This window comes from Cyprinus carpio, chromosome A8 (genome assembly GCF_018340385.1).
Source record: "Cyprinus carpio isolate SPL01 chromosome A8, ASM1834038v1, whole genome shotgun sequence".
Taxonomy (NCBI): domain Eukaryota; kingdom Metazoa; phylum Chordata; class Actinopteri; order Cypriniformes; family Cyprinidae; genus Cyprinus; species Cyprinus carpio.
In genome coordinates this window covers 862587-923534 of record NC_056579.1, presented here as the reverse complement: position 1 = coordinate 923534, position 60948 = coordinate 862587, and the positions used below count along the sequence as shown (strand labels likewise).

General features: G+C 35.6%; 7 protein-coding genes and 1 long non-coding RNA gene across 17 annotated transcripts in view; 3 read left to right on the top strand and 5 right to left on the bottom strand.

Moving 5' to 3' along the window:
• The first annotated feature begins 983 nt into the window (after window positions 1-983).
• LOC109074389 (prostaglandin E2 receptor EP4 subtype-like) lies at window positions 984-4069 on the top strand. The gene is made up of 2 exons (XM_042761531.1): window positions 984-2104; window positions 3452-4069. The coding sequence occupies exons 1-2, from the start codon at window positions 1324-1326 to the stop codon at window positions 3940-3942; spliced, it is 1272 nt and encodes a 423-aa protein (XP_042617465.1). The 5' UTR covers window positions 984-1323; the 3' UTR covers window positions 3943-4069.
• Window positions 4070-14960: 10891 nt separating this feature from the next.
• LOC109074383 (E3 ubiquitin-protein ligase RNF165-like) lies at window positions 14961-24330 on the bottom strand. 3 transcript variants are annotated; one of them, XM_042761529.1, is made up of 8 exons: window positions 23419-23697; window positions 19046-19355; window positions 17966-18100; window positions 17760-17883; window positions 17510-17614; window positions 17329-17424; window positions 16739-16842; window positions 14961-16651 (listed from the first exon to the last, which is right to left on the bottom strand). In XM_042761529.1, the coding sequence occupies exons 1-8, from the start codon at window positions 23477-23479 to the stop codon at window positions 16534-16536; spliced, it is 1053 nt and encodes a 350-aa protein (XP_042617463.1). In that variant the 5' UTR covers window positions 23480-23697; the 3' UTR covers window positions 14961-16533. The 3 variants fall into 3 exon arrangements, 2 of the variants coding, with proteins under 2 accessions (XP_042617463.1, XP_042617464.1); XM_042761530.1 differs by having other exon boundaries at window positions 17966-18097; window positions 23419-23696; XR_006160605.1 differs by lacking the exons at window positions 14961-16651; window positions 16739-16842; window positions 17329-17424; ... (2 more) ...; window positions 17966-18100; window positions 19046-19355 and adding an exon at window positions 21799-22696 and having other exon boundaries at window positions 23419-24330.
• A 25-nt stretch (window positions 24331-24355) lies between these two features.
• On the bottom strand, window positions 24356-28115 carry LOC109074386 (phospholipid phosphatase 1-like). Its single transcript, XM_019090424.2, has 6 exons — window positions 27761-28115; window positions 26503-26654; window positions 26128-26399; window positions 25919-25976; window positions 24846-25022; window positions 24356-24770 (listed from the first exon to the last, which is right to left on the bottom strand). Exons 1-6 carry the CDS (start codon window positions 27870-27872, stop codon window positions 24651-24653), a joined length of 891 nt encoding a protein of 296 aa, XP_018945969.1. The 5' UTR covers window positions 27873-28115; the 3' UTR covers window positions 24356-24650.
• A 6661-nt stretch (window positions 28116-34776) lies between these two features.
• Window positions 34777-38887, bottom strand: LOC109074387 (spindlin-Z-like). 7 transcript variants are annotated; one of them, XM_042761524.1, is made up of 5 exons: window positions 38176-38592; window positions 37452-37453; window positions 37261-37312; window positions 36255-36727; window positions 34777-35450 (listed from the first exon to the last, which is right to left on the bottom strand). In XM_042761524.1, the coding sequence occupies exons 3-5, from the start codon at window positions 37281-37283 to the stop codon at window positions 35254-35256; spliced, it is 693 nt and encodes a 230-aa protein (XP_042617458.1). In that variant the 5' UTR covers window positions 37284-37312; window positions 37452-37453; window positions 38176-38592; the 3' UTR covers window positions 34777-35253. The 7 variants fall into 7 exon arrangements, with proteins under 7 accessions (XP_042617458.1, XP_042617462.1, XP_042617455.1 ...); XM_042761527.1 differs by lacking the exons at window positions 37452-37453; window positions 38176-38592 and adding exons at window positions 37383-37428; window positions 38625-38887 and having other exon boundaries at window positions 34778-35450; XM_042761523.1 differs by lacking the exons at window positions 37452-37453; window positions 38176-38592 and adding exons at window positions 37383-37428; window positions 37783-38128 and having other exon boundaries at window positions 34778-35450.
• Window positions 38888-39739: 852 nt separating this feature from the next.
• LOC109064172 (hippocampus abundant transcript 1 protein-like) lies at window positions 39740-49622 on the top strand. The gene is made up of 11 exons (XM_042761520.1): window positions 39740-39794; window positions 41238-41300; window positions 41462-41589; window positions 42342-42456; window positions 43282-43500; window positions 45014-45127; window positions 46295-46366; window positions 46443-46555; window positions 46637-46734; window positions 48697-48845; window positions 48925-49622. Exons 1-11 carry the CDS (start codon window positions 39750-39752, stop codon window positions 49138-49140), a joined length of 1332 nt encoding a protein of 443 aa, XP_042617454.1. The 5' UTR covers window positions 39740-39749; the 3' UTR covers window positions 49141-49622.
• Window positions 49623-50665: 1043 nt separating this feature from the next.
• Window positions 50666-58615, bottom strand: lrrc2 (leucine rich repeat containing 2). Its single transcript, XM_042761516.1, has 10 exons — window positions 58459-58615; window positions 55918-56071; window positions 55588-55715; window positions 54602-54654; window positions 54361-54517; window positions 54144-54280; window positions 53917-54062; window positions 53688-53840; window positions 52771-52895; window positions 50666-51846 (listed from the first exon to the last, which is right to left on the bottom strand). The coding sequence occupies exons 2-10, from the start codon at window positions 56055-56057 to the stop codon at window positions 51797-51799; spliced, it is 1089 nt and encodes a 362-aa protein (XP_042617450.1). The 5' UTR covers window positions 56058-56071; window positions 58459-58615; the 3' UTR covers window positions 50666-51796.
• The window catches only part of LOC109064178, an 11410-nt gene continuing 6536 nt past the window's right edge, over window positions 56075-60948 (top strand). The window contains exon 1 of the long non-coding RNA XR_002013345.2: window positions 56075-56089. This is a non-coding gene — a long non-coding RNA (uncharacterized LOC109064178). The remainder of the gene's footprint in view (window positions 56090-60948) is intronic.
• srp19 (signal recognition particle 19) overlaps window positions 56195-60948 on the bottom strand; it is a 14754-nt gene continuing 10000 nt past the window's right edge. Inside the window, exon 6 of one of the 2 annotated variants that reach the window (XM_042761518.1) lies at window positions 56195-56245. The gene's annotated coding sequence lies outside the window, so the exon portion shown is untranslated. The other variant, XM_042761519.1, reaches the window with a different exon arrangement.

Below are 60948 nucleotides of genomic sequence, written 5' to 3'. Positions count from 1 at the left end.
TGTTTTTGAAGAGTTTATTATCATTTTTGAATTATTTTTGGAAGTAAATGATATAAATTACACTTTAACAGATATTCACATAGAAAACAGATGTTTTAAACAGTAAAAATATTTCAGTATATTACTGCTTTTGATGTTTTTATTATGATGATTTGCTGATATTTTAAATTTAAATTTTATACTCTTAGAAATCATAAAAATCTTACTGTTTCAAAAACTTTTGACTGGCATGTGTATCAAGGGAATTTGGTCGCAAATGTCATGAGTAAAAGTATTTTAAAAATGGAAAAGCATTTCAAAACTGTTCTGTGCACACCAAAATATATATGTAACACAATAAATGAAAAAATATCCCAGCGTGTCCCAGCATTTTATTTATTTATTTTTTCCTTTTCTCTAATGAAAGTGAATGGGGTCCAATGTTGTTTGATCTCCAGTTTTTTTTCAAAATATATTCTTTTGTGCTCCTCAGAAAGAACAAATGAGATTTTGGGGGTGAAATATACGTTTAAAGTTGAAAAACCTGCCGGCTTAAAAAACAAACAAACTATCATTTGTATTTAATATTAAAGAAAAACATTTATTTTCCCAAATACAAAAACATTCATACAAAATAAAAAAGATTATGTTATACTATAAATTATACATTTTAACATATTTTCATATTTTGCCTTTTAACAACTTTTTCAACAAGAACAATTTCACTATGAACAAAAGCTAAATTAGCTATAGGCCTAATATGAAAGTATAACTAAGATAAAACTATATGTTTAATTTAGTTTAGATGCGTTTGTTAAAAAAAAACATGCATTATATTCATAACAAAAACACAAACAGAACATCAGTAAAATTAATAAAACCCTAAATAATTTCTGCTGTCAGCAAAGCAAACAATGTGTCCTGGTGTAAAGTAAAAATACTTTAATTTAATGGGGAGTGTTATTTGCTTGTAGACAAAAAAAAGCAGGTTTCAACCTGTTTGATTTTCGACTAGACCGAAATAAAAATGCTCTTTAAGTGAATGCCACGGTCGTTTCTGATATTCGCTTTCGCTAATTCAGATTTCTCTCGCTGTTAAACTCTTCTAGACAGTGTTTGCATCTGTGTGTTGTGAGAGGAGATGCGCGCTTTTCGGTGTGTTGTGATTCTACAGTAGCATCAGCAGCAGCGAGTGTTTCTCGGGAAGGGCGTCCCGTTATGAGTGTGTGATGTGAGGCAGGAGGGGCGGGCGGTTCACTCAGTCGTGACTTTGTTCGCTCCACAGCAGGATTTACTGAGCAACTCCTGCAAAATGACTCTTGGAGAAGTTTAACGGAGCAGAAGATGGACAACAGCACCGCGGCGCGCAGGATGGAGCCCACCATCCCGGCCATCATGTTCATCTTTGGAGTCATCAGCAACCTGATCGCCATCGTGGTGCTCTGCAAGTCCAGGAGGGAGCAGAAGGAGACCACCTTCTACACTCTGGTCTGCGGTCTGGCGGTCACGGATCTCCTGGGGACCGTCCTCGCCAGTCCGGTGACCATCGCCACTTACGTCAAGGGCGCGTGGCCTGATGGAGACCCCCTGTGCCAGTACTTCGGATTCGTTCTGCTTTTCTTCTCCCTCGCGGGACTGAGCATCATCTGCGCCATGTCCATCGAGAGATACATCGCCATCAATCACGCGTACTTCTACAACGACCACGTGGATAAGAAGCTCGCGGGAGTCACGCTGCTCGCCATTTACGCGTCCAACATACTGTTCTGCGCGCTCCCGAGCGCGGGGTTCGGAGAGGTCAAGATGCAGTACCCTCAAACCTGGTGCTTCATCGACTGGCGGACCAACGCGAGCACGCACGCCGCGTTTTCCTTCATGTACGCGGGCTGCAGCTCGCTGCTGATCCTGGTGACGGTGGTCTGTAACGTGCTGGTGTGCGCCGCGCTCATCCGGATGCACCGGAGGTTCGTCAGGCGCACGTCGCTCGGTACAGACCCGGGCAGAGCGTCTGATCCCGACAGGAGCCGCAGCTTTAGCCGCCTCGCTGGAGCGGAGATCCAGATGGTCATTCTGCTCATCGCCACCTCCGCAGTCGTGCTCATTTGCTCCATTCCGCTCGTTGTAAGTTCTTGTGATACTATTGTGCCAACTTTATCTCTCCGATCACTCTGCTGCCTCAGATATGACTGTCAAACCTGCAAAACAAGAACTTTCTCACGGCCAGCGCGTTCAGATCTGCTTCGTGAGATTTTCCTTTACGTTTTTCTGCATTGTGCAGCAGAATAGAATAAATCACGGAGGAAGATGATGATGATAAAAGTGTTTAAAGGGTCAGACATGCTAAAATATCCCAGGGTCACAGTGTCACCTCACATACTAAAGTACAGTAGATACAGTAGTGGATAAATAGTCGAGATCAATAAAAAATATTTTTATTAGCATTTGCTGAATCTGAAGTGATCACTAATCAGAAAGCATTGACAAAATGAATCATTATATACATTTATTTTGATGTTTAGATTTTAATTACCAGAAGAAGAAAAATATATCTCACATATAATACAGTATAAAAGTACTCATAATGCATTATGATATTTGCAGATTCTGAAATTGGTTGTTAGTCATGTTTTAATGCATTCTACTTTCTAAAGGTGTAATTAGTATATTATAAGTATCATAACTGTGGTTAGAACACACAGTGTATTACACAGTGACCATAATTAATGCATTAAAATGACTTTATAAAGGCTTAAGAGTTCATAGTGTGTCTGTGTTCAGGTTGATGGTCATGTTTTGTTTTTAAGGTCAGGTATTTGATGAGGTCAGGTAACTTTAAAATACAAAACTCTTCTTTTTAAAGTCAGTAATCATGATTTTTTTATTCTTTGAAGCATATCAGGAAAAATGAATAAAATTAATTTAGTGTCCAGAAATAACCCGAAGAACAACATTTCATTATAAACAAAACAAAACAAAATCTATTTTTTCTGCTAGCCAATATAAAAAAAATAAATAAAAATAAAAATGTTGAAGTTTTAAATAATAAAAAAAATATTTTATTTAAATCTTTCTGCTTATACTTTCACATTTAATTCAATGTGTTGCTTGCTGTTTATTTGTAATTATTTGTGAAATTTACTTTTTTTCTATGAAGTGAAAATCTCCAAAAGTTGTGAACATTTAATATGTTTTATCATATTATCAAAGGAAGGTTTCATTAAATTTTGTAAGAATTTCTTAGTATTAAACTTGGTTTAGAAACAAATTTCACTCAGAAATTGATGGTTTATTTAATTTTTGTTTGAATTTATTTGTATTGTAATTGGTTTAGTTAAACAAAATTTTTAAAGACTGAATTTTATTTGTTATGAAGTTTAAATGGATGTCCCTTTGGACCCCGCTGCACATATCACACATGTTATTTTGTCAAATGCATGAAAATTTGGAAACTAAATCATATCTTCTTTTCAAGTCCAGGTGTTTCTCAACCAACTGTACAAGACACCGGTGGAGAAGCGGCTGGATAAAAATCCAGATCTGCTGGCGATCCGATTTGCCTCCACCAACCCCATTCTAGATCCCTGGATCTACATCCTGCTGCGTAAAGCGGTTCTCTCAAAGGTGATCGAGAACATCAAGTGTCTTTTCTGTAAGATTGGCTCTCAGATGCCGCAGGGACAGAATGGCTTCCACTGCATGGACGGAGTGCAGGTGTCCTCCATCATCTCCAGAGACTCTCAGTCCGCCGTGTCTCGAGAGCTGAAGGAGGTGATGAATACCTCGCAGACGTGTCTATATCCACCTGAGAGCTGCCTGGACACCTGTCAATCAAACCAGTGTGGGCGGAGCTTATCTGACGCTTCTTCTGAATCCTCCAATCGGGACACTTTTGACAGTCGGTCGAAAGATCAACCCTTACAAGTGACTATAACCAACGAGACATTTGAAGAGAAGAGCATTTAACATGCAAGGATGCTTCTCTGTTAAAACCTTCTGCACTTTGAGCGAGAGCTGATTTCAGATCAGTGGAGTGAAATGTAAATGTTATTAAAAAATAGTTCACCCCAAAAAATCTGAAAATGTTGCTGAAAATGTACTCGCTCTCAGTTCATCTTGAGATCAGGATGAGTTTGTTTCTTCATCAGATTTGTAGAAATGTAGCATTGCATCAGTGTCTCATCAATGGATGCTCTGCAGTGAATGGGTGCCGTCAGAATGAGAGTCCAAACAGCTGATAAAAACATCACAATAATCCACAAGTAATCCACACCACTCCAGTCCATCAGTTAACATCTGGAGAAGACTAAAGAGTTAAAGTTTAGAGCTGTTTAAACGCTGCTTGATCTGATCTTCTGATTCAGACCAGAACACTTTTTCACTGGAGGAAGTGTTATTATGGATTATAGACTGAGTTAAAACGTCTTAATGCTGGATTTGTTTCAGCTTTTGTCTTCTCCAGATGTGAATTTATGGACTGGAGTGCTGTGGATTACTTGTGGATTATTGTGATGTTTTTATCAGCTGTTTGACTCTCATTCTGACGGCACCCATTCACTGCAGAGCATCCATTGCTGAGACACTGATGCAGTGCTACATTTCTACAAATCTGATGAAGAAACAAACTCATCCTGATCTCGAATAACCTGAGAATCTTGACATTTTCAGCAAAATTTCCAGGTTTTTTTTTTTTTTTTTTTTTTGCAGTGAACTATTCCTTTAAATCAGATTATTTATTGGAGTGAACCATCAACTTTTCAGCCATAAAGTCTCCATGGACTGTTTCGATCAGTTTGGTAGTATGTTAAACGTCTCTATCTGTCAGAATACGTTCGTGTTTGTTTTTCCAGAAGAGTTCAAATCAGTCACATCAAGATCAACAAAAACAAGCCCCGCAGGAAATAACCTAGTTGAGATGTTTGCATAAAAAAACGTTTCCAGTTTCTCAGTGTGTCCTGCTTCCCAAACAGCAGATAAATAAATAAATGGTGCAGTTTGGCTCTCGTAATGAGAGAGACACTTAATCACCTGATAACATACAGTCAGAATCCTTCTAGAAGAGACTTTCAAAACAGAAGCAGGTTTAATGTATGATGAAATGTTCAGGATCGTCATCGAATGAAATGATTCCTCTGAGAAAGTTGCAGGGTTTTTTGATCTATAAATCTGCGGTGATTTGTTGTTTTTGGACTCCACTCGGTGCCGTGGCTGTTTTAGGCTCAGATTGAGATCTAATCAAATGTGATGGTGTTTAATGTGAAAATCAGCAGACGTCTGTCTCATATACACACGATTAAACCCAGAGCTTCAGGCGAGGAATCTGTCAACCTCTGCGTCCTTCTAATTTTTTAATAAACAGTCTTTATGTTCAGGATACGGATGAGTTTACAGGCTTCATAACCCGTGAGATGAAACTGTTCCCATGAAATGTTTGCTAATTATACTTAATCTTTGTTTACAATCACAGACCAAAGTAAATATGACCGCTGCTCTCCTGCATTCATTAAACTACTGTAGATCAGCTATTTCATCTCTTTATCCATTAAAAAAATTATCACAAATCAGAAAGACAGAAAATAGATACTCCCAAAATTACTTTCTTCCTCAGTATTTCTGACTTGTTTTCCACCCCTATTGTTTTGAAATAATGATATAAACATTTACTTGAGAAGGAAAATGTCCTAAAATAAGAAGTCTTGTTTTTTTGGAAAATGTATCAGAATTAATTAAATTTATGCTTAGAATTAGAAAAAAATATCTGCCAATGGGATCAGAAAAATAAACTCAGTTCAAATGGAAACAAGATTATTTTATTTTTCTTGTTTTAAGTATAAATTTGCTTAATTTATAATTTCTAATCTAATTCTAAAATCTGATTTTTCAACAAGATTTTATATCTCAAATTGTTTTGCATCTCAGGTAAATGTATCTTCATTTAAGAATGTTTAGATATTTGTACTGGAAAATATTTTTATTTTTTTGCTGTGTATTTTATTTTATTACATTTTTTTTGTCAGATTTGATAAATGGTACTTTTTCTTTTTTAATTAATTATCATATTAAATAGTAAAAATTGCTCTTATAATGCATCTGTGTTCATCTTGATATTTTGATTTCTGAGTCAGATTTTTGCAAAAGAACTATAAAAATACAATGTTTAAAAAAACCTCCCCTTTTAAAATGAATTCTAATTGAAATATCCAGATGTTTTATCCCTTAAAGCAAATGTGAAATGGAAAAAAAAATAGTTTAGTGTTCAGAACAAACCCGAATAACATGTAGAACATTTATTTTATTTTATTTTATTTTATTTTAAAGTGAGAATTTCCACTAGCATAATTTCCAGCCCTTGGTAAAATAATATTTATCAAAAGATCTAATAGAGTTGATCTCAGTAATTCTGCTTAGATGTGTGTAGATTAGCAAATAAATGTAATTCAGAGATCTTTATGTGAAATCTTGGTGCTAAAGACAAGCAATTCTTCACTTCAATTAAAGCCTTAACAGCTGTTCTGAACCTTACTCCATGGATGGAGCATTAATAAACATACTGTACTTTTCCTTCAAATTATTAAAATGTTCATTTTAATAACTGTTTTCTCTTTTTCAGTTTGCAAATGTGCTGTCGTCCTGTTAGTGAAGACTTTCCATCATTTCCTCACAATGATCCTGATACTCTGTGTTTGTTTGTAAAGTCTCTTCATCAGCAGCACTGTTTATATGATTATCCCGATGGATTAATATTATAAATAATCACGAATGTCAATGGACAAAATGTTCCCATCAGCGGCAGAACGTTTAAAGATGCTGTTGTTTATGATCACATTTATTTGATGTTCTTGTCCTTCACATGTTGCCAGATAAACCAAGTCCAAACTTCATTCATAAGATATGAAAGTCTAAACAAACATCTGGACTGCTGTGGATCTTACCTGTGCGTGTGTCTCCATCATCTGGCGGCAAACAAGAACTGCTAGAATAGAATAAATGAAGATTAAAACGTGAGGATTTTCTGCTTTAAGCTTGTATTTGGGTTAGTTGTTCTCATGCAAAAACTGAGAAACTCTGTCTGAAACCTTCATTTGTGAAGTTAAACTGTCTAATGAGGCTTATAGAGCTTTCTAGATTTTAATTGTTAGTCCTTGATTATATTTCAGCATTGGTTTTCTAAAATTAGTCAGTGTCTGTATTTGTGACACTGGCATCATTAAACATATTTAATATAAACTTAAATCAGTTATTCCTGTATGCAGCATATTTTCATGCCCTCACCATAATACACATAAAATATCAAACTAACAATTACTGAAGATCATTATAGATCAAGTCATGTACGTTTGTTTGTTTCTTCATCAGGGTGAATTTTAAATAATTCCTTTACTTTGGTTTGAGGGAATGGCTATTTTTGTCATGAGCTGCACTCATAACATGACATTTAATTTATTCAGAAATAGCTGTTTCTTTGTTGTTCTTTTTCTAAGCTAAGTGTTTGAAACCAAAGTAAACACTGATAATAATGAATTTATAGTTTCTGCTGTGTCACTTCCCATCATCTTTGTCTTTAATATCCCTTTAACTTCCAGACAGACATCATCCTTCAGGAAGTGACATCATTACTGGAAGGAAATCAGCAGGCAACAGTGTTATTTGGTTTGTGTCTCTCTAAAACTTGCACAAATCGTTTTGATATCAGTGTTTCAGAATGAACTTCAAGCTGATGTCCTCAGGTAAGAAATCTGTCCATCTCTCAGTCGATGACTTCAGCTCTTTATTTCTGTCCTGTTCACTTTCTAGTCATTGTGTATGAGTAGATTTTAAGTGTCTAAGTTTGAGTGTTATTTTAGTATCATTAATATATTGTAATGGTTTTGAATTATTTGATTTAATATATATGTATGATATAATATATATATATATATATATATATATATATATATATATATATATATATATATATATATATATATATATATATATATGTGTAATATGTGTATGTATGTATGTATATGTGACCATGGAGCAGAAAACCAGTCATAAGTGTCAATTTTGTGAAATTGAGATTTATACATCATCTGTATGTACATGCCATGTAGTTTTAGCCAATATTTTTTGCCAGTGCCAGATAAACACTTTATTATGTATCAGGATTTTTATGTCGTTAATTAAATAAAAAATTTACATTTCAAATAAATGTTTAATTAAAACTTGGTTGCTAAGGCAACAATTCTCAAATTTCTATTTCTTAAAAATATAATTGAATAAAAACTATAAACATATTTAAAAATAAATAAAATAAAAATAACTACTAAACACAAACAACATCAAAACTTCAACTAAAATTGAAAAGAAAATGGAAAATATAAAAAAATGAGAATTCAAAATATTAAATACAACATTTTTTCATTTCAGCTAGTCGTCAAGACAACATTTCTCATTTTAATTTAGTTTAACTTGATGTACTAAAATAACTAAACTGAAACTATATAAAAAATGTTAAACAATAAAACTAAAATAATTAATTATAATAATAATAATAATAATAATAATAATAAAACAATGACAAAAACAAAAAAATACTAAAATGTTAACTGAAATTAAAAAGAAAATGGAAAATTTTAAAATTGAATTTCAAATATTTAAAAACGTAAACTTGTTTTATTTGTTTGTTTGTTTGTTTGTTCTTGAACATTTCTCATTTTCATTTAGTTTAACAATGTACTAAAATAACTAAAACTTAAAAATTACTAAAAACTTTATAGACGTATTAAAAAAATAATATAATTATAAAATAAAAAAACTAATGAAAACACTACAACATTAATTAAAATTAAAAAGAAAATGGAAAAATAAAATAATAGCTAATTTGAAATATTAATAAAAGCTGTAATAGTATATCAATGATACAAAAATGATCCACTGCATAAGAATATTAATTTAGACCATTCTAAATGTCCAGCATTTAATTTATTATTTTTTTAAATACATTTTTGGATGGACAAACATCAACAATAAATGAACATTAAACAATATAGACACTGTTTGGACTATTTTTCTGCTCACGTGCTACAGATTGTCAAAGGATTGAACCTGCAAACTCTGTGTCAAAAACGTCATCTTCATAAGCGATTCCCAAAGTTTTGTCAAAGCTAAAATAATCCTGAGATTTTAAGTTAATATTTCAATTATTTATCAACACTTTCACATGCTCACAGTTCACTAATATCGGTTAATATCGGTCTAATATCATGAGATGCAGAAAAACTAATAAAATATTTAATCTTTTTAGTAAGCATTTTATTTTTATTGTTATTTTTCCTTTTTTATTATTCAAATAATCATTAGCCTTTTAATCAACTCACAAACTCTCAAATTGTGCGTTGGAGCAGTTGACAAGTAAATGTTATTTATTTTATTTACTTTTGACTTCATTTCTACAGAGAAATAAACTTGCTTTCAACAGTGAAAAAACTGAAAACTTTTTATTCATTTTGGCCGTTAATTTACAGGAAATGTGGGGGCCTGAAAATGCAAACTTTTAAAAACAGGTTTTAAAGTGCAGGTTTTTGAAAACTATACTGTTATCATCTTGAATTTGTAAAAACAGTGACATATATATATATAGTGCACAAGTTTCTTTACAAAGTGACGTCGCCATCTACTGGCCTGAAATGCATAAGACAGTACTTTTAGTCGTTTTTGTGGATCGGTGAACGGGAATCATTTTGACAAATTTGTATGTGAAAATTTTCAGAACGCTAGGAAAACACATGATCGATTCTCTGAAATCCAATTCCCTTGAACTTGTTTGAAATCATCAGAAATGTTATCGGGGCTTTGGAAGATGTCTTCATAATGTAGATCAGGGATTCACAAACTTTTTTTGTCAAGCAACTTATAAAGTGTTTTGAAGTCTCTCTGAGATTTAAAATTAATATTTCAATAATTTAATAACACATTAGCATGTTCTGATGTCGGTTAATGGATACGACATCCAGAAAACAAACACAATGTTTAATTTTGGTTAAGTTGAAATTTTTTGCTTTTTAATAAACTCACAAACCCTCAAATTGTGTGTTGGAGCGGTTGACGTAAATTAATTGATAAATTCTTGTCCATTATTTTATGTACTCATGACTCCATTTCCGCGGAGAAATAAATTTCGTAGTCGGTCTGAAACCGTTTTCATGGCAAGTGCCTTCAAACACAAACTGCTCTGAGAATGTTTAAGATTTTTTCTGAGTTTGTCATTTTCACCGGCACTTGACGTCACATTGTTTAAGACTTTAGCAATAGATGTTTCATCAAGGTTTGCATCTTTCATGAATCCAAACACACTTTTACAAAGCTAGTTTAAAAAACTCATATTTTGTTTTGATATGTTTTTTAAGCGATAAAAAGATTCTTGCTGCATGTCTGACCAGAGCCTGAGATGAGCTGGATCGTTGTGAATGTGTTTAATCAGTGTCTGATTGATTGATTGATCACTGATCATGATCAGCTGTGCTGGAGGTTTTAAAGCTGCTGTGAGACTCTCAGACAGTGACCTGCGGCGTCTTCCTTTCTCAATACTGTCTCTTTGTTTTTCTTTCTTTCAGTCAAAAAAAAAAAAAAAAAGATGTTTATTAGTTTCTTCTCTTACATGTTTTCTGTGTTCGTCATCATTGTTTTCTATTAGTTTGAGTTTAGTAGTTATGTATGGTTTCTATGGAGAAACCATTTTGTTTTGAAGCATTTCTGCTTCTATCTCTTAATTTCCTCTTATTTTAACTTTCCTGAATGAAGAAAGTGCTGGCTTTAATAGTTTTCTTTTGACCACGAAAAGATTCAAAGCCTCAAGCTATCGCCAAATTTGCCGTCTACATGCTTGTGAAGTTCACAACAGATTTAAAGCCTACAATCAACAGATGTTCCTACTACTCCTACTTTTCTTTTATTTTTATTTTAAGTTTCAATATGTGACTTCAGTGAAAATCCCACAGTTGTAGTTACTCCATGCAATGGATAATCAGAAATGGGCATGTCCCCCTCGCTTTTAACAGTGAAAGAGTGCAAGGCGAAATATATTTGTATTTGACAACTGTTTTACGATAGAAATATTAAACTCCAACAGTAATATCCAGTAACGTAAAGTATTCAAATTTTTTTTTTTATTGGTTGAATTTCACAGTTTGTAGTAAAAATAGCCTTTTATGTCTTACATTTTTCGAGACAAGTAGCATGTTCCTTTAATTTACTTTTGTTCTTTATTCCTGTAAATCCCCCACACCCTGTTCATACACTTATGTTCTTTCATACAGAGCTTTGTTTACACATTTTGATTTTTAACACTTTTCACTTTATAATACGGTAGAATTTGAATTATTGTGTTCCATTTTGTGTGAAATATAAGTTTGCTTTGAGCCTCAATACTCTACACCAGTTATTCTTGAGCCTTTGTGGTCTTTTAATATTCATTACACTGTATATTATGTAATATATACAGTAATTCAGCTAACTAGCACTAGAATGTTTTCCTCAACCTCTTGATTACGGGTCACATGAGTTCCTAGACTTGATCAATCATGGGATTCAATAAAACCGAAGCAGTATAAGAGACTGTGTGATTTTTAGTGTACATTATGGGCACTCACCTTTGACCTCAAGCTTGACCTATTGCATGTGTTATGTGCACATGTTCTCAAGTATTGGGACAGGCCCTTACACAAACACGTACCAGTTCCTGATTTAATGGCTCTTGACCGCAGCAAAAACAAGTCTGATTATGAGCGACTATTAGAGTCTGTAGATGACATGGAACGACAATGAAAACGTTTTGAAGCATTTTCAACATTTTATTTGAAAAACACATACAAAAAGGGTCATATACAAGACGAGAAATTAAAAAAGAAAGAAAATTTTGGGTTAAGCTATGCAACTTTTTGCATCATCATTAGTAATAAATACAGTACAAAATCCACCAAAAGTGAATCTAAGATTTTCTTCTTTTTTTTTTTTTTTACGCAATATACACTTATCTAGTTATCATACATTATAATCACCAAGCTATATTGCTTAAATATTGTCAATACATATTTTTCTACTTGAGCTATAAAATATTCATGTCAGAAAACATTGCGCAGTAACAGCACACAGCAGTGTCTTATACAAAGAGCCACTTCCCTTTCACTGGCAGGTTATTCAACTATTTTTTTCTTTTTATGTCAGCAGCAGAAAAACATCAGAAATATTTATGGTAAAATATTTTAACATATGTATCCATTCTCATACGCATATTAAAACCTGAGAAAGACATGCATTACAGAGCTTGTGCTTTAGGATCTACGGTTCAGTCTGTTAGCGAAACATGATACTACTATTGCTTATGTCCAAAATCTGCTGGAGAGATTGATCAAATCAAGAGACTTTAAGGCTACACAGGCTAGAAACACAAATCGTGAAATATAAAGCCATTGTTCTTTTTTTTTCTTTTTTTTTTTGTCTATTTCGGCATAACGATATCTAAGTGTGTTGAAGATAACGAGTATTGGAACAGATCGTTGTGCATGGCAGAAAAAAACACTTAATTCTCCGGAAATAAGAGATATCTGCCTTATCGGTGGACATTAGTGTTTTCTACTGTGAAACAACGCTGTACTGGCAGATTATTATTATTTGGGGGATCGAAGCTGAATAACCTGACGCGCTAAAATTGTGAAATATGACAAACATACGCCAGCTACGCTAGAATGTACCACAACACGACCTGCATTCAGACATTTAAAGCCCCTCTTATGAAGTACCGATACGTAAAGAAAAGTAAAGGAAATCTGCTACTCATGGGAAAAGGAAGCATCACTTTAAATCCCGATTAAAAATACAGCATACAATGGCTGGCTGTAATTGAAAGTTAAAGCCAGATGGGCTGTAACGGTTAAGTTTAGGGGCGGGGTTAGGTGTAGGTCATTCGTACAAATTCATACGAATGTGCAACTCGTAAAATACGTACGATTTGGCAAAAATCGTATGAATTTGTACGAGTGTGGTCGTACGAATTCGTACGAATTAGCCACCTCGTAAAATATGTACGAATTGCCGTGAGATCGGGCTGGATGGGCACAAGACAAGCAGCTATAATCAATCACAGTAAGCGCTGAACTCACTCCTCACTACTGAAAACACTGAAAACAGATTCACGGCCTGGAATCGCCGGCTCGGTTCAGAGCGACGAGACGAGTGGACGATGTTCGCAGGAGGCCGGCAAAGCCGAGAGTGCAAAACCAGGAGAGACATGCAAAACAAGTCCAGTCCATTGAACAGTTTGTCTACAAGCTCACAGCTGAACGACTCTTTGAAATTGCATTAATGGAATGTAACCAAAACAAACTACAGCACTACATACTAGCACGCCCTCGGGGGGCATTTGAGCTTGTTTTGACACTTATGCCCCTAAGTACAACCGCATGCAAGCACTCCCATTAAGGTATAGCACAATGAGGTATTTATACACACGTTACACTGACGCAAATAAATAAACCAACCGATTACATTGCGATACTAGTTCAGAACTTAAATACGCACCCATAGTAGGTAAAGTTAGTCATAAATTATGATTGTTAAATACTTAAGGCATTTCGACGAACAATATCATGTGTAAACTATAAAACACAGATGGACGATGAGAAAAGATCACGTTCCACACAGCAGACACTCACTTTGGAAGCCCGTTTCCACCACTGAATTTGTCTCGCAATTGAGAGTTTATATCTCGCAATTCTAATTTTTCTTCTCTCAATTGAGTTTACATCTTGCAATTCTGACTTTTTGTCTCGCAATTGCGAGTTTACATCTTACAATTATGATATTTTTTCTCACAATTGCGAATTTACATCTCACAATTCTATTTTATCTCGCAATTTTATTTATTTCTATTATTTCTTTTTTTTTTTATTGTTATTTATTGTTTTTATCTCTTAGTTTTGAATTTCCATCTCGCAATTCTATTTTATCTCGCAATTGCAATTTTACTTCTCGCAATTTACTTTTTTCTCACAATTGCGAGTTTATATCTCGTGATTCTGACTTTTTGTCTCACAATTGAGTTTACATCTCTCAATTCAAATAGTTTTCTCGCAATTGCAAATTTACATCTCACAGTTTTATTTTATCTCGTCATTGCGAGTTTACATCTCGCAATTCTGACTTTTTTCTTGAAATTGCGAATTTAGATTTCGCAATTCTATTTTATCTCGCAATTGCAATTTTACTTCTTGCAATTTACTTTTTTCTCACAATTGTGAGTTTATATCTCGCAATTCTGACTTTTTTCTTGAAATTGCGAATTTAGATTTCGCAATTCTATTTTATCTCGCAATTGCAATTTTACTTCTTGCAATTTACTTTTTTCTCACAATTGTGAGTTTATATCTCGTTATTCTGACTTTTTGTCTCACAAGTGAGTTTACATCTCTCAATTCAAAACTTTTTCTAGAAATTGGAAATTTACATCTCGCAATTATATTATATCTCCCAATTTCGAGTTTACATCTCGCAATTCTGACTTTTTTCTTTTACTTTTTTCTCACAATTGTGATTTTGTATCTTTTTTCTCCCAATTGCAAGTTTACATCTCGCGATTTCTCCCAATTGCGAGTTTACATCTCGCGAGATATAAACTCAATTGCGAGTTAACAATCTCGCAATTCTGACTTTTTTCTCGAAACTGTGTTTACATCTCGCAATTCTGTTATCTCCCAATTGCGAGTTTACATCTTACAATTATATTTTTTCTCACAATTGCGAATTTACATCTCACAATTCTATTTTATCTCGCAATTGAGTTTACATCTCGCAATTCTGACTTTTTTCTCGCAATTGAGAGTTTACATCTCGCAATTCAGATTTTTTTCTAAAATCTCAAAATTGTGACTTTTTTTTCTCAGAAATGCGAGATATAAACCTATCAGCCCCCACCCCCCCCCCTCAAAACTGCACTTTATAACTCACAATTATGAGTTTATATCTCAGATTAACTCGCAATTGCAAGAAAAAAGTCAGATTTGTAAGACAAAAAGTCAACCTTTTTTTTATTTTTTATTCAGTGGTTGAAACAGGCTTCCATACGCTCAATGACATACTACAAAACGGTGATTGAAAACAAGGAAACGCTTCCAACTTCCTAGCTTCCAAGCAGCTGAACGCTTGAATTCTGGAAAAGTTGTGAAAGCAAAGACAAGCAGGTTATTTCTTCAAATGTACTACAGAGACATCTGAAATGCTACGGATAAACAGTCACTTACATAGAAAGTGGCCAGTGCGGCAACAACTATCATTACGCAAAGAAACTGTGCTGTTAAAAAGTCTGTTCCCTTGTTTTTTTGTTTTTTTAATGGAGTGCACGATACGCAAGGAAACTGAGTGCAAATGCAAAAGCAGGGAAAGAGAAACAATCACACGACCCCATCGGAAAGTGAGTGCTTTTACAAGAACAACCTCTAACTACATTAAGACGACAATAAATAACTTGTAGGTTCATTTTTTCCAGCATTGCAGCTACTTATGTGGTGATGCTGAACCAGCCCCGCACACAGGTTGGCAACAGTAGGAAAAAGAATAAATCATGATCACGAAGAACAGCTTAGAAAAGTTATGTTTGGTTTCTATAAAACGAATGGCTTTACTCCCTTGTCATGTCCTCTAGAAATGGCAGCAAACAGGTTTCATGCACATTATGACTCTACAGATGCTGCTTTACGACCAAGCGAGACCACGAGTCACAGAGCGAATGGAAACACAGAGTTATGGCGTTACTATTCAACGTGTGCTTGTGCTACAGGCATTAAGGTACATATTTCACTCCTAGTGACTTCGGAGACGCATCGAGAACACAGTGTCTTCAGGATTAGTAGAGTATCAGGCAGGAAACGTCCTCATGCACGTCGACCTCTCATCAGAAGAACCCCGGCCTCTCGCTTCAACATGCATTTGGTGGATACGTTTCTAAGCGTCGGAGGCGTCACGAGCACAAAACGCGGACACATTTCAAACAGGTCAAGAATGTCAAGCATCACCTCCGATAATTACAGACACGACGATGGAACTTTTTTAAACACAGGGTCATTATTCTCCTCTTACGCGCTTCTCATTCGCCAGTTAATTTTTTAATTTTTATTTTTTCACAAATGATTTGTTCATGACCAACCACGTGTTATATGTTGGACTTTGTTGTGTTCATGCCGTAATGCTTCATCCGTGACCTACTGAACACTGAGAACATTTGGTCGGTCTTCATCCGAGATCATTCTGAGACGTTACGAGCAGCGTTCACGTCCCAAACACACACACATTCACAGCACTTTGACTTGAATCAGCATCATCGACAGACTCGTTCTTCTCCACGTGCTCTACGACTCCGTCCCGGGTTCCACTTCAGCGCTTTTCGTCTTCCCCGTTCTACATCGTCAGTTGGCTCAGAAGGCAAAGGTTAGAGGTGAGAGGTGATGGAGATGACACACATTTGGCAAAGTGCCCACGAGGGGACTAAGAAAGACGACAGGACTTTAGCTAGTGCTACATGAGACATCAGCTATCAGGGGCCAACTGCGTCTCAATGTCTACCCTGCAGATGGGACACTTCTTATTGGTTGCCAGCCACTGGTCAACACAAGCCTGATGGAAGAGGTGCATGCAGGGTAATCTCCTGGGGAGAGAAAGACAATACATTTGTTGACCGATAACCGGCACCATTTTCACCAGTGAACGGGTTTTGAGTAGAGCGACAAACTACCTGACTTCCTCTCCATCTTCAAGCATCGAGAGGCATATTGTGCATTTCTCATCCGTGTCCAGTTCCTCTTCATCCATGCCAATCTTCAGCTCTAGAGGTATTCTCTACAAATCACACCATCAGTTATTAGTCTTTTAGCACATGCTTTTTAATACAAAAGAAACTTAGACTTCATAAATTACAGGTTCAACAAGGAATTAATAAAAGGTCCAGTAATTCTCCAGCAACCTTCACCTTAAAACCCACATCATATCCATATATTTAATGGTCTAGGTTTGTTTAAAGTCTTGATTTTTGGTGAATTGCATTGAAACCCATTGAGACTCAGTTTGACTCCAATACATCAATGTAACCAAAATTTGCACAGCCTTTCCAAAGCACAACTATGAGTCGAATCTTTGCGTGCAAACCAAAGAGAAAATTCATGATCATTGAGGAAAAGCTTACAAAATTCCAAGAAGTAGTTTTAAGTAATTAACCCCAGAACAACAGAAGGATAAGGAATATATTTATTCAAGGATGTAACAAATGTTGACACATAACAGTCTTGACAGGAACTTTTAAATGTCATTGTGCAGTTGTGGTTTTACCTTTTTATACTTATGAGGAAAGGTAAACCTCTCGATGGTGGTCGGCAGAGCCCCTCTGTTCACATTGCCCAGTCTGTCTTCCAACTGCAGGAGCTCCTGGAATCAAAACCACATGGAAACACGTCACATTACATGAATGATTAAGAAGATGTGCGATCAAGAACACCAAGTGTGATGGTACCTCGTAACTCTCCCGCACCGCAGACGCATGGCGAGACGGACTGAGGCTTTGGAGAGCCAGCAGATGTAGCTGAGGATAAGGGTAGTTTCTGATCTCATGGACAACCTGTGCAAGACAGCACCAATGAAGAAGTACATAAAGAGATAAGTGGCACTAGCAACACCAATGGAAGACAAGCACTGGTCAGTTACTTTGGAGTAAGGATCTGTCATGTGCATGATTGCAGTGGGTACGAAAGGCTCAGACTGACCACTTGTGCTGAGGTGGTGTTCCTGGGGAAGTGATGCAGTCGTGGAGAGGTCAGGTAATGCTGATAATGTTGAGTGAGGGGAGAGACATGGTACTGAGGCAGGCCTGGATCCACACTCAGATCCCTGGATGCAAAAACAGGAATGGCGTCAGTCAATCAAAGCCAAACTGAGTACTAGTTTAAGAAGTCACTGAATACAGACATACCAGTCTGTTCCTTCGGCAAGGTAGCGCGGCTGCTGCGGCACCGGCGGCGGTGGGGGAATATGAATGGATGGTGGGTATTCATATGGCGGCCGCAGCGTCTGCGGATGGGGAAGGGTTCGGTCTGGAGCATGTCTGCTGGGAAAATGGTTAGAGCCTGAGTCAGCTGGATAAACCTGATTATAAAATATACCAGAAAAACAAATATTGATTGCTGGATTATGAGATGTCTCAATAAGACTCAGAAGATGAGTTAAGCAAGACACTACAGGTGAATAGGATTAAAGCTGCAACTAACAGTATCACCATATTTCCCCAGTTGATTGATTTCATTAAGAATTGCGAATAATTTTTGAATTGCAAGTTTTCTGAAATTTTATCTTTAAATATGCATGAATTTGCATATGTTTCCAGAACAGAAGTCTGACATGTTTTTGGTAGGGTTCCCCTGGTAAAATTTGCATTCCAAGGGCTAAATATCACGTTATTGGTGTCCCTTAAACACGCGGACATAAATAACCAGCGGCAACAGTTTAAAAGTAGCCCAATGCTGTGGGAAAACCACAGACCTGGCAACACAGGATAGAAATAAAACTGTAAAATTGAGTTTATGTAAGTGCTACTGAAGAGGACGAAAAAAAACTCACATTCTTTGAAGAGTGCAATAAAATGAACACTTAAATGTTTATTTTGGATGCTTTCTTTCCAATAGTCTGAAACAATACATTATGAAAAGCCAAATAATCCAAATTCTCAAAACCCAGTGCCTGTAGTATCTTGCCTTAAGAACATAAATGAAGTTCCAAACGTAAGTTTGTGAGGAACCAAATCATTCAGTCCTGTAAATTATCTTTTTGAGCAACAATTGTTCCGGCATCCCTCCACCTCCCCAGCTCCACCTCTTTTTCCGTAATTCTCCCTCTACGTAGTAGCACAATAAGGGGGTTGAATTCGTGGAATTCCTCCAGTTCGAGCCTCCTTCAAGGACATCAAGCCATGTTTGTTTACCATTAACTATTCAGACTGGATGGGCAGGTGAACTCGTGAAATGTGGTTGATTATGAGTTTAACACGGCGTCATACCTGGGCTGTGGAAGTATCCTCCTGTGCTGGGCCTCCAGGATCTGCTGCTGGATGAGGTATTGCTGGTGTAAAGCCTGAGGTAGGAAGGGCGGGGGTGGGATGTCCTGGAACGGTGGAGCTGGTATGTGGTTGAGGGGTGGATGTAACGCCGCGGCTGGCTGGTGCGTGGGGCCGAGATGATGGCTCATTCCTGTCTGAGATTGTCCTGGATGGGGCATTGGGAAATCAACAGGGATCTGGGCCTGGGGCCCTACGTGGAAATGCCGGCAAGAGGTAGCATGACTGTGCTGATGCCTGTTAAAATGAGATCCTGCAACAACAATGACATCAAAGCGAATTATGAATGGGATTAAACCGCTGCTGGAGGCCGGCCTTTCTCCTCTCCTGAACTTCCAGAAGAAATCAATCAATCATCAGCAGTGGGGTGTGATGGCAAATGAAGAGTGAAGATGAGTGAGTTGTTTGAACAGCGTGTTCAATATTTTGGTTTGGGACACTATATTCACACAGTTCGTGTTTAGGATTGGGAATCAAATTTACTATCGGATATATAGGACAGACAGTATAAACAGGTAAATGAAGTCAGACTTGCAACTAGTTCAGTCTCTTACATTTTGTGGTTCAGTTTTGTCCAATTTAGTTTATATTTCTTCTATCCAAACACTTTGTCTCTCTACAATACAATATCCCTATTTTTTTAATCTTGAATAGTCATATTTCCAGTAGTGTGATGCACAAGTCTAGTTCACATGGCATATATAACTGGTTATGAGTCATGTGGCCAGTTGCATAAACATTTAACAAGTCTTACCAACTAGCACTTAGCCAATCAAGCTTTATATTTCGGGTTCAAATTAGATAAGTCTACCAAAAGTAACTGATCTAAGCAAAAAATAATAAATCCCACACACTATCTATACTTGCAAACGTATCCAAAATAGATTTATTCACAACGGCTCGGTCCTATGACCTTCATCAGGCTTAAGTAACTGATCTAAAAAAGATATTGGAGAAAAGTTTGACTATCTTGTAAGACTAGTCTAAAATGTTTATGCAACAGGTCACTGAACTTTACAGGTAGTCAGTTCATTGTAGAATATGGTTCTTGGTTTCCAACTGGTTCCCAAACCAATAAAGCACAAACCTAAATATAAATATTACATTGGTAATGTTACGAAGGGCTAAAACAAATATAGACCTAAATTTAGTGTTGGTAGAACATCCTGATGGATAACATGACTGTTTCTCATCATCAGATCCATCGCCGACTTTTCTGAAGTCTGAACTTTTCTTGCCAGGCTACTTTGTGATTGAGTTGTCCAATGAAATTAGCTGTGTTTAACTGGTTGGGGAAATAATCATGTATATATCAACCGTATTCTACAGCTGTGTGACTGTGAACAGAAGTGTCTCCTCATCTCGGCACAGCAGATGTGAACGCTCTACATTTATTTAGCGACTACCGAAAGTAGACTGCGAGATGCGTTCCTGGACAGCTGAAGGAATCCACAGCTGCTTTAGATTCTCAGCCAAATGTCTGAGCGATCAGTAAAGGTCTGGGTTTTGGCCAAAGCTGCTGTATTTTTATGCGAGCTGTTAGCCCGTCACGCATTATCAATAAAGGGATTTGCGTTTTCTAATGACAGGATTTTGGATATGTGTGTGGGAACTATTTTCCAAAGCAACATCCATGTGCTGGCAAAACAAAATCTCAAAGCCAATGACATCTCGATGGACTTAAAGTAGGACATCTTCCTGAAACAACATGCTCTGTTGGTTCTGGAAAACCAATCATAGTCCAGACCACATCCATCGCCCACTCCTGAAATGACTAAGGGTTAAGAATACTGTGAGTCTGAAATCTGATTGGATAATAGGAATGTTTTTCTAGGACTGACTCATTATCCTTGGGAACATGTACACTGTGACTTATCCAAGTGGAATGATTATCTCTTCAACTCTAAACCTTCATAGGAGCAAAATGACATCAGAAGAAGCAGACATCTCGGGAACCCAAGGCTTTTGCTGGTGCAGGGGCAAGACATGCAGTTAGCATGCTTTATTATAACCTGACGTGAACATTAATGTATAGAACAACAATTACACTCAAAGTCCTGGCATTTCTGGAACAAACATAACTTCTATTGCAAAAGACTAATTTTATATTAAACAGGCTACATAGAAGTTAAATGTCCTTCTTTCAGAAGCGCTATTTACATTTCACTGGATTAATAACAAAAGACAGGTGAATGTTTGAAACATGAGTTTGTGGTGTTGTGATGGAGTTATCTGCTGGCTGCTTACAAAACGACAAATGAATGAGGAAATCAATCAATGCACCATTTTATGGTTTATATTATTCATTTATGAGAAAGAAAACTCAAAGTTATGTCAGCAGAAATGGGGGGAAAATGAGACACAGAAAGGCAGAATTATCCATCTCTCCACTCTACTTTCTGCTGGCAGATACACAGTTCAGAATCATTTACAATGAGAAGACTTAAAGGTGCAGCGTTAAAACCATGATCGGAAATGCATCTAGTAGGATCCCATTCAAATTGTGGATGTCTACGGTTCTCGCGAACACACACTGCACCTTTAAGGGCCTCGGTGATGAGCGTAAATGACCACAGATCAACTCATTGAGATCTCATGATGAAAAAAGCGAGGAAATCAGTCTATCGGTCACAGCAGAGGGAGGAGGTGGGGGGGGGGAGACAATAAATGGAAATCAGCAAGAAGCACACTGGAGGTTAGGAAAAATACTATATTCTTTATTGAAAAATATTAGTATGTGTGGATTTGTGTCATAATAATAATAATAATAATAATAATAAGTCCATGCAACAAATAAAACAACATTGACCAATAGCAAGGCCCACCATGCTCAGTACAGGGTTAACAGAACAAAAGCAACATCCAATGAGCAGATGCATCGGCTACAGCACGTTACAGTACAGCAGGGTACATCTTTACTACAGAAAGATTACATTGGAGTCTATTCAATGTAGAATTAAAATAATATGAATAATAATAATGTGATTCATGCACTGAAGTCTATTACCAGAACAAAAGGTAGAGAAACCACAACCAAACAATAGACATTTGCATTGCTCTAATAGAGGATCTCAGTAGCAGTGCAGGAATCAACATCCCTGCCAAATGGATGACATTTTGGACGCCGGATTGGATGCAATTGGAGCCAAACATCAGTTAGTTGGCGTGTCTTATTTGGGTGTTGTTTTTTTGGTTTTGTTCAAAACATGATTGTGAATGATCGTGTAAAATCAGAAGGGCGATGAATGAATGCAGGTGACAGCTAAAGGTTTCTGGGATCATCCGAGCACAAAATGCATCCATTTTACAGGAATTTACATACATGTGGACTACCAAAGCTGGATGGGACATACATGAGTCACTCCTCTAGAGCTACTGATGTGGGTTAAACTACAGCACGTGACATACAGACAGCAGCTGACGCTCTAAACGTGTTAGCTCTGGTTTTAGTGTGTGTTTGTTCTCAGGAAGGGAGCAGATCTGAGATGTTTGTCGTCTTCTGATGGAAAGAGGAAATGAGGAGGGATCAGAACACAGATGATCATTAAAACACAATGATCTGATAATGCAGAATGTAGATTCAGCCTCCACAGACTATGAGACAGGAGATAAGAACAGAAATAAAGCACATGAAATCAAACTATGAGACAGGAGATCAGAAAAAGAAATCAAAAAAGCTTCGTGAAATCAGTGATGGAGGTAAAGTTAGCAGTTTTCCTCTTTAAGACGATCGTAGGTGGAAATGCACAACAATGTTTTAAACGCATCAGCTTTTTGTCTGATTATCTGCAGGTAGTGTCATTCTGTGCTAAACACTTTTTACACTTACATTTAATACAAATGAGCATTAAAAGACTCCAGTTAACAATGGAAATTGTGTATTTTTGTTTTGTTTGTTGTCCGTTGAGCTCAGGCCTGAGTTAGCATCTTTAGCTTTCTGAGGTAAAACCAAACCTCGCAAATAAACCTCAAAAATCACATTCAGCGCTCAAATACACGATCGAATGAATCGACAATCTATCAAATAAACCGAATATACTTCATAAAAGCCAATTGATTTATTTTAAATGCATTTTAAACTGAATTCTGACGCGGAAAGCGATCTTCGATCGGCTAGCTAACAGATTAGCCTCAGATCCGAATCAAACCTCACCGATTCGCTTAAATAAAATCCAAATAGCCTGGTTTTTATTTGATATCTCATGGGTAAGGATCTACAGCAGCATATAGATCAGTTGTGGGGATTAATAATCATGCATTAAACACGCAAAGGCCCTTAGATGTGATCTGATCGTGAATTAATGCGTTATAAATACCTCTATTTCTCACAGAGCCAAAGACAGGAAGAACCAAATATCCGACATGAACTAACACCATCCTTCAGATCTTCTGTTTGATGAATACAGAGTGTAAACGGAGGAATAAATAATGTACATTCAGCGGGATCATATGCAGTCAGTCACCGCGAGGACAAAGAACAGCGGCGGCGGCGTTCGGTTCGCCAACAAGTCGCTCGGTTGAATCGATTCTTCTTAGCGACTCGATCGAACCGAGTCGCGAAGCATTTGTACCTGTAAGGGAGGATCCAGGTTCGATTCGAACGATCCATCCTAGCCAACCTGAATGAATCAAACTGACCGATGCTTGAAACCGGCAGACATAATCTGACCACTAGACGCGCCACTTAGAACAAAATTATTATGATGATTAGTTAAATATCACTAACTACACCACAGTTGGTCTGGCAGAGCTTTAATTGCAAAACAAAAACAAAATTCAGTACCATGTTTCATTGGTTCACACTAGCACAGCTGCCAATGAATTAAAAATAAAGCAGCAAATAATAAAAAAACCACATACAAAGTTACATATAAAGCTATTAAAGGCAAACAAAATATTATTCAAGTGCTTGGAAATATACAGCTTGTGGTCTTAAAATTTGCATTAAAAATAACAATACAAATGAAAAAAAAAGTAACACTTTGAATTAAATTTTTCATTAAAAATAAAATAATCTGCATTTTAAAAAAAATGAATAAAATAAACACAAAATGAATTGAATTCAATGCATTGAGACACTTTGGTTGTTCATATTTTGGTCCACAACTACTTTCTTTTTCTTATGACAATTTGACACATAAAAAGGCCAAAAAAAGCCCTCTAACACTAACTTGCTCTATTCTTTTCATATTCTATCTTTTTATTTTTTTATTTTTATTTTTTTCATTACATGACTGTGTTAAGCTAACTGAGTCGTGTTATAGAACTTGCATATTATTGCTCTTTAGTTGATTTTGATTGCGTCCATTGTCCTCATTTGTAAGTCGCTTTGGATAAAAGCATCAACTAAATGACTAAACGTAAATGTAATATATATGCAGCCACTGCAGTGAGAATATTGTTGCACTGCTGCTGATATTGTATTCTTCTCTACTGATGTGCATTACGAAAAATGACCTTTTGCCCAGTAATATTATAAAAATGAAGTGAATCAGTAGCAAAAAAAAAAAATCCACTGCGATTCCTTCCAAATCGAGTGCGTTCTGTCTCAGTCTGTGCTGCCGTAGTGGTTCGGCGGATCTGACGTCTCCTGCAGACTCGTGTGTGAGATCTCCTCGTCTTTATCTGACGTGCGTTTGGCGCTGAACAGATCCGATACAAAGAACACCTGCGTTGAGAGAGAGAGAAGTGTGTTGGTTACAGCATGGCATGCATATATTAATGAGCGTATAGCCTCACTTACAGTAAACAGTGCCACGGCGGCTCCCTGAACGAATCCAGTCAGAACGTCGCTCCAGTGGTGTTTATAATCAGAGACGCGCGACAGACCCACGTAAAGAGACACGGCGATGAAAGAGAACTGCAGAGTCGGCCGAACCAGTCGAGCCCAACTTGCCCTCAGTCTAGACTGAAGATACAGCTGTAAAGAAAAACATATTAGCATATAATATCTATGTACAGTACGTGTCTATACGTTAAGTGTTTTTTGAATGTATTGAGCTTTAATAAAGTTTACCTAAATCTAAATGTATACGATAAAGGCAAGACACTACAGGCAAATAGAGTAAAAATGTAAACTAATAGATATCACTGTACCTCTCCAGTTGATTAATATTCAAATGAGGCATTATCTAATTAAATATGCATCAATTTGAATTCAATTTGTAACACTGAAATTTTTTTGGATTTCTTTTATCACTCCATAAATCAGAAAATACTGTCACTAGACACAAAACAAACACATTTTCACCATGTTTTCAGGAGTAAAATGTTGTATGAATCAGTGTGAATGAAATATGAACAACCCTTCAGAATACAGAGAGGAATAAAACTGTAAAGTTTGGTGTTCGTAAAAAGGAAAAAACTCTTTAAAGATTAAAATCTAAAGACGTAAATAGATAAAGTGCAGTCAAATAAAGACTTAAATGTGTGTTTTCTCTCCACTCGTCTGAAGACATGTTAGATGTCATGGTTCTGTTTAGTTAGTTTCATTATCTTGGACTTTTGGTTTGTTTTCATTAGTTTCCCGTCTTCCTTTGTTCAGTTTTCCCAGTAATTAATTTAATCTGCACAGGTGTTTGTCATTTTCCCCTCATTTTAATATTAATAGTACTCTGTTTCACGCTTTAGTTCTCTGGTATTGTTGTCTCGCATATTGTCTGTCTATCTAGAGTTATTTAATAAACCTTGTTTTATTTCTATCATTATCTTCGCTGGAGTTTGTGACATTAGTGCATAAAAAAACAATGGTTTTGCCTGTAGTATCTTGCCTTAAGTTTAATGAAACCGATGAAATATATTCATAAAAACACTTACAGCGAGGAACATCATACAGTACATGGAGAATGATGCGTGACCAGAATAAAAGGAAAGCCTGTCGGTAGAAGATTCTCCGTCATAATTAGCAAATCAGTGTTCTTTTCGAAATCAAACAATGCGCTTGCAGATTCAATGCAAAAGTGTTAGTGCATGACTCCAGGTCATCTGAGTAAAGAAATGCATGCGTTGCATTGTTTTGCACTCACCGGCCTTCAGTGATGATGACCGGATCTCCTGTGCATGTGAAGTTCTCAATATAACCAGATTTACAATCAATGAGGCTCCAGTGTGGTTCACACGCGGTCAGAAAGTGCGGTCGCAGTCGGCCAATGGTGTATTTGGCGATATCAGTCAGAGACTGACTCAACGCCGCTCCAAACACGAATGATCCTACGCCCTTATACACACACACTACATACTCATAACTGAAAGAAGCTCTGGACCGCAGATATATAGAAAAACACTCGCCGAAGATTATCTGTGGTGAAGAAGAAAAAAAATGCATGACGTTTTGACCAACTCTAACAAGGAAATGAAGCTCTGGAGAAGAGTACTGGTTAAGAAAGCAAGCGAACACTTACTATCAACAGTGTGAATGGAATCATTATCCCCATCAGTAACTGGTAGGATATGGTATCTTCTTTAAAGGGGTACCTGATGGAGTCATCGCTGCAAAAAAAGCCTCTTTTGAATGGCGTGTGCTGAATATTCAGTATCGCAAATGGAAGTCCAGCTGCAACGAAGACAGAAACCACACAAATGTTCACAGGTTCACAGGCCTGTTTATATCACTGACACAGGGTTTATTAGAAGTGTTTTCTGATGTGATCTCTCTCAAAAGAGAACCAATGAATCATCAAAGTTCTGTTCTCATCTGATAGTGTCAATGCAGTTAAATCAATGATATTACTAAAGTCTTTTGGTCAGTTGAAGGCCTGAGGGTAGAGTTCCAGCGCTTTAGGAACAGACCGTATCAGCTGGTGATGTATGTTTTGTTAGTTGTGTCCAGTGTGTTATTGGAGAAGTGCACATTCTGCTGAAGAGACACCATAATGCTAAATCAAATCACTTCACACTATTTAAATCAATTGTTCAACAATAGAAGTATTCTGGCATTATTCGGCATTCATATACATCACATTAGTCCAGAGAATTCCTTACTGTGACCTTTAAATGAATTAGCAATCACAGTCTCTCCACTGAAGAATTTCCTCGTCCACAAACATTCTAAGCATTTTTCTAATAATGCACATAACATAGAGCTAACAGACAGTAGCTTGAGCATCTGGAATATGTTGCATGTATAGTAGGCTTAAAAAGCCTATTATAAGGGCTTTAAACATTTATGACTGTGTGAAGAAACAAGATAAGAAGTCTTGTTTTCTGATAAACTGATTGAAATGATTAAAACAAGAACGAAAAATCAACCTAATTCAACACACACATATATATAGTTTTAATTGGACAACATTTTCTAATGTTATTACTATTTTTTTTCATAACATTGAAAGAATTAGACCGTTTGAATAAAATGTAAACACAACTTATCTGTGAACACTGCTGTACTTTCACCTCACCTCATAAAAGAAACTAAAAAAACTCTCGATACAAGCTCGTACTTTTGTTCTTCCTGAGCAATAATAAAACTTTATATTGCAGTACACTGTAATAAATGTGCAGTGACCTATATTGAGTAATATTGAATATACTGGAACGGACATGAATGTTTCATCGATGCGCGCTACAGTGTGACATTCAGACCCAGTATCTCGAGCAGTAACAATAATAACGCAGATTTAATCAACAAAACGATCAGCTGTAATGTGAATGAAGTCTTACCGAGCACCAGACAGCTGACATCCGCACAAAAGCCGAAGATTCCTTTAGTCTCGAACATTCTCAGTTCCGCAAACACACTTCTGGAGCCTTTGGAGAACTTACAGTTGATCATTTATCAACATATGATAAAACAATGCAGCTCTTTCACTTATTAAGTGGAACGCATTAGTTAAACTGTAGACAATCTGGTCATCGAGCGAAGAAACACCCGGCTGCTTCTCCAGTCACCTTTTTGTTATTTTCGTGATGAACGAGCGTGAATCATATGAGTTTTATGGTAATGGTCCGACGTTTGTCGCCGTTAGATCTCCGGTTACTTCATATCGCATGATGGTCATCTACAGGCTCCGCCCACCGCTTCCTCTTCCTTTTCCTCTTCCTCACTAGAGTCAATGATGCCTCCGACAGAGCAGCGCTTCAGCATTCTCGTTCATATTTCACAACATTCCAAATACCATTTAAAATACAAAATTCACAAGTCATATTTATTCATAGCCATTTATACAATACAGATTGTTTCAAAGCAGCATCACAGTAATAAACAGGAAAATAACCATAGTTAGATGATTTATAGATTTAAATATCATTCGATTTTTGTTTCATTACAAGATTCAAATATTGGTCGGTTTGGTTTGATTAAGATATTTAAATATTGATTGTTTTGTTCTAGTTGTAGATTGAAATATCGGCCGGTTTTGTTTGGGAAAAAAAGACTTAAAAACAATGTTTTGTTTGATTAAGAGACTTAAATATTGGTTGTTTTGTTCTATTAATAGATTTAAATATCATTCGGTTTTGTTTGATAAACAAATTTGAATATCGGTATGTTTTGTTTGATTAAGAGATTTAAATATTGGTTGTTTTGTTCTAGTTATAGATTGAAATATCAGCCCGTTTTGTTTTTTTTTTAGTTTTAGATTTTGGTCGGTTTTGTTTAAGAGATTTAAACATTAGTCGGTTTTGTTTGATTAAAAGGTATAAATATTGGTCAGTTTAGTTCTAGTAAGAGATTTAAATATTGGTTGTTTTGTTCTAGTAAAATATTAAAATATAATTTAGTTTTGTTTGATTAAGAGATTTAAATATCAGTCGGTTTTGTTCTATTAAGAGATTTAAACATTGGTTGTTTTGTTGTAGTAATAGATTAAAATATCATTTGGTTTTGTTCGATTAAGAGATTTCAATATCGGTCGGTTTTGTTCGATTAAGAGATTTAAATATTTGTTGTTTTGTTCTAGTTATAGATTGAAATATCAGCCGGTTTTGTTTGATAATAAGACTTAAATATTGGTCGGTTTTGTTTAAGAGATTTAAATATCGGTCGGTTTTGTTTTATTAAGAGATTTAAATATCATTCGATTTTGTTTCATTACAAGATTCAATTATCGGTCGGTTTGGTCTGATTAAGAGATTTAAATATTGGTCCTTTTTTCCTAATAATATATCTAAATAATGGTAGGTGTTGTTTGGATTAATAGATTTAAATATTGGTCGTTTTGTTCTAGTTGTAGATTGAATTAAAAAGTTTATTCGATTAAGAGACTTAAATATTGGTTGTTTTGTTCATTTTAGTATTGTTTTTTTTTTTATAGTTGTGGATTGAATTTTGGTCAGTTTTTGTTTGAAAAAAAAGACTTAAATATTGGTCAGTTTTATTCGATAACATCATTTTCGGTTTTGTTTGATAAACAAATTAAAAGGTATAAATATGGTCATCGGTATGATTTTTTTTTGATTAAGAGATTGAAATATTGGTTGTTTTTTCTAGTCGGTTATAGATTGAGAATATCAGCCCGTTAGTAATAGATTAAGTTTACCGTTTTGTTTAAGGTTGGTTTTGTTATATTAAGATATTTAAATATCAATTGGTTTTATTCGATTAAAAGGTATAAATATTGGTCAGTTTTGTTCTAGTAAGAGATTTAAATATCAGTCAGTTTTGTTTAATTAAGAGTTTTAAATATTGGTTGTTTTGTTCTAGTTATAAATTGAATTATTGGTCGGTTTTGTTCGATTAAGAGATTTAAATATTGGTCATTTTGTTCTAGTAATAGATTGAAATATTGGCCAGTTTTGTTCAATTAATTTTAATGTCAGTCAATTTTGTTTGATTAAGAGATTTAAATGTTGGTCAGTTTTTTTCTTGTAAGTGATTGAAATGTCACTGGGTTTTGTTCTAGTGAGAGATTTAAAAAAATATGAAACAAACTGAATTTCTGCTGTAAAACAACTCTTCAGCTCTAACACGAAAAGAAATTTTTCATTAAATATAAAAGTTCATATTTCATCATTGTCTTTGAATAACAGTCAGATCTGTTCTGATGACTTGATATTGTGATATTTGTGCAGATGATTGTCGATCTGCTGGTGGAAGATGATTTGTCCCACCTGACTGTGAGACGCTTCGTTTAGCGCTTTAGCCTGAAAACACAGTTTAAATGTCTCGCTGGATAAATGTGCATGACAGACAGTTGAATGCCACACGTGAAACAGGCCACGAGACAGAGCGTGAACCACCATCATACTGCTGTGGAGGAACATCCTGTAGAGATAAACATCTTCTGTAGCTCCGCTTTCACAGACACATCAAATCCACCTTAAAGAAAACACAGAAGATCAAACACGCTGAGCTGTAAAACTCAACCACACGGCAGAATCTCACTGATGATGTTGTCTGATCTGTACTGGCACATCATCCCAAAATCAAAATCCTTCCAGAGGCCAAAAACTTTCCTGATCATCTGCCAATTAAAAGCACATTTTCCCAAGACTTAAGACGTACTTCATATAGTTTTCAGAATGATGTCTTTGTGAAGTAATATAACAACTAACCCTGAATAAAAGAGATCTTACCAGCTGATCTCAGCTGACCATAGATGACCTCTGGATTATACATCACTGGATAAAACCCAGCTAACAGAATTTTGTTATAAGAACGTTCTCCAAATATTCAATGTTGGTTCTGGGAACATTAAAAATGTCCAAAAATGTTCTTGACATTAGAGGAATTTTTTTTAAATGTATGATGTTTCTCAAACGTTCTTTCAACTCTTTATATTTAAAATTCAACATTCTAGGAACATTGATTTGTAACATACCAAGAACATAAAAATGTCCAGTTTCCTTAATGTTAGTAGAATGTTATTTAAAGGTTAGTATTATGTTCCTGAACCATTCTCTCAATCATTCAAACACCTGAATGAGCCACAGCCTTAGATGAACTGAAGATACAAGACATTAAATCTTTCAAGATCTGATTAAACAACTCCACAAACAGCATTACCAGCTTCAGTTATTGCTAACCAGATTGACTTTATTTCTTTCACACGTCTACCGAAGTTCTTATTGAGAATTAACAGAGGTTTAGCTATTGATGTCTTTTTGAAAATGTTTAATTTTGTCACCATCATTGAGATCAGTGTTTGGTTTAGTTGGGCCTTGACTTTTGTTTAGTTGCTTCTTTTGCAGCAATTGCAGGTGTTTTCAGAAAACATTTTGCATTGATAAAGCAGCTCATCATGTCTGTTTTAATAACAGACAAATTACTGCATTAAAGTAGTTTAAATAACACAACCAATGCGAAAATAAATACCTTGTGACACTGTTGTTGCACTTCAGATGCTGAATGTTGATGTTGGGGAGTGTATAAATATTATTACTGTCATTGTTAACTTTTTTTTTTTTTTTTTTAAATGTGTTTTGTGTCATTTATACACTCACAGACATCAACATTTGGCATATGAAACACAACAATGGTGACATACTTCATGCTAGCATACAAAACACATTCATGCATGCATTGCTGCAATTTATTTATTTTATTTTATTTATTTATTTATTGTCACCATTGTTGAGGTTTGTATGATGAGTGCTGATGTCTAAGTGTGATGTATTAAACTTTTAATTAGTTTTGGACAATCTTAGAGAAATCACTAAGGTGTGTAAAAACATTTTATTTTTTTATGTTTGAGTTTATTACTTCTCATAAAACATTTCAGTTCAAAAAGCATAACAACACATAAGACAGTTGTCTAAACTACCTTTAAATCATTAAAACAGGCATGTTGATCTGCTTTATTAACGCAGAAGTGTTTTCTGAAAGGGTCAAGGGTCAAGAGCTCAACTAAAGTAAATGCTGATCTCCATGATGGCGAAGAGGTCAACATCTAAACCTCTGTTAATTCTCAATAAGAACTTATGTAGACGTCTAACAGAAATAAAGTCAATCTGGGTAGTAATAACTGAAGCTGGTAATGCTGTTTGTGGAATTGTTTAATCAGATCTTTAGAGATTTAATGTCTTTTAATTCGCAGACTTATAAGTGCATTACCGCCACCTATCTCTCAAATGGACCATTGACATTTTATCTACAATCTCAATCAGGAGTGTCAATGGTCCACTTGAGAGATAGGTGGCGGTAATGCACTTAAAAGTCTGCGATCCGCCATAAAGCAAGAAGAAGAAAATGCCTCACGCGCCTGCTGCTGTGAAGCGTGCCGTGTTCACAAGAGTTCAAACAGTTCGGACATTGCGTGAATCAGAGGTAAAAAAAAAACAATATAAATACTGTTCAGTTTCTTGCACAGACTGATCGTTTTGTGTCTTTACACATCAACATATAATCACGAGCTGCAGGGTTTAATTTGGATTTGTCTGTGCATGTTTTTTTTTACTCTAATAGATTCTGTTACTATTACCATGCATTATACGACTGATAGACTGCAACAGCTGAAGTTAAAAATCATAATTTGTGTTCTACTGAAGAAACAAAGTCACTTACATCTTGGATGCCCTGGGGGTAAGCAAATAAACATATTTCAAACAAAACAAATTTTCATTTTTGGGTGAACTATCCCTTTAAGGCTTTCCGAATCTAATGGTGTGCTGCATAATACATTTGTGCTTCTACCATCTAACAAGGACCCAAGAGTAAATCGAGTGCGAATAAAACACTCTTTTATGCATTAAAGCCGTCTTTGAATGTTGTTTATTTTTGTGTCAATTTTTTTCGTAGTGTCTATTATGACATTTTGTTGTCTATATGCAGTGTTGGGTTAGTTACTCCAAAAATATTATTTATGACTCGTTAATAGTTACTCCTTTCAAAGATAATATTATTATTTTACTTATAACTTTCCGGCAGCAGTAATTAGTTGCAACACTAGTTACATTACAGAAGTTGTAATTGTGTATCTTCTCATTAAAATTCTTCTTAAATGTTACTAACAATATATTTCTGCCTCATTATATGACCAAAATCTACATTTGGATCACATTCAGAAGTTTGATTGAAGCTGATTGCTATAATTTCTCTGTTACCTAAATATGATAATATTTCATCATTTTTCAGACTTTTCAGCTCTGAGAGCTGATCATATTTTTATGAATACATCCCTCAAATTTAGTTTGCATTGACCGTGTCTGGGTCAGATTGATTTCCATTATTCCAAACATTGATTTCTATGCAATTAACAAAAGTTAACACAGAAAACCTTTATTGTAGCCTGTCAAAGACTAAAATACGAAAAACATGAGAACTTATTAAATGAAGACTCGTCTGGGCAGAATTCGAATAGAGAATCAGACATAAAACGGGCTATTTACACCAGCTACAAAAGTCACAATGAAGTCCCGATCTCTGAATCAAATGATTCGCGATTCAAGCTCCGAGTTCTGATTAAAATAAAAAGATTTGCGAACCTGCTCTGAGGTCCCGATTAAAAAAAAATTATAATTCGCAATAAGCGAATTATAATAAGTCCCGATTTGAAACAAAAGATTCACAATACGCGGATCAAGTCCCGATTTGAAAAAGATTCATAATACGCGATTCGAAGTCCTGATCTGAACCAAATGATTCGCGATACGAAGTCCCGATTCGAATCAAATGCTTCGCGATACGAGATCCGAAGTCCCGATTTGAAAAAGATTCATATTCGAAGTCCTGATCTGAACCAAATGATTCGCGATACGATCGAGATCGGTAGTAATGATATGATTCGCGATACGAGATCCGAAGTCCCGATTCGAAGCAAATGATTCGCAATACGCGATCCGAAGTCCCGATTTGAAAAGTTTCACAATACGCGATTCGAATCAAATGATTCGCAATACGCGATCCGAAGTCCCGATTTGAAAAAGATTCTTAATACGCGATTCGAAGTCCTGATCTGAACCAAATGATTCGCGATACGATCGAGATCCGAAGTCCCGATTCGAATCAATCGATTTGCGAGATCCGAAGTCCCGATTCGAATCAAATGATTCGCAATACGCGATCCGAAGTCCCGATTTGAAAAGATTCACAATACGCGATTCGAATCAAATGATTCGCAATACGCGATCCGAAGTCCCGATTTGAAAAGATTCACAATACGCGATTCGAATCAAATGATTCACAATATGCTACCCGAAGTCCGAACACTTCGGTCGCTGCTGTCTGAGGCAATGACTCTGCAGGCAGTGTTTTTGCGCACGAAGGCATCTCATGAAACTGATTTCAGACAGACTTCTGAGGCAGCATAACGGTTTAATGATCTGCAACAAAATAGAACGAGTTTTTGTGATAACTAAACGAATATTTAATTACTATAATACTGATTTCTCGCTAGAACTAACATCAAAAGTGCAAAAAGTTAGTCAGAAATATACATTTACACACAAACTGACCACCAAACGCATTTTTCAGACGCCATCTTTTTTTTCTTTTTAGCTCAATCACAGAATGGAACCGAACGCACAGGATTGTGGGATATCAAAGGCAGCGAAAGGATAAATCTATTAGTATTTGCCGTAACAGTTTATTTTTTTAGAAATTTTATTTGTAGATATTTCTATTTTGCGGGTGTAAATAAAAGATTTTTGTATAAAATACAATTTCCGATTTTCTTCTTCAAAATTTTGCTGACACTTTGTAATTATTTGTAAAATCTACTAGGAATTTCTGAGTGAAAATTGTTTATACACAATTTATTTCAGTGTAGTACAAATAAATTAGTTCAGTCAAACAGTTTTTTTTTTTTTTTTTCCTTGTTCATCTTTACTGGACACAAACATAGAAAGGAGGAACACATTGATATACAAAGGGAATCTTTATGAAGTAGCACATCTTATGTTAAAGATAAATGTAATAAAAATGTAAGTCAGAAAGATCTCAGAAGAGATAAAGGCACTACAATGAAACTCTCAAACAGCAAACAACCAATAACACACTTGAACTGAACAAGAACTCACAGTATAAAAATATATCGTTGTTTCTGAGGACAGAAGCTCATGAGAACCAACAAAACAGGCTCGTTTTATTCTCAAACGCATCTGTGTGTTCGACATAACAGCAGTTAAAGAGAGAAGAGGAACTAAATGTGTCAAAATCTCTAATGACATCAGAAGCTTTCTACATAACGTACATTTATTAACAAGAAAAACAAAGCGTCTGAAAACAGTTAAAGTTGAAAAGCTGTTGTGTGATGATGATGAAGGTCTTGAGCGGAAACTCACGATCCAACCATGTCATAGACGTAGATGTGATAGTCATCATCAAACTTGATGAAGTAAACGGAGGGTTTGGCCTGAACCTGCTGGATGATGGTGCCCATCCTCTGCGTGCCGTCCTTGTTCTCACACTCCACCTGCTTCCCAACCAGCGTGTCACACACCTCACGCGGCTCGCTGACCTCCGCCGGATCATCTGCTGGAGGAAAGCGTTTCATAATGAACACTGAACATCTGAGTCCTGCAGAAGCAAAGATACAGTACAAATGCCCCAATCTCTTATTCTGGCTCTTAAAATTAAAGTTTCCAAAAGATCTTCTTATGCAGCGATGCCATAGAAGAAGCATTTTTGGTTCCCCCAAAGAACCCTTCAGTGAACGGTTTCTAAAAAGATCAATTTTTCCCTATAAGAGCCATTAGGAAGAATTCAAATTGTGAGTGAGAGACTCTTTGTGCGTCTTTTTGACTGAATCATTACAGTTAAGTGAACGGTTTCTAAAAAGATCAATTTTTCCCTCTTAGTTCAGGATTCAAGAGTTGCACTCTTTGTGCGTCTTTTTTGTTCATGAGTTCAGACATGAGCATGAGTCAGACTCCACTGTTCACACTTAGATTGATTCAAATTATGAGTTTGCGACTCTTTGTGCGTCTTTTTGACTGAATCATTACAGTGAATCAGTTAAAGAGGCATTTGTTCATGAGTCAGACTCCACTGTTCACACTTAGATTGATTCAAATTGTGAGTTTGCGACTCTTTTTGTGTCTTTTTGACTGATTCATTAGAAAGTCATTTGTTCATGATTCAGATAATTTTTGGTTCCCCAAAGAACCTTTCAGTGATCACACTAAGAAAAAATGGTTCTTTTAAGAACTAAAGAACATTTTAATAATCTGAAGACCCATTTTGCACTATAAACAACCTTTAGTGGTTCCACGGATGTTAAAGTTTCTTCACTGAACCATCGATGCCAATAAAGAATGGCATCACTGATGACTCACTCACCTGAATCCGGAAGTATCCGAAGGTCCCCGTCTTTATAATCCTGCGTCAGCTGGTACATGTACAGCATGGGGTCTTTCTCATAAGTTATGAAGAACCACGCAGGCATGCTGGGAGCCCTGGAGAGCACCAGACCTCTCCACTCATCCTTGGAGCCATCCTCCGTCTCAAACAGATGAACCACCGGCCGTCCCAGCAGCTGATCCGCAAGACGAGTGTCACTGACCCGAAATGAGGCGATTTCCCCGGGAAAAATCTCCAGATTCTGAACCCTCTGATCTTTGAAGATCTCCAGGCCGTAGACGCAGTCCACTCCATCGTACTTGATGAGGTACAGAGACGGGTTAACAGACACTTGGACCAGTACTGTCCCCGTCCACCGAGACACCGGACTGTAGACGTCTTCCTTCCATTTGTGTTGTATTCGACAGCCCACAATGCTTTCACTGAGAGACGCAGTAGGACTGCACTGATGCCTGATGAATAATAAATAATAATTTGCTCTCCGTTATGTCAGAAAATAAGTTAATACATACAGCCAGAACTTTACCAGATCTTCATTCAATTTGTAAATAAATAAACAGTATTGTTTTTTACAAGATATAATTTATCAAAAAAAAAAAGAATATTACATATAAAAACACAAAAATGTGAAAAAATATATAATATATAAAATATAATATATAAAATAAAAACTAAAATGTAAATAAATAAATAGTATTGTTTTTTACAGGATACAATTTATCAAAAAAAATGTTATTACATATAAAAACTACTAAAAATGTGGAAAAATATACAATATATAAAATATAATATATAAAATATAAACTAAAATGTAAATAAATAAATAAATAAAAATCTAAATAAATACATAGTGTTGTTTTTTACAAGATTATTTTTTTTTATTAAATATAAAAAATAATAATAATAAAAATGACCAAACATTTGAAAATAATTAAAAAATAAAATCAAAATAAATAAACAATTCTAAAATAACACTGGTACTCACTTGTGAGAGCTCTTTTTCTTCATTACGGACCGGCCACCCAACACACCGCGAACTGATCAAAACACAAAATTGTTTGATTTAGTTCAGGTTTATCTGAAAAACCACACAGGTCACGGTCTCACCTCCACACTCCACCTGCTCCAAACAAATCAATCTCTGATGATCCTCCTGTTTGAATAAACACCAGCTACATCTTAAAATCTACTGAGTGCCCTAGCTAGACAGCATTTTGAGCATGCACTAACAAAAAAGGGACTAAAATGTCCAAAAAACCCTGACTGTACCATGGTATTTTTTAAAGTACTTTGGGGTAAAACCAGGCTTATTGTCTTTTAACTGTACAACAATAAAACTTAAACCTGTTGATGTGCATTAGAATCAGCAAATGAATGAATCAGTGCCTATAAAGAATCATATCAAATTAAATTCATGGATTTTAATGAGCTTTAGAATTAGGAAATGAATGAACTAGTGCCAAATATATCTCTCTCGCTGTGTCACACTCACACACACACAACTCACTGTAAACTTGCTGTTTTGACTTTAACACTGCACGATTTCTACAAATAAACATTCAAACTAATTCGGCAAAAGTGTGCCTCGAGAGCGCGGGCACGAGCATACTGCCGCGAGCGCGCCTCATTCAACACAAACAAAAGCACACGTGGTTTAACAGAACTCGGATTTGAAATGGAATATATTTTTTCAATAAATAGATTATTTAGACCGGTTGTATTTCATGTGAGTTTCGATTAGACTGATCGGTTCGTTTGTATCGAAATGCAAACGTAAATTCAAAGCACACCGAGCAACTGAAATCTGAATAGCTGTCTCGTTTCATGTGTTCTGCACCTTAAATAACTGTAAACAATCCTGAAATCAAGTGAGAATTAATGAATTTGTGTTTCTAAATACATATCTGTGTTTCTGGATCGGCTGCAGCAGGAATATCAGGGTTGCCAGGTGTTTACAACAAAACCCGCCCAAATGCTACACAAAGCTAGCTCAATGGCGTTCCCGGGGGGTAAAATACAAGAAAATACAGGTTTAGGCTAATTGGATATTTATCCCCTGGTAAAATTCGTAATCCAGAGGCTTAATATCACGTTATTGGTGTCGTTTTTTCAACCCGCGGCATCAATGTTAAAGTAGCCCGATTTCGCGGAAAAACCCCGGACCTGGCAACACTGCTTCTAATGCGAATCAAATGCTTGAGAATCGTTCTCAGAAAAGATCAGATGCATTCCGAGAATCTGTTTTTTTTTTATCAGTTATGCATTTTATCTCATTTTCCACCTCCAAATGCAATTACACTGTGAACGAGGGCTGAATATGTGCATGCTGTTTTCAGATCTACGCTTTACCTGTCAATAAAAAACTTTTATTTTGAAGTAGACGGAGACGCAGACGGAGGCCGGAAGTCGGTGTCCAGGAATGTGCGCGTTAGAAAGTGAAAGAGAAGAGCCTGTTAATTAAATCCGATAAAGATGATCGAGACCTCGAGCAGAATGTGAGAGTCGGACGGAAAACAATATGCTGTTCAAACACATCAGAGTGAGTGACGTCATCTCACCGCGCGCAGGAGGACACGCTGGGTTATTGTGTTTGATTATAATCTGCGGGTGATAATGGGAGTGTTTTAGTGTTTGTTTTAACACTAGTTTGTTTGAGATTCGTATGATCTGGTTGACTGTGTTGTGTGCTTTTGTTTTTCACGTGGTTCATATGCGTGATTTTTAGGGGTTGTGTATTTAACCCTTGACCTTTCGTTTATAATGCGCCTGTATTAAAATACTAAACCTCTTCTGAGGTTATTGTTATGATGTGAGTCTGATCTGCTCAGTGATTGTGTTAGAAACACACCTGGATCATTCTTTATCATCTGTCATTTGCCCAGCTGATGTTGTGTGCTGCTGTAGTGTAGTTTATAGTGCACTAGACTGTCAGCTGTATATCTATAGTGCACTAGACTGTCAGCTGTATGTGTAGCGCACTAGACTGTCAGCTGTATGTGTAGCGCACTAGACTGTCAGCTGTATGTGTAGCGCACTAGACTGTCAGCTGTATGTATATCTATAGTGCACTAGACTGTCAGCTGTATGTGTAGCGCACTAGACCGTCAGCTGTATGTGTAGACTAGCAGCTGTATGTGTAGCGCACTAGACCGTCAAGACGTCAGCTGTATGTGTAGCGCGTCAGCTGTATGTGTAGCGCACTAGACCGTCAGCTGTATATCTATAGTGCACTAGACCGTCAGCTGTATGTGTAGCGCACTAGACCGTCAGCTGTATGTGTAGCGCACTAGACCGTCAGCTGTATGTGTAGTGCACTAGACCGTCAGCTGTATGTGCGCACTAGACCGTCATGGGGTGGGGTAGAAAGCGCACTAGACCGTTAGCTGTATGTGTAGCGCACTAGACCGTTAGCTGTATGTGTAGTTGATTGGAGTGTCATGTTGTTGTGTCATTGCGTGGTGGTGGTGCTTGTTCATGGAGTTTTTCGCCTGGGGTCTCCTGACCACCCCGATGCTGACCGTGAGCATTAAATACACATCTGAACACAGAATGATTTCTCATAGTTTCAGCACCAGGGAGTAAGATCTGCCCTCGGAATTAGACACAGAAATTAATTTCATCGGCAGTCCATGGGAAGAAAAAAAATTATATTTTATAATTATATATAAAAGACATATTGCATATGCATATAATATACATAAAACATCACATTAAACTTAATGTTTTAAAATCCATTGCAAATAATAATAATAATAATAATTATAAGTAAGTTGCACTATAATAAGTTTTGTTACATAGCTAATATTCATGGATGTGTGTATATATATATATATATAAATATATATATATATATATAATAAGTTTTGTTACATAGCTAATATATATATATATATATATATATAATATGATTTTATTATGAATTAAAGCAGTCAATTTTTGTGTTTAAGTAGTGTTATTTTAATATCATTGAGATACTAATATAGCAAAAGAAGCACTATCCACAGAATTAGTAAATAGTTTTATACCTTTTACAGACTTAAAACAAACGATAAATGAATACATCAGAAATAAATGGCAATCAGAATGGGATCAATGTCTAAATAATAAGTTGCATGAAATAAATCCTGATGTGAAGAAAAAACTTAACCTCTGTTTTGAGAATCGTTGGAATCAAGTCATCTATACACGATGCAGAATAGGACATTCAAAAATTACACATAAATTTTTACTCTTAGGAGAAAATCCTCCAAAATGTTCATTTTGTCAGAATTCATTGTCCATTAAACATATCCTTCTAGATTGTATTACATCTGCCCCTGTGAGAAACCTTTTTTATTCCGTTGATACTTTTGGAAAAATTTTTAATCAAGTGAATCCGAACATGGTCCTAAGATTTCTAGAGGAAATAAATGTTAAACATCTTTTCTAGTCTTCCTTTGATTGATTGCACTTTATTCTCGCCATGAATATAGCCTTAGAAGCTGGTATGGCGTTTAAAAGAAAAGAAAGAAAGAAAGATACTAATATAGTGTTTATTAGTATTAATGTTTTCATTTTCATTTTACTTAGTTTTAGCCATTTTGTTGCATGTTTTTTGTCTTTTTTATGTGTCTATATCATTTTTATTTAACTAAATGAAAATGAAAAATGTTGCATTGACACCTAGCTGTTTTTTTTTTTAATCTTTATTTTACTTAACATCTTTTTCAAGTAATAAAAATAAATTTTAAAGTTTTAGTTTCAGTTTTAGTCAACTAAAACAACCCTGCTTTGAACATCATTATTGGATTAGATTTTATCAGATAAGCGTCACTTTCACTTTCTTTTCCCGAACAGAGAAAGGAAAAATGTCTTCCCACAATGCATTGCAGATGTGTTCAGGAGATCATTCATGGCCAAATGCAAGCAGTGAATATGATATGAATCTCTAGCGCTGTGTTTTCTGACTTTTTCTCGTTCCAGGTTCTGCACAAAACCTTCCCACAGCACACGTTCCTCATGAACGGACTCATTCAGGGCGTCAAGGTGAATCCACTTCATCTGTTGCTGGAGAGTTGCATGCATCTGATGTGTTGTAATTGTAATATGTAATAGCTGCTGATCTGTATTTGCTGAAGTTCTTACTGTGTAAAAGCCAGCCTTGCATTGCAGTGTGTGTGTGTGTGGTAACTGCAGTGTGTTTGCAGGGGTTTCTGTCGTTCATGAGCGCTCCTCTGATCGGTGCCTTGTCTGATGTTTGGGGCAGAAAGAGCTTCCTGCTGCTCACAGTGTTTTTCACCTGCGCCCCCATCCCACTAATGAGGCTCAGCCCATGGTACGGCCCACATGTGTGTGTGTGTGTGTGTGTGTGTGTGTGTGTGTGTGTGTGTGCTATCACATGACTCTCAAGTGACTTAAAGCTCATTCTACATGAGAGACAACCCCTTTGTTCAGCCAAAAATAAAAATGTGCTGAAAATATCCTCATCCTCAGGCCATCCCTGATCAGGATGAGTGTGTTTCTTCATCAGGTTTGTAGAAATGTAGCATTGCATCAGTGTCTCAGCAATGGATGCTCTGTAGTGAATGGGTGCCGTCAGAATGAGAGTCCAAACAGCTGATAAAAACATCACAATAATCCACAAGTAATCCACAGCACTCCAGTCCATCAGTTAACATCTGGAGAAGACCAAAGATGAAACACATTTAGCATTAAGACGTTTTTAACTCAAATACATAGAGTCCATAATCCATAATAACACTTCCTCCAGTGAAAAAGTGTTCTGGTGTGCATCAGGAGAGAATCTGCATGGATCAAGAAAGCTGAAACAGCTCTAAACAAATATGTGAGAGGCAACAGGAGATGCATTGTTTCATTTATTATGGATTATGGACTCGTATTTTAGCGGGAAAGAAGTAGCAGTTTTCAGCACACTTTCATTTTTGGGTGAACTGTTCCTTTAAAGTGGACTGCACTGGTTTTATGATGTGTCTCTTTGTTTCTGTGGACCTGTATGTGTTTCTGTCGGTGAAATGTTTGATCTCGATTTAAGTGATGTGTTTGTGTATTTCTGTCTCTCTTCATCAGGTGTTTTTTTGCTCTGATGTCCGTGTCTGGGCTTTTCGCTGTTACATTTTCTGTGATATTTGCATATGTGGCTGATATTACAGAAGAGCATGAAAGAAGCACAGCGTATGGACTGGTAAGAACACCTGATTATCACACATTTATCAGTTTTATAGAGTTCATTGTGATTTTGTACCTAAAATAGAATTTATTGTTTATATATATATATATATTCTTTAAAATTCTGCATTTATTAAATTGTGTTTTGTCATCCATCAGATGTCAATATAAATCCTCTGTCTCACATGTTTCCAGCTACTCTGTACTGTTTTATATGCAAAAAGGCCTAATATTACCCAATTTTATGATGCTGAGTTAATGTACCTTTTTTTTTTTCCCACAAAAATAAGAATGAAAATGTCACATTTTTAAATTTTGCATTCGCAATATAATGAAAGCTGTCAAATGTCAAAAAGTTTTGTTTTTAATGATACAAATAAGTATTCAGTCTGCAAAGGAGTGGAGAATATGTTCAAATACTTCATTTTAACTTCACAAAAAAGCCTTTTTAAACACAAATTTGCAATTTTCTGCTTCTCTTTGATCGTCAGGATCATGTTTGCATTTTCTTCTCTCTTTGAGATCAGCATCAGGCATGAAATCGTGTCACGCATGTGAAAACAGGCTGAGGATTGATCAAATAGTCATAATCTGACAGTTTTCTGCTGATTAAGGGAGAATACAAGACTTATTCACCACACAAATTATTGTAAAAACAAAAATACTCATGCATCATATTTAATGAGAAGGTGTGAGACTATTTTTGGAATCAGCAGCACAAAGTTAGTTAGAGTGGATATGATGCAGGTCGGTGTTATAATCAGTGTGGTTTTAGTTCTCGCGATCACGTCCTGCTCACAGTATTGTGTTTCTGGTCCGTCCTGTTGGTCTTGGGTTTCAGGTTTCTGCGACGTTCGCGGCGAGTTTAGTGACGAGTCCGGCGATAGGAGCGTTCCTGTCCCTGCGCTACGGAGACAGTCTGGTGGTTCTGCTGGCCACCATCATCGCTGTGGCTGATATTCTGTTCGTCCTGCTGGTGGTGCCCGAGTCCCTGCCGGACAAAATGAGACTGTCTTCGTGGGGTTTGCCCATTTCCTGGGAGCAGGCCGATCCTTTTGCTGTGAGTTGTATATTTTATGGTTTTATATACTCTGTCTTGAAAGCTAGCTATTGAGGGATACCTTTAGTTTACTCTAGAGATGCACCAACATTAATACACTTAAATGAACATTTTCTTTTATTCCGAAAACTTAAAATAAAGCTTATTTAATAATCAGTTAATTAATCAAATGCATTTAATTATCAACTCTCAGCTGTATAATAACACTTAAATTGCACATAAGTTAGTTTTTATATTTTTTAAATGATATAATGATGTTTTAGAAACAATTAAACTAAAGACTACTAACAGGTTAGTTAAAAATATAATGAATGTGTAATATAGTGCATATATTTGTTACTTTTGATATGAAACAAAGTCCCAGTTTTATCATGAAATTTAAACAATAAATGAGTTTTTGTGGCTCTTTAATGTGTGCTGTCAGACCCTCTTTACTACTAGTTATAGTAGCAAATAAACATGAACGAACATCAGAAGAATCACTGAAATGAATCATGAATCATGTAATCGATCAATCAGTGATTCAACCGCAGAAAGACGTTTTCTTTTATTCCGAAAACTTTAAATAAAGCTTATTTAATAATCAGTTAATTAATCACATGCATTTAATTATCAACACTCAGCTGAAAACAAACAGAAATTGCACATAAGGAAGTTTTTATATTTTTAAAATGATGTTTTAATTGTTGAAATACAAACAATTAAACTAAAGACCACTAACAGGTTAGTTAAAAAAATATATGAATATGTAATATAGTGCATATATTTATCAAAATGCTTTTTTTTCTACCTAACTATCAAGTTTATTGTCATTGAATGTTTTTCCTGAGGTAAATGTGACATTGATCAGAAGCTGATTTATTGATGTCTTTCTGCAGTTGAATCACTGATTGATCGATTACATGATTCATGATTGATTTGGGTGATTCTTCTGATGTTCGTTCATGTTTATTTGCTGCTATAACTAGTAGTAAAGAGGGTCTGACAGCACACATTAAAGAGCCACAAAAACACATTTATTGTTTAAATTTCATGATAAAACTGACAGAATCTGAAGGCTGGGACTTTGTTTTATAGCAAAAGTAACAAATATATGCACTCCTTTAGGAAAATTGTTTGTTATTTTTAACAACTAAATAGAGTAAAAACATCATAATATTGTTTTAAATGAAAATTTTAATTTCAAGCTGATTCATTGATGTCTTTCTGCGGTTGAATCACTGATTCATGATTCATGATTCATTTCTGTGATTCTTCTGATGTTCGTTCAGGTTTATTTGCTGCTATAACTAGTAGTAAAGAGGGTCTGACAGCACACATTAAAGAGCCACAAAAACTCATTTATTGTTTAAATTTCATGATAAAATAATTCCTTATAGCCAATTATTAGCCACATACATATAGATATTGTCACAATAATCCAACATAGACTAGAAAAAATGTTCAGATGCTGTCAGTTGTTGTGAAAGTGAGTGTGTGTGTGTGTGTGTGTGTGTGTGTGTGTGTGTGTTAGTCTCTGAGGAAGGTGGGTAAAGACTCCACAGTGCTGCTGATCTGTGTCACCGTCTTCCTGTCGTATCTCCCCGAGGCCGGACAGTATTCCAGCTTCTTCCTCTATTTGGGACAGGTACGTGTTACGAGACGCTGCTCACAACCCATTTCACTTCTGCAGTGCGCTGTGTGTCAGAGTAAAACTAACAGGAACAGGAACAGGAATCTAACAGGAAATCAGCGTAGGCTCAGATGTGGACTTCAAAAACTGATGCTCTTCCTCAATTTCTCTGTCTTGTTTTCCAGTACAGATATCCAAACATCCTTACATCAAGATACATTTACTGGAGACGCAAAATGTGACTCTGCAGCACAAAAGCAGTCTTAAGTCTCTGGGGTATATTTGTAGCAATAGCCAACAATACACTGTATGGGTCAAAATTATAGATTTTTTCTTTTATGCCAAAAATCATTAGGATATTAAGTAAAGATCATGTTCCATGAAGATATTTTGTAAATCTCCAACCGTAAATATATCAAAACTTAATTTTTGATTAGTAATATGCATTGCTAAGAACTTCATCTGAACAACTTTAAAGATGATTTTCTCAATATTAAAGATATTAAGACTCCCTCAGATTCCAGATTTTCAAATAGTTGTATCTCAGACAAATATTGTCCTCCTAACAAACCATACATCAATGGAGAGATTATTTATTCAGATCTCAGATGATGCATAAATCTCAATTTTGAAAAATTGACATCCATGGTCACAAATGACTTATTATATTTAGTCTTGTTTTCTGAAAAATGTATCAAAATTGGTAATAAAAAAAAGTATATGGGATCAGAAAAATAATAAATTCTTCCCATTGAATCAAGTTAGTTTTTCTGACCCCATTGACATATATATATATATATATATATATATATATAATATATATATATATATATATAATTTTTTTTTTTTTTTTTTTTTTTTTTTTTTTGTAAGCATAGACTCATTGAAATTTGATGATTTTGCTTCTCCAGTACATGCATCTTGATTTCAGAATTTTTAGGTATATACACTGAAAACATGACTGACTTAGAAAATCTTTTTTTATTTTATTTATATATATATATTTTTTTATACAGTGCATGACCTTCCTTGAGCTTAATAAGACCAGGTTGTCTTTTGTAGAGCGACTGAAATTGAATTTAAATTTCATAATTAATGAATTTGGAACTGTTATTAACACTGAATCTCACCCAATCTTTATTGCATGAAGTGCTAAAGAAATAAACATGCGTTATGTTTCAGGTCATTAACTTCTCGTCAGAAGCGATTGCGGGGTTTATTGCGATGGTGGGAATCCTGTCCATCGGAGCGCAGGTACAGACCTTCAGCTCCAGACTCCTTTCTCAGATGATATACAGCTGTTTTTAGACTCTTTGATTATTATTTGCAGACATTACTGTTAAGCGTTCTGATGAAGAAGATTGGGAATAAAAGCACCGTTCTGCTGGGACTGGGATTTCAGTTGTTCCAGCTGGCCTGGTATGGCTTCGGCTCTGAACCATGGTGAGGAGCAGGAGGATGGAATGGAAAGTGAGCTCTGTTGAGAGTCGTGGGGATTAAAATAACTCTGTTTGTTGAGCGCAGGATGATGTGGGCGGCCGGCGCCGTCGCTGCCCTGTCCAGCATCACCTTTCCTTCTGTGAGCGCGCTGGTGTCTCGCTGCACGGATCACGACCAGCAGGGTGAGAGATCAAACACAGCAACACTGCACTAGATCAAGGTTTCTGTCTTGTTTTGCAATGCAAATGTCTAAAGCTTCTTAAATAGAGATGCATTCACACGAGAAGCAACGTGACTTAAGATATTAACTTTTGTTTTCTGAAAAATGCGTGAAAATTAGGTATCTGCCAGTGGGGTCAGAAAAATTAACATTGCAATCATAGTTGCTGAATAAATGCATGCTTTAATACGACAAAAAAATGTTGGTTTATGTTGGAGTTAATGTTTGTAATTTTTGAGAGAATTTGAGAGAAGCTTCTTGACTCTGACCCTGGAGCACAAAAGCAGTCTTAAAGGGTTAGTTCAGCCAAATATTAAAATTATGTCATTATTGATTAAAACTATATGTGACTCAAACCCGTGAGACCTCCGTTCATCTTCGAACACAGTTTAAGATATTTTAGATTTAGTCCGAGCTTTCAGTCCCCTCCTACGGTATACTGTCCACGTCCAGAAAGGTAAAAACATCTCAAAGTAGTGCCCATGTGACATCAGAGGGTCCGTTGGAATTTATTGAAGCATCGAAAATACATTTCGGTCCAAAAATAACAAAAATTACGACTTTATTACGCTTTTTCGTCTCTCTTCCGGGTCTGTTGTGAACGCGACTGCTGTGACGTGTTTTCTTTGTTATTGGGCGCACCAGAAAACACGTCAGCAGCGTCGTACGTCAACAGTCACAGCAGTCGAGTTCACAACAGACCCGGAAGAGAAGAAAAAGCGGAATAAAGTCGTAATTTTTGTTATTTTTGGACCGAAATGTATTTTCGATGCTTCAATAAATTCCAACGGACCCTCTGATGTCACATGGACTACTTTGAAGATGTTTTTATTACCTTTCTGGACGTGGACAGTATACCGTGCATACATTCTCAATGGAGGGACTGAAAGCTCTCGAACTAAATCTAAAATATCTTAAACTGTGTTCTGAAGATGAACGGAGGTCTCACGGGTTTGGAACGACATGAGGGTGAGTCATTAATGACATAATTTTAATATTTGGGTGAACTATCCCTTTAAGTCTCTGGGGTATATTTGTAGCAATAGCCAAAAATACATGGTCAAAATTATTGATTTTTATTTTATATGCATTGCTAAGAAATTTATTTGAACAACTTTAAAGATGATTTTCTCCACATTTAGATTTTTTTGCACCCTCAGATTCCAGATTTTCAAATATCATCCTCATAACAAACCATACATCAATGAAAAGATTATTTATTCATCTTTCAGATGATGCATAAATCTCAATTTTGAAAAATTTACAATTATGACTGGTTTTGTGCTCCAGGGTCACATATACTAGATGCGGTCAAATAAACCATACACGTCAACGTTTATCTTGATTTGTGCTTTTGTGAAAGTGCAGTATGTTAAAAGAAATTTCTAAAATGACAATAATCGTGATTTGGAAAACATGCACTGTAAAAAGTTACTTTTAAATATGTAAGATATTAAATCTAGTTTTCTGAAAAATGTATATAAAAATATCTGCCAATGGGGAAAAATCAAAGAAAACAAGATTTTTATTTTGTATTTTTTTTTCCTCATTGCCAGATATTTCTTCTCATTTTAAGAAAACCTCACTTACATTTGATGCATTTCTCAGAAAACAAAACTTAATGTCTTTTTTGTCATTTTGTTTCTCCAGTAATTATATCTTGATTTAAGAATGTTAAGATATTTGTGCTGGAAAACAAGACAGAAATACTAAGAAAATATTTTTTTGCATTTTATTTTAACTTTATTATTTTAGTTGTAGTTTTTTTTTAATGTCAAACAAAATAGATGCATATCTGTTTTCCAGTATATGTATGTATAAATCATGCTCAACAATAATAATTAAATGTTTTATTTTGTTCTCATCCGTTTTTTGCAGTGCACACACCTATCATGAAGTGCTTGTTTGTGTGTGTTGTGTTCAGGAGCGGTTCAGGGCATGATCACAGGGATCCGAGGTCTGTGTAACGGACTCGGCCCGGCTCTGTTCGGATTCATATTCTTCCTCTTCAATGTGGAACTGAAGGAGCTGAGCCCCGTGGAGCCGAACCCCGTCACGCCGGACACCGAAGAGGTCAGACGGGCAGAAATCACTCCGTATCAAGTGTGTGTTTCTGTGTCGTTCTGCTCAGCGTGTGTCTTCTGTGTTTCAGAAGCGTGTGATTCCCGGCCCTCCCTTCCTGTTCGGCGCGTGTACGGTTCTTCTGGCTCTGCTGGTGGCGGTGTTCATTCCGGCTCAACACGCTCCGGCGGTGAAGACGTGTAGCACGCATGTGATGATGGAGTCTGCGAGTGGCGTCACGGAGAACGGATCTGTTCCTGTGAGCGACGAAGACCACGAGCCTCTTTTACAGGACAGCAGTTTATAAGCCCAGCAGGAAACTCCTCCGGTGTGGGTTTTATTCCAGAAGTGTGTCTGACAAAGCTTTTTACTGAATGTCTTAACCTCTGTATTTTTTTTTTTTTATCGTTCGCTCTTTGAAAGAGAATGTGCCTTCTTCATATTTTGGCTTACACTGCAAAAAATCAAGCTCTTCCGCAGTATCTTTCAGTACAACATCGAGATAAATTTACTTGAGAAGCAAAATGACTTAAGATTTCAGTTCAATTCAGGTTTATTCGTTGCAATACAGTTGTACAACATATGTTTCTACTATATATATATCTATATATATAAGATCTTGTTTTCTGGACAATTTATGCTTAAAACACGAATAAATATCTGCTAATGGGTCAAAAAAAATTATCTTGTTTTTTACTTTGGATTAAGTTTATTTTTGGCGTCTATTTGTTCTTGTTTGAAGCATAAACTCACTTCATTTCGATACATGTTTCATTAAACAAGACTTGATATCTTTTGATTGGAAGTAAATTTGTAATTTTGATTGGAAGTAAATGTGTCTTAATTTAAAAATCTTGTACTGGAAAACGACTAAAATGATTTTTGCAGTGTCATGTGCTGCCGTGTATCTGAATGTAAACTGTAGTCTTTTAGTATATTACTGATGAACTTTAACCTCTGCGTTAAACTTGTACAGACTGCAGTAATAATAATGTTCTAGTGGCAGAGTTAGTTAAGAGCTTTTAAACACACAGTGCACGTACAGCCGGAGCGCAGCGCCTTCCTTTTATCAATAAACGGCACAGAACAGACATAATCATTGTCTTTAGGTCAGGTGCAGCTTTGATAGATAAATTATTACAAAGAAAATGTATTTAATCTGTAACTCGTATTTGAGCACCAGCTACTCAACACAGAGCTGCTACCTCACAATTACACACAGACTTGATTTAAAGGAAGAGTTCAGACAAAAATCAAAATGTGCTTCATCTGAGATCAGGACGAGTTTGTTTCTTCATCAGATTTGTAGAAATGTAGCATTGCATCAGTGTCTCAGCAATGGATGCTCTGCAGTGAATGGGTGCCGTCAGAATGAGAGTCCAAACAGCTGATAAAAACATCACAATAATCCACAAGTAATCCACAGCACTCCAGTCCATCAGTGAACATCTGGAGAAGACAAAAGCTGAAACAAATCCAGCATTAAGACGCTTTTAGGACTGTTTAAACGCTGCTGTTAAAAACGTCTTAATGCTGGATGTGTTTCATCTTTTGTCTTCTCCAGATGTTAACTGACTACTGGAGTGCTGAGGATTATTGTGATGTTTTTATCAGCTGTTTGGACTCTCTTTCTGATGGCACCCATTCACTGCAGATCATCCATTGCTGAGACACTGATGCAATGCTACATTTCTACAAATCTGATAAAGAAGCGAACTGAGAGTGAGCACATGTCCATTTTTGTCTGAACTCTTCCCGTAAGGCTTTTAATGTTTCTGTGTTGCCGATGTCCTGAAATAATTTCCAGAGGACTGAATCAATTTTTTTTTAAAAACAGCTTTATTGATTTATCGTTGCTTCCTCTTACTGACATTTATTTTATTTTATTTTAAAAATGTCTTTTTTTTTTTGCATGTTAAAAGCAGAGTAAAACAATCCTCGAAGTTCATTACGCATATATAACTGATAGCATTTTATCATGTAACACACTGCAGCAATAACAGCCTGAATCCATGAGGATTTCTGCTTTTTTTTTTAATGCACATTTGATGTTTTTGAGCAGCACAGAGCAGAGGAAACGTTTCATTTGCCAATTCTGGGGACCTGAATATGATGCATACTTGAAAATGATGTCCAAGCAGAAGTGTAGATGTGATTCTATTTATGCAATCGGTGCTGTAGACCAATGCACACTGACTCCAGAAGATCTTTACCCCACTAAAAGTTATTTTAGGTGTTTTCCGATGAACTGCACTTTGTTTTTTAATGATGTTTCGGCTCTAGGTGCCATTCTTCGTCTATGCAGCCATTCCTTGAAGACTGGTTTGTAGATGCCTTCAGATGAGATTTTATTAATGCATTTAATGCACATTAAGCATGTTTGCTACAAGTGTTCATTGAGATATTCATTGGTCAATGTTTCAATAAACCACTTCATATTCCGGGATTGGTTTTATAATGTTTCACATCCACAGAGAAGTGCACGTGTTTGCATGTCGAATTTTATGACTGAAGGCAAAATAGGAAATTGGGAATTCAATTTATTTAACTGAAATAAATTAAAACGGCACTCTTATAAAATATTGACTTCCAGACAGAAAAAGGTTCAATGTCATGCTGTGAAACGTTTGGTCACATCAAACAAACTAAACAATGGAAATCTTCACAGAAAACCAAATCAAAATGGCTCTGGGATCAGATCTTATCTAGTAAGAATGATAAATGCAGTCAAAAAGGAAAATATGATCTTCAGCTCTACTAACTGCCAGCTGTTTTTCTTCAATAATAGTAAACGCTCCTACAAAAGAAACTTTTAGATACTAACAGCTTCTCAACGTGGCATCCAGTGTAACCTGCGTTTTAGTTTTAATTGAACTCGGAATGAAAACTAATAAACAGACTCCAGTGGAAGTGTTCAGAACACACTGATCTCAGTCAGTCGTGAAGCAGATGTTCATCCGGTTCTACAGCAGGCAGCTCAGGGAGACTTTAGTGGTGTACGACGGCTGAGTGTCTGAAAAATAGTCATTTGAGGAACAATTAGCTAAAGACTATTATCTGCAAATGATGCACAAACCAGTTGCCAAATGAACTGAGCAGAGCAGCTTTGTATGATGTTATCAGTGTGTACTCGATGCACTGAAAAAAAACTATTATTATTATTATTTTTTGTATTTACTTTGAAACTGCTAGTAATTTTCACCAGTAATTACAAATAATAATAAAAAAGTAACATTAAATTAAACATGCAGTTTTCAAGTAGAAAGACTGTTCTTGTAAAAAGTAATCCAGTGATATTGGTTTTATTTTACAGCTTCAGAAAATCAGCATGTTTGGGCAAAATTTTAGTGTGGCTTCTTTTCAATTAATTGATGTGAATCTGAATCGAATTGGCTGCATCAAACAAGAAGCTGAACTGAAATTTTAATCATAATGACAGGAAGATGAATTTACTGAACTGATTTTCTTAAAAAAATATATAATAATAAATTAAATTATAATTTAATTTATCAAATATAATTATTTATAAAATGACATTTATTATATCTAAACTACACTGCTTATATATATATGTGTGTGTGTGTGTGTGTGTGTGTGTGTGTGTGTATTAGTGCTGCTGTCAAACGATTGATTGTGATTAATAAAAAATAAAAATGTTCTTTACATAACCTGTATAATGTGTATATATATGATATAAATACACATGCATGTATATATTTAAGAAAAATGTTTATATATAAAATATTATATATATATATATATATATATAATATATATATATATATATAATGTGTATGCACACATTATGTAAACAATTTTTTTTTAAATCACAATTAATCGTCTGACAGCAGCACTAATATATATATATATATATATATATATATATTTATATATATATATATTGAATTTAAATTCATGGATTTATCATCATTGTCACCTCTGTCTTGAAGGGTTTCGATGTATGTCTTCATGAACTCCTTGTCACGGCCCTCCTGAGCTTCTGAGTCCATGCTCATGTCTTCGTTCTCAGTGTTGATGGGATTGTCGTATAATCGGATTAATCTGGAACAGAAAGACAGTAGATCAGCGCTGCTTTAGAAAGTCTTTTCAGGGGTTTGGAGAGACAGCAGCAGCTGCTCTGGTTTTACAATCAGAATAAAAAAAAAAAAACACACAGAATGACATAAATATTTACGTTTCTCTGGGGAATGCAAATATTTTATGACAGATTGGACTTTTTTTCGTCTGAATGCAAATATTTTGGGACCGAATGCAAATGGCTTGCGACAGAGCTGACTTTTTTTGTGTGAACGCAAATGTAAAAAGAACATTATTTTGTGCATTTGGTGTAATGAAATGTGTTTATGCGGTGTGAGCGGAGGCCGGCGGGTTCTGGGCGGCGTTATGCAAATCTTCCCACATCGTGACGTAGAGATGTGTGGGCGTGTTAGAACGAGCCGTTTCAGGGGGACGTGGTTGACTCTTAACTTTTATAAAGAATATCTCTTTGGATTTGAGACTTTAGTCTTTACAACTTCACAGATCTCTTTATGCACCAAGAGCTTGTAACACTCCAAAGAGAAAGGAAAACTTGAAATCGCATCATATGACCCCTTTAACTATCGAACGCATAGTTTCTCTGGGGAATGCAAATATTTTTACAAGAGAAAGCAAATGTTTTGTGAGCAAATGCAAAGTTTCTCAGGGGAACGCAGAAGATTTACAAAATATTGCAAATGTTTCGTGAGCAAATACATTTCTTGGGGGAACGCGTTACTTATGCAAGAGAGTGCAAAAGCATCGAAATAGCATTTTTCCTCCCATCTCATTTTTCTCTGTAGGGTTCGCACTTACTTGATATTAGGATTGTCGATTAATTGTGACGGGATGCTGTACAGCTCGTCTGCGCTGATGACCAGCATCTTCAGATGTACGAGGTTCGTCATGGTCATCGGCACGTATCGCACTTTGTTTCTGTGAAGGAACAGCGTCTCTAATGCCTCGAGCCTGATGAGGAGCAGGTTCACAGTGTCAGGCACATGATGAACAGATGGTTATGAACATAAGTACTGCAAACACACACCTGTCGATGTCCTCCGGCAGGTCTTTGAGTCTGTTGTTGCTGATATCCAAACACTTCAGGCTTTCCATGCGAAGCACGCAGACCGGAATACCGGCAAACTGATTCTCTGCCACGTCCAAGTGCTTCAGTTTTTTGAGATTGCTCAGCTGAAAAGGAATAATGCACACAAAAAGGTGTGTTTAGTAAAGGTATTCATGCATAAGAACACAGTTTATATGGTGTCGCACCTCAAAGGGAAGCTCGGCCAGGTTTCCGTTTGCTGTCATCTCTAATCGTTCCAGATTCTCACATTCTCCGAGTTCAGGTGGAATGCGTAACAGTTTATTATAATTCACACGTAATTCCCTGAGGTTGATCAGCTTCCCTGTGAAAGACGAGACGTTTGCATTGTATTTCTGAGATGTGGACTTATGATTTTAGTATTTCAGGTTTGGTGACTCTGACCTATTTCAGGAGGAAGCTTCGTCAGTCCGTTTTTCGGGACGTCCAGCACTTGCAGATCCACAAATGCCTCGATGTAAGTGGGAATCTCGGGAATCCTGGTCCCATGGATGTGCCATTCCTTGAGATAAGTCATGTACTGAAGATCTTCAGGTAATTTCTGCAGATCACAATCATAGTTGGATCACGGACAGCACAAATGCATTTGAAAAACATCTCTGATAAAGCTTTTTTAGGTGGTTACCATCCAATTTTTTCCATTCAGCTCAAAAATGAACTTCTTGTCGGCATCATTGTCTGGATGAGAGACACAGACGGTCAGAGGTCTCAACAAGAATACTGTTTCAGTAGATTTAGACAAATGAAAATTAAACATGCATATTTGAACAATAAACATTAAAAACAAGGAAATAGGAAATTTATTGCATATGCTAGAACATCATCTAAAATGTGCACTAGAAAAAATATATGTGGAAAAATTGAAAAGATATTATGCCACAATATTATTTAAGTTTACAAACAAAGAAAATGCTTACTAAAAAAATATGATTTTTTTTTTTAAATCTGTCATGTGATCTTTAACCAACATCAGAGAACTAAAAATGTAATAGTAAAATAAAACAAAAATGTTTTATTTAAACTCAAAACAATAATAATTAAAAAATAATATCAATGAAACGCTTACTTTACAAGTATATTTGTCTACAAGTCATGTGACTATTAACCAAGATCAAAGAACTAAAATAAAAAAACAAAATAAATAAAAATGTATTTAAACTTAAAACAACAATGGTAAAAAAACTAATAATAAATAATAATAAATAATAAAATTTATATTTATATTTTTGTTTACCTACATGTAATGTGATATTTACCAACATCAAAAAAGCTTAATATGTGATATTAAAACAAATACAAATATTTTAGTCAAATCAATAATAAAATATAAAATGAAACACTAAAATGAATGAATATTTTATGTTTACCTTCATGACATGATGTGAACATTAACCAACATCAGATATGCAAATATGCTCTTAAATTATAAATCTCAAAAAGGGGGTAAATATTTTAGATCAAAGGGGTTCTGCGAGCAAAAAACACTTGAGTATCCCTGTTTTTTAGAGTTTAGGCTTCACTTATTTTGAAATTCCTCCGAATATCCATTTCATCAGGTGACGTAATCACTAAAAGGATTGAGTATTTGGATTTGCTCTTTTTGTGCATCACCTGTATTCTCGGTGGGCAGGATGTGTATTTGGCTGAGCGTGGATCTGTCCAGGTAACACTGCAGCGCCGTGACCTCAGCGCTCTTCAGCTTCCTGCACGCGATGCGATACTGCCACTGCTGATTCACCCTGCAAACAAACATCTGCTCACATAATAGTTTGCTTTTTAATGGAACACAAGCAGTTTTTCTAGAGCAGGGCTGTTCAGTCCCTTTCCTGAAGGGCCGTGACCAGAGTGTACTTCCAGTCCTAATCAAGCACATCTGGATATTTCAGGTCAGAAGTGAACAGTCCTGCTCTAAATTCTGCACTACAGGCTCCTCATCCTCACTTGGCCAGAGCACTTTTACTGATCCGCTCTTCCTCCTTCTTCTGCCGCTGTTTGTACTTCTTCACGCGTCCCTCCCACATCTGTCGGATCAGTGAGAGGTCGTACACGGGAATGTCAATGCCGAACCGGTCTGCCTTCATGATGGGAACTGATGCTGAGGAACAGACAAACCGTATGTGAATCACACACACACACACACACACACTCTCTCTCTCTCTCTCTCACACACACACACCCACCCACACACACACCCCTCTCTCTCTCTTTCTCTCTCTCTCTCTCACCAGTCACACACACACACACACACACACACCCACACACACACACACTCTCTCTCTCTCTCTCTCACACACACACACACACACACACACTCTCTCTCACACCACACCACTCTCTCTCTCTCTCTCTCACACACACACACACACACACACGGACTCACACACCCACACTCTCTCTCTCTCTCTCTCTCTCTGTCACACACATATACACACACACACACACACTCTCTCTCTCTCTCTCTCTCTCTCTCTCTCACTCTCTCACACACACACACGACTGTAACACCCCAGCAACATCCTCACATACAGCAGCAGCTCTACAATGCGAAACATCTATTTGCTATTCAGTGTTTTTGTGTTTTCCAGGTCAAATATCTAAACATTGTAAAATAATGTTTTCTTGAAATCAAAATTACTTAAGATATTAACTCTTGTTTTCTGAAATAAATATAGTATTTAAATGAGCTTATGCTTAAAACAAGGTCAGAAAAACAATCTTGCCCATATGGTAAAATATACAAAAAATTACCCAAAAAATATATTTGCTAAAATAATGTTTCAAAACATATTTAAAGAAATATATTTTCTTACAATATATTTTTGGTCATTTTTTTTATATTTAAACTAATATATATAAATATATTTTTAAAAAGCATTCAAAAGTTTTTTGCTTTCCATATTTTTCAATCCATGAAAATACATTCACACAACATTGCTTTACAATGTTCCAAAAAAAGTAGACTATTCCATCAACATTTGTATCTAATGTATAATTAGAAAGTTTTTTTTGTTTTTTTTTTAAATACACTTTGAAATATATTTTGGTATATGTATAAGTTCAAAAAATATATGTCTTTGAGCTACACTGTTTACAACATATATTTATCATATATTAATATATATATTATATTATATTATATATATATACAACATATATATTAGCATATATAATTTTTTTTTTAATTTATATGTTGTATGGGTGTTTTCCCTTTTGGTTTATTTATTTATTTTTTATGTTTTGAACATAAATTTGCTAAACATTGATTATTATTTATTTTATTTTATTTTATTTTATTTTTCAAAAAACAAGACCTTTTTATCTTAAGTAATTTTGCATCTCAAGTAAATGTATCTTGATTTAAAAAAAAAAAAGTTTTTTATCATGGAAAACAGGACAAGAGTCCTGAGTAATAAAATCATATTTTGCAGAGAATTCAGTCTGAAGTTACATCCCATTAAAAGCTCCTCAGATCATTTCTCTCAATGAACCCATGTAAACATTTTACATTATTTTTGCTTCATATGATACACAGAAAGCTATAAACATGCAGCACTCTGTGATTGCATTTTGAATGTGAAATACAATTCATTTCAATGCACCGTATTAAAACAACTGAAAATATGTTGCTCAAAACCAGCAGGCAGTAAAAATAGAAACTGTAAATCTGTGATAAGACACTGTCTGGACCTCTATCATCAACCTCTGCATGGTTTATTAGGTTATGCACTGTTGTTTTCCAGTTCAAATATCAAGCTTTGTTTACTGAAAAATGCATTAAAATTTACTGACAAAATCTGCCCGTGGGGTCAGAAAAATCCACTTAATTCAAAGGAAAAACAAAATTATTTTTATTCTAAGATTATATTATTTTATTTCTGACCCCATTGGCAGATGATTTTAATACTTTTTTTTTTTTTATCAAAACTTCATATCTTGATCATCTTGATTTAAGACTGTTGAGATATTTCGATTGGAAAACAAGACAGAAATCCTTAACAAGAAAATATCTACCAATGGGGTCTGAAAAATAATCTTGTTTTCCTTTTGAATTCAGTTGAATTTGCAGATATTTGTTCTTGTTTTAAGCAAAAACTTCCTTAATTTGAATGCATTTTTTCAGTAAACAAGACAGTCGTTTAGTTTCTCCAGTATTTAAACAATCTTTAGACATTTGTACTGGAAAAAAATACTGAGTAAGATCATATTTGCAGTGTTTGATGATAAGTTCTACTGCATTCTGAAATAAGAAGTTGTTTTTCTCAGCAGTCAGATGTTAATCTGAGATGTTTAGCAGCTTCTCAGCATGAATCATGTTGTCGCTCATTTGTTTGAGGACTAATCTTAGACTTTTGTGACTCTGTTTGACCTCCAGTCCATGAAGAGTCACCCAGTTTAACCCCAGAACTACACGCATGGCCTGGATATTAGATCATTCGCTGTTAATCTTCATGAAAAGGTCATTAATAAGCAGATTTTCCATACCTGCGGCTGCGAGCAGCTCCTCTGCGTTTCTTTCCAGGTTTATCTGCTTGTTTACAGCTCATCTGTATTTAGAACATGCTGCTATTTTTACAGCGTGTGATTTGATGCCTTGTGTGTTTATGGCGTCTGGAAGCGTCCACATGTTCTCACTATCACACACACTGATCCGTAAATGAGGCCTGATGACATAACACACACCTGCATTCACACATATAGCCCATTGTTCTTGAAATAAAGCGTGACCTTTATCTGAAGGGTCGTGACCTCTGAAATGTTCCACATGTTGACCTTCCTTCTCTCAGATTCATCTTTATTAACATCAGCTCAAGTCACATTTATTTCTGTAGCACTTTATACAAAACTCTTTCAAAGCAGCTTCACAGAAATAAACAGGAAAATAACAGAATCCATGCAAACATCATCAAAAATGAAGCAAATGCAACGTTCTCACAAATTTAACTCACACTTTTTAAAAGTTATATAAATCTTAGAACAAAACATCCTTAAAGTAATGTTCTTATAACTTTAATAATATTTGATATACGTTCTCATAACGTTGTTCTTAGAACAATGCACTCAAAACATCCTCATGATGTCTTTTGTACTTGAAGAACGTTCTCAGAAACGTTTTTGTAACCTTTAAATAACGTTCTAATCAGGACAAGAAAACTGGACATTTTAACGTTCTTAGAATGTGAAAAATAAATAACATTATTTTTGGGAGAAAATCAGTGTTGGGGGTAACGTGAGTTATGTAATCAGATTACTTTTTCAAGTAACTAGTAAAGTAAAGCATTATTTTTAAATGTACAATAAAATATCACAGTTACTTTTTCACATAAGTAACACACGTTACTTTGTTTTGCATGTACAGTATCGACTGACTGCTCTCATGCTGAGAGAGATACATTTTTAGTGAGAAACACAATATTGTAACACATTACTTTTAAAAGTAACTTCCCCAACACTGGAGAAAATAAAATGAGTAGAACATTTAAGAATGTTTTTGGGCCTTTAAATAACTTTATAATCACAAAAAAAAAAAACTAACTTGGAAATTTCAAAATTTTAGAAGCATTTCAAAACAACGTTTTTTCTTATCACCTAACTTTATTACCTGCGAAACAGCTCGTTATTCATTTCAATTCAGTTTTGTTCTCATCCGATAGTGTCATTGCAGTTAAATCAGTAATATTACTGAATAATAATTACAGAAAAGACGGTTACAAAACATTGTTACAAAGCAGTCCTTATAATACTGGTTTGATATTGAATAATTTGCATCATTTGTCTTCCATATGCAGTGATTTGATGTTTGATCCATGTATTTTAACACACACATGATCCTGTGATGCAGCTGACCTTTGATCATTAATGTGCAGGAGACCGGGGCTAGTTGTCACACAGGTTTTGAGTTGTATAGCAGTGATTTCTGATGTAGTTCAAAACAGTCCTGAATTCTGTCCATATTTCTGCAATTTAGTACAATGTTTGTTTGAATGGGAGGTTCACAAAATATCCTGTATACTGTGACAACATGCTACTATAGACTCAACATGTGTTATATGAACACTGTTGTTGTATCTCTGTCCCAAAATTTAACTGATAAAGAGAAATTAGTAACATTAAATCAATCCCGAATCAATGTTTTCGAAAATTAAACAAACCCCAGACTGAGCAGCAGAGTGCAGTGTTGGTCAAGTGAAGACACTCAGCAGGGAGCACACTGTTAAGTGGCTCAGATGCAGTGATGATGTGTTTTTGTAGTTTGCATCACCCTGATTCCCTCCACAAAACCCCAACAGGATTTTTCCATTTTGGAAACAGAAGTTTATGATTCTTACACATGAACATAACTTTTCTGAATTATGAAGCCGATGCTGTTTATGCGAATGTTTGAGAAACAATATCATTTTAAAACCTTAAAGAAAATGTTATTTCTGGATGTTTTGAAACGTTTAAACTCTCCAGTTTTTTCATATTTAAATTTAAAAAGAACGTTTCTTCTCGGTTATGTTACAGCAACATTGTATCATTTGAAACCGTTATGAAAACATATTTTTGAATGTTTCTTAAATTTTAAGAACAACCAGTTTTATGTATTATTATATTCAATACTTTTGAAAATGTTATCTTGAACGTTCTCTAAATCTCTAAAACACTAACTAGTTTACTAGCTTATGTAAATGTTAGAGAAACTTTCTATTCTATATTTAGAAAATGTTATAATAATGTTAAATGTAATTGTTCTCTAAACACCTAAAATGCAGATTTTTATATTTAAAGAACATTTTTTCTTGGTTATGAAAACATTATATGAACTTTACATTTTTTATCATATATAAACCTTTATGAAAACGTTATTTCTAAATGTTTTTTTTTTTTAAAGTCCAGTGTTTTAATGCATAAAGAATGTTTCTTCTTGGTTATGTGAACGTTAAAGGAACATTCCATTCTATTATTTTGAAAATGTTCTGAAAACGTTACATT

What these genes read in the sequence shown, in the direction of transcription:
- LOC109074389 (XM_042761531.1), top strand. Translation starts at nt 1,324, where the DNA reads ATGGACAACAGCACCGCGGCGCGCAGGATGGAGCCCACCATCCCGGCC. An exon ending in CTCCATTCCGCTCGTTGTAA is followed by an intron (nt 2,105 to 3,451) that starts GTTCTTGTGATA and finishes CTTCTTTTCAAG; the next exon opens with TCCAGGTGTTTCTCAACCAA.
- LOC109074383 (XM_042761529.1), bottom strand. Translation starts at nt 23,479, where the DNA reads ATGGTGTTAGTTCATGTCGGATATTTGGTTCTTCCTGTCTTTGGCTCT. An exon ending in TTCCTCATAAGTATAAAAAG is followed by an intron (nt 16,843 to 17,328) that starts GTAAAACCACAA and finishes TGTGATTTGTAG; the next exon opens with AGAATACCTCTAGAGCTGAA. An exon ending in GAAGATGGAGAGGAAGTCAG is followed by an intron (nt 16,652 to 16,738) that starts GTAGTTTGTCGC and finishes TTCTCTCCCCAG; the next exon opens with GAGATTACCCTGCATGCACC.
- LOC109074386 (XM_019090424.2), bottom strand. Translation starts at nt 27,872, where the DNA reads ATGATCAACTGTAAGTTCTCCAAAGGCTCCAGAAGTGTGTTTGCGGAA. An exon ending in GTCATCATCACTGAAGGCCG is followed by an intron (nt 25,977 to 26,127) that starts GTGAGTGCAAAA and finishes TTCTACCGACAG; the next exon opens with GCTTTCCTTTTATTCTGGTC. An exon ending in ACTGTATGATGTTCCTCGCT is followed by an intron (nt 25,023 to 25,918) that starts GTAAGTGTTTTT and finishes TTTTCTTTACAG; the next exon opens with CTGTATCTTCAGTCTAGACT.
- LOC109074387 (XM_042761521.1), bottom strand. Translation starts at nt 37,834, where the DNA reads ATGTTTATTTGTAGAAATCGTGCAGTGTTAAAGTCAAAACAGCAAGTT. An exon ending in GTCAAAACAGCAAGTTTACA is followed by an intron (nt 37,313 to 37,782) that starts GTGAGTTGTGTG and finishes TGTTTTGATCAG; the next exon opens with TTCGCGGTGTGTTGGGTGGC. An exon ending in AAGAAAAAGAGCTCTCACAA is followed by an intron (nt 36,728 to 37,260) that starts GTGAGTACCAGT and finishes ATTATTCATCAG; the next exon opens with GCATCAGTGCAGTCCTACTG.
- LOC109064172 (XM_042761520.1), top strand. Translation starts at nt 39,750, where the DNA reads ATGGAGTTTTTCGCCTGGGGTCTCCTGACCACCCCGATGCTGACC. An exon ending in TGACCACCCCGATGCTGACC is followed by an intron (nt 39,795 to 41,237) that starts GTGAGCATTAAA and finishes TTCTCGTTCCAG; the next exon opens with GTTCTGCACAAAACCTTCCC. An exon ending in CACGGATCACGACCAGCAGG is followed by an intron (nt 46,735 to 48,696) that starts GTGAGAGATCAA and finishes TGTTGTGTTCAG; the next exon opens with GAGCGGTTCAGGGCATGATC.
- lrrc2 (XM_042761516.1), bottom strand. Translation starts at nt 56,057, where the DNA reads ATGAAGGCAGACCGGTTCGGCATTGACATTCCCGTGTACGACCTCTCA. An exon ending in TGAATGGAAAAAATTGGATG is followed by an intron (nt 54,518 to 54,601) that starts GTAACCACCTAA and finishes TGTGATCTGCAG; the next exon opens with AAATTACCTGAAGATCTTCA. An exon ending in CTGCCGGAGGACATCGACAG is followed by an intron (nt 53,841 to 53,916) that starts GTGTGTGTTTGC and finishes GCTCCTCATCAG; the next exon opens with GCTCGAGGCATTAGAGACGC.